Source organism: Vicia villosa, unplaced genomic scaffold (genome assembly GCF_029867415.1).
Source record: "Vicia villosa cultivar HV-30 ecotype Madison, WI unplaced genomic scaffold, Vvil1.0 ctg.001287F_1_1, whole genome shotgun sequence".
Taxonomy (NCBI): Eukaryota; Viridiplantae; Streptophyta; class Magnoliopsida; order Fabales; family Fabaceae; genus Vicia; species Vicia villosa.
In genome coordinates, this window is record NW_026705561.1 from 76,931 (window position 1) to 149,019 (window position 72,089).

The 72,089-nt window shown below is 34.7% G+C and overlaps 3 protein-coding genes and 1 non-coding gene across 7 annotated transcripts; 3 read left to right on the forward strand and 1 right to left on the reverse strand.

The window, feature by feature from the left end:
• The first annotated feature begins 4,811 nt into the window (after positions 1-4,811).
• On the forward strand, positions 4,812-6,062 carry LOC131634382 (uncharacterized). Its single transcript, XM_058905047.1, has one exon. It carries the CDS (start codon positions 4,812-4,814, stop codon positions 6,060-6,062), a length of 1,251 nt encoding a protein of 416 aa, XP_058761030.1.
• Positions 6,063-26,836: 20,774 nt separating this feature from the next.
• LOC131634383 (glycosyl hydrolase 5 family protein-like) lies at positions 26,837-29,018 on the forward strand. Its single transcript, XM_058905048.1, has 3 exons — positions 26,837-27,418; positions 27,619-28,228; positions 28,600-29,018. The coding sequence occupies exons 1-3, from the start codon at positions 26,837-26,839 to the stop codon at positions 29,016-29,018; spliced, it is 1,611 nt and encodes a 536-aa protein (XP_058761031.1).
• A 287-nt stretch (positions 29,019-29,305) lies between these two features.
• TRNAG-GCC (transfer RNA glycine (anticodon GCC)) lies at positions 29,306-29,376 on the forward strand. The gene has a single exon. It is a non-coding gene; the product is annotated as a tRNA-Gly (tRNA).
• A 461-nt stretch (positions 29,377-29,837) lies between these two features.
• LOC131634379 (uncharacterized) lies at positions 29,838-49,013 on the reverse strand. Of its 4 annotated transcripts, XM_058905042.1 has the most exons (23): positions 48,817-49,013; positions 47,129-47,329; positions 46,512-46,542; positions 46,236-46,420; positions 44,901-45,060; positions 43,069-43,165; positions 41,410-41,579; positions 40,894-41,060; positions 40,237-40,422; positions 40,047-40,136; positions 39,025-39,105; positions 36,983-37,123; positions 36,774-36,856; positions 36,409-36,547; positions 36,238-36,321; positions 35,652-35,810; positions 35,495-35,582; positions 34,705-34,782; positions 34,461-34,527; positions 34,273-34,369; positions 30,769-30,885; positions 30,633-30,689; positions 29,842-30,489 (listed from the first exon to the last, which is right to left on the reverse strand). In XM_058905042.1, the coding sequence occupies exons 1-23, from the start codon at positions 48,922-48,924 to the stop codon at positions 30,337-30,339; spliced, it is 2,739 nt and encodes a 912-aa protein (XP_058761025.1). In that variant the 5' UTR covers positions 48,925-49,013; the 3' UTR covers positions 29,842-30,336. The 4 variants fall into 4 exon arrangements, with proteins under 4 accessions (XP_058761027.1, XP_058761028.1, XP_058761026.1 ...); XM_058905044.1 differs by lacking the exons at positions 46,512-46,542; positions 48,817-49,013 and having other exon boundaries at positions 29,838-30,489; positions 47,129-47,325; XM_058905045.1 differs by lacking the exons at positions 46,512-46,542; positions 48,817-49,013 and having other exon boundaries at positions 29,839-30,489; positions 46,236-46,443; positions 47,129-47,268.
• Positions 49,014-72,089: the final 23,076 nt, after the last annotated feature.

Here is a 72,089-nt window from a genome sequence, read left to right on the forward strand (position 1 = left end):
TAAACGGTTGAATGAAAGCAGAATAAAGAAAAGCGGTTCGCGGTACAATTTCGGCAGCACTTCGTTGGCAGGAAATCGGACCCTTTGGAAGTGAGATAGCAGGTCCTATTTATAGGAGAGGTTTTGCTGTGACGTTGCGTGAAAAGAGGAACTTTTTGCAGACTGGGCGTGGAGACGTGCGTCTCCGTTTCTTCAGGAGGCAGCTTGACTGACTTAAGACGTGCGTCTCAAGTGGAGAAGAAGTAGGAACATGGAGACGTGCGTCTCCCTTTGCTGACGTGGCATAGAGGACGTGGAGACGTGCGTCTCCACTTGCTGGGCAGGTTTGGGCCACGCGCCTTTGGTTCCATGGTGGGCTGAATATCTCTTTTGGGCCTTTTGGGTCCTAATTGCACCCCTCTTTCGCTTCAGCACTCCTTTTTCGTCTTTTAGGCATAAATATCGATCATTTAAGCTCTATTTTCTTTCCTTTTCGCAAATAATCGTAATTGAAGTGTAAAACCTGAAACAAAGCAAATACTCGCGTAATATCATAATAAATTAACATAATAAACGGAAAATGCTATAAATATCTATGGATTTTAAGCTAAATATACGATATAAAATCGTGTTATCAATATTCTTAACAACTGAATAATTAAACATCCAGAGTTGGAGACTCATGATCCAACCATAAACCATAAACAAAACAAGGATTTATCAACCAATCCTACAATAACGTTCCCAGTGTTACACGACCAGAGCATGACACAGACCCAACTGACTCTAACGAATTACTTGACGAGCTAATCCTCACCAAGTACACAAGCTACTCCTCAATCTGAAAAAAAAATAACAACAGTAAGGGTGAGTTTCATTTGTAACACCCCATAAATTTCTTTATTTAATTTAATTAATTTTTTTTATTTAAATAATAGAATTAATTGAATTATTTGAGAAATATGGATTGATGAGGCTAATGGGCCAGTGTCGCAAGTAGCAATTGGGGGGTGTGTCAATTGCAAAGCCTTTTACTAAAACAAGGTTATATTTTTCATAAAATAGAAAAGAGGAGGATTTTGTGAAAAGAGAACCAATAAGGAGAAGGAAAAGAGCTGAACGTGAAATTGGGAGAAGAGCAAGTGTGAAGAGCAAGGGTATCCAAGAATTCGACATTGAGGTAAGGGGGGATTCTTCTCATTAACCTCTATTATGGGTTGTATGAATGATTCAATAGAGTTCATATGTTAGGATTCCGAATTGGATTGTATGTCGGGTTTGGGGTTTTGGGGTTTATAGAACTTTGATTCAATTTAGGTTGTGAATGATGATTGGTGATGAATAATGATGTTAAACATGATTAGAAGTATGTGTAAATGTGCAATTTATGTCGTATGTGTGGTTTATTTTTCTGAATTTCGTACTGGTATGATTTGAGAGCATTTGGGAGGTATAGAATGCTGTTTTCTGCAGGTTGGGGTTTCTGAAATCGCCGGTTCGCGCCACGTGCACAGAGTTGGCGCCGCGAACAGGTGGGCAGAAGGTCAGGATGTTTTGATACGCACAGGTCGCACCGCGTACCAGTTTTGGCGCCGCGAAGGCGTAACTTTTTCCTCGCTTCGCGCCGCGTGTAGATGTTTGCGCCGCGAACAGCTTGGCAGAGAGCCAAGGATTTTTGGAACGCTCAGTTCGCGCCGCGAACCAAGCTTGGCGCCGCGTGCTATTGCTGTTTGGAATTTTTTTTTAAGTTTAACGATGTATAACTTTTTAACTGTTAGTCCGTTCGATGTGCCGTTTCGAGCACAGTGAAGCTAATTAAGCGATTTATGCAATAAAATAGTGTTTTGAGTGGTGACTCGAATTTAATTTAAAACACTTGATTTAATTGGTTGTGGTGGCTTATATTGTTATTGCATCGGGTGATGATTATGATTATTCAGTTGTTTGGTGTTGATGATTAGCATGCGGTATGTGATGCATGCATTTCATAATCATATTGTGGGCTGTATCCCTTATGGTGGTGGGACAGCGGTAGCTAATTCCCATTGTGTGGAATTGGTGAGAGAAGTAGCCGAATCTTTATGGTGGTGGATCGGTGAGATGGGTTATCCCATGTTTGGTACCACATGCATTTAGTTGCATTGCATTAGGTTGTTGTGTATAATTGTAACATGAATGGAAGTTGTCCAATGTTATAATTTGTGTGTATTTTGGTATGAATGACTGTAATTGACGAATGTTGCTATATTATCTGAATATAATTGATTTGGGTGAATAATGTATGGATGAAGTTGTATTGTTTATATTCCTATAACATTTGTTAATGCGAATGAAACTCACCCTTACTGTTGTTATTTTTCGAGGAGTAGCTTGTGTACTTGGTGAGGATTAGCTCGTTAAGTAGTTCGTTAGAGTCAGTTGGGTCTGTGTCATGCTCTGGTCGTGTAACACCGGGAACGTTATTTTAGAATTGGCTGATCTACTTCTGTTTTGTTTATGGTTTATGGTTGAATTATGAGTCTCCGACTCCAGATGTTTGATTATTCAGTTGTAAAGAATATTCCGCTGTGTTAACATGCTACCTGAATAATTTTTGGTTTATTGTTCCTTTATGGCATGACATGAATATTTGTTTATTTTGTTGGCGTTGTAATACCCTTCTTCATGTTTTACTCTGATTTTAATGTTAATTTTCTGCGGGGTTTAGAAGGGTGTTACACAAGCTACTCCTCATCAAGTACACAAGCTACTCCTCAATCTGAAAAAATAAATAACAACAGTAAGGGTGAGTTTCATTCGCATTAACAAATGTTATAGGAATATAAACAATACAACTTCATTCATACATTATTCACCCAAATTCAATTATATTCAGATAGTATAGCAACATTCATCAGATACAATCATCCATACCAATTACACACAAATTATAACATTGGACTACTTCCATTCATGTTACAATTATGCACAACAACCTAATGCAATGCAACTAAATGCATGTGGTACCAAACATGGGATAACCCACCTCACCGATCCACCACCATAAAGATTCGACTACTTCTCTCACCAATTCCACACAATGGGAATTAGCTACCGCTGTCCCACCACCATAAGGGATACAGCCCACAACGTGATTATGAAATGCATGCATCACATACCGCATACTAATCATCAATACCAAACAACTGAACAATCATAATCATCAACCGATGCAATAACAATAGCCACACAATAGTTATGCTATTTTTTTCCAACCATCTCAAATATACATTTTACATCAGCAACACATGCATATTAATCATCAATCACAATCAAGACGAGTTAATAGTCAAAAGATTCACTAGTGCATTTGTACGCATAAACCACCACAACCAATTAAATCAAGTGTTTTAAAATAAAATCGAGTCACAACTCAAACACTATTTTATTGCATAAATCGCTTAATTAGCTTCACTGTGCTCGAAACGGCACATCAAACGGACTAACAGTTAAAAAGTTATGCATCGTTAAACTTTTAAAAAGTCCAGAACATCAACAGCACGCGGCGCCAACTTGGTTCGCGGCGCGAACTGAGCGTTCCAAAAATCCTTGGCTCTCTGCCAAGCTATTCGCGGCGCAAACACCTGTACACGACGCGAAACGAGAAAAAGTTACGCCTTCGCGGCGCCAACACTGTGCACGCGGCGCGACTTGTGCGTATCACAACATTCTGGCATTCTGCCCATCTGTTCGCGGCGCCAACCCTGTGCACGCGGCGCAAACCGGCGATTTCAGAAACCCCAACCTGCAGAAAACAGCATTCTATACATCCCAAATGCCCTCAAAATCATACCAGTACGAATTTCAGAAAATAAACCACACGTACAACATAATTTGCACATTTACACATACTTCTAATCAAGCTTAACATCATTATTCAACACCAATCATCATTCACAACATAAATTGAACCAAAGTTCTATAAACCCCAAAACCCCAAACCCGACATACAATCCAATTCAGAATCCTAACATACAAACTCTATTGAATCATTCATACAACCCATAATAGAGGTTAATGAGAAGAATCCCCCCTTACCTCGATGTCGAATTCTTGGATGCCCTTGCTCTTTACTCTTGCTCTTCCCCAATTTCACGTTCAGCTCTTTTCTTCTCCCTTTTGGTTCTCTTTTCACAAAATCCTCCTCTTTTCTATTTTATGAAAATATAACCTTATTTTAGTAAAAGGCTTTGCAACTGACACACCCCCCAATTGCTACTTGCGACACTGGCCCATTAGCTTCATCAATCCATATTTCTCAAATAATTCAATTAATTCTAATATTTAATTAAAAAAATTAATTAAATTAAATAAAGAAATTTATGGGGTGTTACATTAGACCTCCACTGGTTATTATGTACCTCTTTTGCATGAGAGAGGTTTACGCGTGTATCTTTGGGTGCGTCGGAGCTCAGGGGCCTTTAGTCACCTTTAACCCATCTTAACTTTTAGGAACGTAGTGGGAGGGTTATTCTTGGTGCATGCCAAGTTATGGTCGCGACCCGATACTACAGCTTAGATAGGTTTCTTCCTAAAGTATCATTGCGTGGTATGCATGTACCATGTTCGAGGGTGCTTTAGAGGGGGCTGACAATTCTGGGTCACTGGTAGAACCCGTTGCTGAAATTTCTCATATGGTCAAACTCCATGCAAGCCGAGCCTAAGGAAATTGTGTGATTTGTGTGGACTTATCTATGTCTGTGACTCATGCATCCATGCATCATTCATACATATCATGGCTAACCCATTCCAAGGAATTAAAGGACTGTTAAACATAATTTGTTTTGTATGTCATGGAAATGAAAGTTCGTAAGCCTTTCTGCCTCAGCTTCAAGGGAGTGCCTACATCTCTAAAGATTCTTTGTGATAATATTTCTGGTGCTTTTGTGCTTTCTGAGTCTCTTAACAGATTAATCAGCCTAGTACGAACCAAAGTGGATGAAGCGCTCCTCAACACCATGATCCAGTTTTATGATCCTCTCCTTCATTGCTTTACTTATAGACACTTTCAGCTGGTTCCCACATTAGAGGAATTTTCCTCTATAATAGGATTACCGGTACTTGATCAGATACCCTACACTGGTGAAGAAGAGATTCCTGAGTTGGAAGATGTTGCTGCTGCATTGCATTTGCCTCGATCAGAAATCAAAAAGGCTTGGGTGAATAAAGGAGAATATACTGGTTTGCCTATTGACTTCTTGTATAGTCAAGCTGAAATCTTGATTAATGCTGCGAGTATGGATGCTCTTGAAAAAGTCCTCGCTTTCCTGATCTATGGGCAAGTTTTGTTCCCTCGTTATGACAAAATTGTGGATGTGATTGCCATTAAGATCTTCATCAGCAATAATCCCGTTCCTACCTTATTGGGTGACTTATTGCATTCCATCCATCATCGATCATCTAGAGGAAAAGGTTGTATTCTTGGATGCGCACCTTTATTGCATAAGTGGTTTATTTCGCGCTTACCCCGTTCCATGATAAAGAACGAAGAAGGTTGGACTTGGGTTCAAAGAGTCATGAGGCTTTCTTACGATGATATCGTTTGGAACCAAAAAGAGTTTGAAGGAACCCATTTGTTTGATAGTTGCGGAGATTTCCCAAATGTACCTCTTCTTGGTACCCGAGGAGGAATAACTTATAACCCCATATTAGCTCGACATCAGTTTGGTTTCGCTTTGAAAGACAAACCCCGCTCCATATACCTTAGTGCGGAAAACTTTGATTATGATTCAGATACAACCGAGAAGAAGAAGTTGTTTAATAGAGCTTGGTCCAAGGTAAAGAAAGTAGGTACGAGAGAATTGGGACTAAGGAACTACATCCCTTCAGATCTTTATTTTAGGTGGATTTATGATCGAGTTGTTGAGTATGGTATGCCATATCCATCTGATACTCCTGTTGTGCCAAGGGTTACCCCTCCGGTCATTCCTGTGGTTTTGGAGCCTTATGTTCCCGCTCCAAATGAAGACCTGGCTGCTACTATTGCTTCTTTAAGAAGAGAAAAGGATGATCTCGAAAGGCGCCTACGAGATGTTGAGGCATAAAAAGCGGTGTTGGTAGCCAATGCCAAAGAGCGTGATAGTATGCTTGACTATTTCTCCCGTAAATGGAAGATTGAGGATTTCGTCTCTCCAGATCAGATACAATCATGGGAAAAAGAGATTGATAGACTCGTCCAAGAAAGAAACGAGATGATGAAAGCTCACAAAGAAGAGATCAGAAGTTTAAAGAGAAAGCACCGACGTGAACTGATTTCTATTATTTTTATGTTATATTTTATTTTATATTTTCAGCACCTTTTGATGTAACTATTATTTTCATAACATTATATTTTTATAAGAGAATTAATATTTTTGCTTTTATTTTAATATGTGTTAAAAATCCTTTAATTCTTTGGAAACATTGCATAAGCATAAACATATCATTCATAAACATTACATCACAGGATTTTGTAAACAGGTTTCTCATCTTTCCGCTGTTTATTTCAGTAAGGAAATGGATCTCGAACAATCTATCAAGAATCTCCAGGCCTAGAATGCCGAGTTCCAAGCTTTGATCCTGAATTTTTCTAAAGGACAAGACGAGCTGAAATCCCTTCTAACTAAGAAGAAAAAGAAGGCTAAGAAACCAGTGGGTGTTCTCAACCTGGGAAGAAGATTCAAAGGCCCTCTCAAAAGGGCTGAAGAAACTGAAATTCCCAAAGACGAGGAAGAAGATGATGATGCTAGTATCAAGACCAACGCCGGAAGCAATGTAGGCTCTGCTAATCAAGATGATAATGAGGAAGACTACTTCCATGAAGAAGACTATCCTGATGAGAGGTACAGGCTACTAGAGGAACGGTTGAGAAATATGGAAATTCAGAAGGTACCTGGGCTGGATTTTGAGGAGCTAGGGCTCATTCCTGGAGTCATCATTCCTCCAAAGTTCAAGACTCCAACCTTTGCTAAATATGATGGAGTATCTTGCCCCAAGATGCATCTGAGATCGTATGTGAGGAAGATCCAACCTCATACTGAAGACAAGAGACTGTGGATTCATTTCTTCCAAGAGAGTTTGTCTGGGACTCAACTGGAATGGTACTATCAACTGGAGAGTGCCAGCATTCGCACCTGGGAGGACATGGCTGCTGCTTTCTACAAGAAATATCAATACAATGCTGACCTCGCACCAACCCGCATGCAATTGCAAAGCATGTCTATGGGGTCTAAGGAAAGTTTCAAGGAGTATGCTCAAAAGTGGAGGGATCTAGCTGGAAGAGTTCAACCTTCTTTGACTGATAGAGAATTGGTATGTTCATGGGTACACTAACTGGGTCGTTCTATAGCCACCTGCTGGGTAGTTCTTCATCTGGTTTTACTGTCCTCATATTAACCGGAGAACGTGTTGAAAGTGGTATTCGAAGTGGGAAGATTCAAGTAGGCGCCACCTCTGGTACTGCAAAGAAGCCATACCATGGAAGAAATGAGTCTAATGTTGTTCATAGTCAGTGGGGCCGTAATAAGAATGATCAGAATCAGTCTGTTGGGGCCGTTCTAATCTCTGCACCAACACCTCAGCAAACCCCCAGACAAGGGTATCAGCGTAGGTCAGACGCACCTAGAAGGCAATTCACTAAGATCAACATGCCTTTATCTCAAGCCTTGCAACATCTGTTGAAGGCCAATTTGATCACTATAAGAGATCCTCCGAAGAATGTCACTCCTACATCTCCAAACTATGAACCTAATGCAAAATGTGTGTACCACTCCAATTGAGCTGGACACCATGCTGATAATTGCTGGGCATTGAAAAATAAGATTCAAGACATGATAGATGCCGGCGAAATCGAGTTCGAACCTCCAGAAACTTTGAATGTTATTACTGCCCCTATGCCAAAACATGACAAAACCGTTAATGCTATCATGGACACGGTCCATGTCTATGATGTGAGAGATCTGTCAACTCCACTTCTGGATATCAAGAAAAAGCTCCTGCAAGCCGGTTTATTTCCAGGGTGCGACCTAGGTTGTTATTATTGTGCATCCCAACCCAATGGTTGTGAGAATCTGAAAAGAGGAATTCAACACTGGATGGATCGACGCACTATCAGGTTTGAAAAGATTCCTTCTATAGAGAATTTGTGCGAAGGTTTCTCCCGTGGCTTGAAGATTGAAGACGTGTCGGTAATTTCCAAAGCTCCGTTGAAGATCCCTACTAAGGCTCCATTCAAAATTTCTGCTGAACCCCGTGTGCCTCCTGTGATCATCAATAAGCCTGGTCCAATTCCATATTTTTATGATAAGGCCATCCTATGGAACTATGGTGCTGAGGTCTATATTCAGGGGGTTAAACAAGAGCTTGTATCCGACAAGGTTGTTGAATACGTTAATCCTGATGTGGGTAATATTGCTGGAACTAGTAAAGTGACAAGAAGCGGAAGAGTGTTTTCTCTAGAAATCTCCCCAAACACTGCTGCACCTGCTGGTACCCCTACTCTTAGTCAGAATGCTGATATCCGAGGCAAAGGACCGTTGCATGGACCCATCCAGACACCAGTTGAGACTGTTACTGAAAATCCATCTCCTGAAGAAGCAAATGAGTTCTTGAAGATCATCCGCAAGAGTGATTATGACATTGTTGAACAGATAGGGCACACTCCCTCCAAGATCTCCATGTTGTCACTCCTAAGTTGCTCCAAGACTCACGCCAAAGCTATGATGAAGTTTCTAGAGGCTGCCCATGTGCCACAAGAGATTTTTGTCACCCAACTTGAGAATTGTATCACAAATCTAACGACAGACAATTACCTTGGGTTTTATGATGTTGACCTGAGCCCCAGTGAAAAGAATCATAACAAGGCGCTACACATTTCCATTGAATGTGGGGGCACCACTCTAGCCCACGTATTAGTTGACAATGGTTCATCTCTGAATGTACTACCCAAGTTGGCATTGGACAAACTCAACCCTGAAGGAATCGTGCTGAAATCCAGTGATGTGATAGTGAAAGCTTTCGATGGTTCAATAAGTACGGTATATGGTGAAGTGAAGCTCCCAATTAGAGTAGGTTCTCAGACTTTCAACACTGTGTTCTATGTGATGGACATTCATCCCGCTTATTCCTGTCTACTTGGGCGCCCTTGGATACATGGGGCAAATGATGTGACTTCTACTCTGCATCAAAAACTGAAAATATCCAGCGAAGGGCAAGATTGTCACTGTGTATGGTGAAGAAGAATACGTGGTAAGCTTTATAGATGAGACCAACTATGTTGAGCTTACTGGGGAAGCCTTTGAATCTCCCTGACAGGCGTTTGAATTGGTCCCTCAAGTGGCTCCTGAGGCTAAGCCTGCCTACACTGCTCCTAAAGTTACTAGAATTTCTCCTACAATGGTTTCTCTAAAATATGCTAGGGCGGTGGTAGAATAAGGTGGTTGTACTATCTGGGGGCAACTCCCTGATATTTTCTACAAATCCAACAAATGGGGTCTAGGCTGCACTGTTAAAAATCATAATGGAGAACAACACTCTCGCCCAGAAGGTTTGAAGTATCGTTTCATCAGCAAAGGGGTCAATGCCATAGGAGAAGATGAAGATGATTGCAACCTAGACAAGTGGATCTTTCCTACACCTGAAAAAGGGCTGGACAACTGGAAGACTGAAGACATTGTTTCTATCTCCTATAGTCGGGAGTAATTGCCATTTCTAGTTTTTTTTTGCTTTTATGTTTCCCAGTTTTATTTCTTGTACTTCAATAAACAATAAAATTTAAAGTCGTGTGTCTTGCCCGAGGCACAACGGTCCATTTGTTAGGGCTTGTCATTTGATAAGCATATTTTCATTCAATAAAAGCATTGGACGTTTCGTATTCAAATTGTGTGTTCGCTTTTATTTTCTTTACTTTTCTTTAGCTATGTGTTCTTACACACACCCACATAATGCACTGCAGATCCATATCCACTCTGGATCCTATTGATAACGACTCTGCTATTGCTAAATATGACTTTGAAAATTCGATCTACCAAGCTGAGGATGAAGGTGAGGAAGATTGCGAAGTGCCCAGAGAACTTTCAAGATTACTAGAGCAAGAAGAAAAGACTATACAGCCGCATGAAGAGCCAATTGAGGTTGTGAATATAGGCACCGACGAAGAAAAGAAAGAAATCAAGATAGGGGCTGAACTAGAGGATGTGGTCAAATAGAGATTAATTCAGATGTTACGAGACAATGTTGAGATCTTTGCTTGGTCCTGCGAAGATATGCCTGGACTCGATACTGATATTGCGGTTCACCGTCTACCTATCAAAGAAAACAGTCCTCTGGTTAAACAGAAGTTACGAAGAAGCAGACCTGACATAGCTCAGAAGATCAAAGAAGAGGTTGAGAAACATTTCAATGCCGGTTTCCTGAAAGTTGTGAGTTATCCACCATGGATCGCCAATATAGTACCGGTACCTAAGAAGGACGGAAAAGTCAGAATGTGTGTGGACTATAGAGATTTGAATCGAGCAAGTCCTAAAGATGATTTTCCCCTACCATATATTGATATCCTAGTTGACAGTACCTCACAATGCAAAGTGTTTTCCTTCATGGATGGTTTCTCAGGTTACAATCAGATTAAGATGGCGCTCAAAGACATGGAAAAGATGACTTTCACTACTCCTTGGGGCACCTTCTGTTACAAAGTCATGCCATTCGGGTTGAAGAACGCAGGGGCAACTTATCAACGTGAAATGATAGCTCTATTCCATGATATGATTCATAAAGAGGTAGAGGTTTATGTTGATGATATGATTGCAAAGTCCAACACTGAAGAAGAACGTCTGGTCCACCTGCAGAAGTTGTTTGATAGGTTGAAGAAATACAAGTTAAGACTGAACCCGAACAAGTGTACTTTTGGCGTGAGGTCTGGTAAGCTACTAGGGTTCGTTGTTAGCAGTAAAGGTATTGAAGTCGACCCTGCGAAAGTAAAAGCCATACAAGAAATGTCGGTTCCACGGAATGAGAAAGAAGTTAGAGGATTCTTGGGACGCTTGAACTACATTGCCAGGTTTATTTCCCATCTGACCGCCACTTGTGAGCCGATCTTCAAGTTACTGAGGAAAGATCAAGTAGTGAAATGGAATGACCAATGTCAAGAAGCCTTTGACAAGATCAAAAAGTACCTTCAAGAACCTCTGATTATGATACCACCGGTTGAAGTAAGGCCTCTAATTATGTACCTAACAGTATTGGAGAACTCAATGGGGTGTGTACTGGGGCAACATGACGAGTCTGGTCGAAAAGAGCATGCAATATACTACCTTAGCAAAAAGTTTACCGACTGTGAAACAAGATACTCACTGCTCGAGAAAACTTGCTGTGCTTTGGCATGGGCTGCTCGCCGACGGAGACAGTATATGTTAAACCATACCACTTTGTTGATCTCTAGAATGGATCCTATCAAGTATGTATTTGAGAAACACGCTCTCTCCGGACGAATAGCAAGATGGCAAATGATACTAACAGAATACGACATTCAGTACACAACGCAGAAAGCAATCAAGGGAAGTGTATTGGCAGACCACTTGGCCCAACAAGCTGTGGATGATTATCAATCAATGAGTTTTGAATTCCCAAATGAGGATGTTATGCTTGTTACTGATTATGAACAACCTAGTCCGGATGAAGGACCTGAACCAGGATCCCGATGGACCATGGTTTTTGACGGAGCTTCGAATGCACTTGGTAATGGTATTGGCGATGTAATTATCTCTCCAGCAGGTGGACACACTCCATTTACAGCAAGACTGTGTTTTGATTGTACCAACAATATGGTTGAGTATGAAGCGTGTATCTTGGGTCTCAGAGCTGCTATCGACTTAAGGATCAAGTTCTTGGAAGTATATGGGGATTCGACCCCAGTAATTAGTCAGATCAAAGGACAATGGGACACGAAGCATCCTAATCTCATGCCTTACAAGGATCTGGTATTATCTTTGATTCCTCACTTCAAAGAGATTACTTTTGAACATATTCCCCGAGAGGAAAATCAATTAGCGGACGCATTAGCTACTATGTCATCAATGTTCAAGGTCAGATGGGACAACGAAGCCCCTATAGTTATCATAGAAAGGCATGATGAACCGGCATATTGTTACGAGATAGCTACTGACGAGGTTGAAGAAAAGCCATGGTTTCATGAAGTAAAAAGATATCTCGAAGCTCAGGAATACCCTGAAGGGGCATCTATCAATGACAAGAAGTTCTTGAGAAGATTTGCTTCAAAATTCTTCCTGAGTAATGGTACCCTATACAAGCGCAATCACGATTCAACTCTGCTTCGTTGTGTGAACAAGAAGGAAGCAGAAGAGATTATGGAAGATATGCATGACGGTATCTTTGGAACTCACTCTAGTGGACATACTATGACTAAAAAGATCTTGAGAGCGAGTTACTACTGGTCTACTATGGAAACTGACTGCCATCAGCATTCTAGAACTTGTCACAAGTTCCAGATCTATGCTGACAAAGTACACGTACCTCCAGTTCCACTGAATGTTCTGAATGCTCCTTGGCCTTCTGCAATGTGGGGCATTGATATGATCGGGGAAATCAAACCTAATACTTCTAATGGAAATCGTTTCATCCTTGTAGCCATTGATTACTTCACCAAATGGGTAGAAGCTGCTTCATTTGCTTCCGTTACCAAGAATGTGGTAGACCGATTCATTAAGCATAACCTCATATGTCGGTATGGCTTCCCCGAAAGGATTATCACAGACAATGGTACCAACCTGAACAATAAGATGATTACCGAACTCTGCACGCAGTTCAAGATAAAGCATCACAATTCTTCTCTTTATAGACCAAAGATGAATGGCGCAGTGGAGGCCGCCAACAAGAACATAAAGAAGATTGTACTAAAAATGACTGTTACTTACAAAGATTGGCATGAGATGTTACCATTTGCTCTTCATGGTTACCGCACCTCAGCACGTACTTCAATTGGGGCAACCCCGTTCTCACTAGTCTATGGCATGGAAGCTGTATTACCGATTGAAATTCATATTCCGTCTCTGAGGATCATGAAGGACGCAGAGTTAGACGAAGATGAATGGATCCAGACTCGACTAGACCAGATAAACTTAATTGATGAGAAGAGGCTTGCGGCTATTTGTCATGGGCAGTTATATCAGAAGCGTATGATCAAGGCATTCAACAAAAGAGTCAAGCAACAAGCATACCAGACTGATGACTTAGTTATAAAGCGAATTATTCTACCACAAGGTGATCCTAGGGGCAAGTGGACTCCCACATATGAAGGACCATTCGTAATCAAGAAGATATTCTCCGGAGGAGCAATGATACTCACTACTATGGATGGTGATGACTTTCCACACCCTGTGAACGCAGACATAGTCAAAAAATACTACGCATAAATAGGACCCGCTAGGTCGGCGTACCTAGGCAAAAGTAAGGGCATCCCGATGAACCAAAATGATTCGGGCAAAAATTAGGGATATATATAAAAAATGTACACCCGGCAAGTTGAAAACCTGAAAGGGCGACTTGGGCAAAAAAGGGTATCCTAGTAGGCTGAAAACCTGAAAAGGCGGCCTAGGCAAAAGTTAAGGATTAAAGTGTATGACTATGTCTCGTTCAGATTATCCATCATTCAATTTCATCAACAATATCAAATTCAAAGGGTACGGACATATTCAATCACTTTTCTCCAACAAGCAAGGGATGAGATGCTCGAAGACATAATGGCAATAGCAGAGTTGAAACTCAATAGGATTGTTTCCACATAGCTATTTTTCTTTTGTTTTATTTTGTATCTTTTCAGAAAGCACACAAATGTTCTCCTGTTGTCTTGCCTATTCATGGCTCTTTCTTAATACAAGTCATTTATTTTCTACAGTCCTGAATTTTTCTTATTTTCGAATGCGCAAACGTCCAATGATAATCTTGAATGAACATGTGCATATGAACATGATTAACATTTATCCTTTCCTTTGCAAAATATATGTATGTTTGTATACAACAGAGAAGGCAATTAGACAATGTCTAAGTAATCCAGAGGTTCGTCCTCAGAGTCAATAGTCTGGAGGAATCCCCACAGAGTAATCATCAAAAGTCCTCTTCACAACAGAGATTCAGCCCCCCAACGGAGTTTACATCTTCGACAGTGCCGATTCTCCGATACTTCTCTGTCTTCCAAACAGGGTCATTCAACTCTCTTATCCCCAATCAGGGTACATCAAGATTAATCATTCAAAAGACTCTCATCCCCAAGCAGAAATCATAAATCCCCAGCTGAGCATCTTCAAAACAAGACCAGACATCAAAATCACAATGACATAGAGATCTATTTTCTCGATCAAGATACTCTAGATAGCATAAATCATGTTCATACATCATACACATATCCATACATTTCATATAAGTGTCTCATGATAAACTTATTCACAACATACAAATTTCTCATTTATTTTGAGAAACTCATCACATAATACATGCATCATGACATTGCATAAAGACTAACTTTACCTTCCTCAGGATACAGGTACAAACAAAATATCCAATCTTCAAAGATCTAATTCAGTAACTACGAACGGTACTAACACGGTCAACCTTCCAAGATCTAATTCCATCATCACAAACGGTGTGGATACGATCATCTCTCTAAGTCTAATTCAGTTACTACGAACGGTGCTAACACGACAAAAAGATCTAATTCAGTTACTATGAACGGTACTGACACGATCAACCTTCCAAGATCTAATTCCATCATCACGAACGGTGTGGACATGATCATCTCTCCAAGTCTAATTCAGTTACTACGAACGGTGCTGACACGACAAAAAGATCTAATTCAGTTACTACAAACGGTACTGACACGGTCAACTTTCCAAGATCTAATTCCATCATCACGAACGGTGTGGACATGATCAATTTTCCAGCGTCTAATTCAGTTACTATGAACGGTGCTGACACGACAAAAGATCTAATTCAGTTACTACGAACGGTGCTGACACGATCAACCTGCAAATATCTAATTCTATCATCACGAATGGTGTAGACACGATCAACTTTTCCAAAGTCTAATTCAGTCACTACGAACGGTGCTGGCACGACTAACATTCAACAACTACTTTCCCAACACTTCAAGTTCAGATATAGTCTAACGTACGATTTATTCTGACTTTCAAGACAAGTGGCATCTTAAAGCCCACTCCATATTCTCAATATTCGGATGGCATCTCTAAGCCCATCTCCGATGGTACAAATTTTTGGGTACTCTAGTGTTTAATCTTCTTCCACCTTCAGATATCGATTGGCATACAAACCACTCTACATCTTTAGGTTTAAGAAAATTGAACAGGGGCAGCTGTCATACCCCAAAATTTTCCCATCCCATTTCTCTTATTCAAACTCATATCGAAGTGCAATGCTCAATGATACACCCTCATAAACAATGGCTTAAGGAATTAGGGTTTTGATTTCTCTGAAGAAAACCAATGAATCAAAGGCTCCAATGCATTTCATATGGCTTATGATGTTTCAAACTATCTCCATGACAAAATTCAGGTTTCAATTCCAAGGATTGACCAGTCAATTGCTCAGAGAGTCAACAGTCGACTAATTTGACCTAAAAGTCATCTGTGGTCAAAGTACAGTCAAAACTCCTGATTTTTTGTCAACCACCTTATTTTGAAGTATAATTCATCATTTGATCAAGGATTGATCATGATTCATCAAGAAAAAAAATCAGAAATCAATAAATTCAAAAAGTTCTAAATTAGGGTTTCATAGGAGAAAGTCAACTCAACTTTGACCAGCCATAACTCCCACATGGAACATCAGAAATTTCCCATCCAAAGCTCATTTTGAAGGAAATTGAAGTATCTATAATTTTGTATCTCACAAGCCAAGTCCAAAAATGCTTCATTTGACAGATATGGATCAAAAGATTATAGGTCCTTTTTGAAAGTCAACTAAAAGCAGTTTTTTGTCAAAGCCAATATCATCAAGATAAAATATTCAAATGGAAAAAAGCTTCCAAATTGGTTTGTAAAGGACATCCTAAGGTTTCCAAAAAGTCATAGAACTCCTTCATATCTTAAAAATTGAGGTAGATATGCCCTGTCAAAGTTGGTCGATTTTAAGAGAAAAAATGTGAAGTAAAAGGGTTCAAAATGAATTTTCTTGCAAATAGGCCCAATATTTTATGATCCAAGCTTGTTCCCCAAGTCACTAATAGTGTCCAATCATAATCCCATGATATATGATTTTTATTCTATTTTTATTGAATTATTATTCATTTAAAATGGAATTTAAATCAAATAATTGAAAAAAAATATGGAGGATTGATTTGTTCTTTTATTTCCAATCAAAATCAATCATTAAATGACATATATGTGATGTAATTTTCGTGACAAATAATATTGGGATGATGGGGAGAAGATTTAAGCAAATTTGGAAACTTTGCATATCATGACCAAATCAAATATCAATCTTACAAATCACCAAGATTGGATGTAATTTTGCTGACCTAATACAAGCCCTATAAGTACATAAACGTATTCAGAGGCAGAGGAGGATTGTTGGTTGTCAAGAAGGACTCGGTGCAAAGCTCCCAAATCCAAGGAAAAACTTCAAATCGGATACGAATTGCAGGGCATTTTAAGAGATTTTGAAGGATCAAATAAGCTTCCTGAACGTTCTCTGAAGCTATCTCGATCATCTCCAAGGCCTCACGCATTCAGAATCGTCCCTCATACATCACGATTTACAGGTATTGGCTATGAAGGATTTCATAGCTAAATTGCAGCAGGTTCGTAGAGGCGAAAAAAACCAGATTCCAAAACGGGGAAGACGACCCCAGGCAGCGCACGCGTTTCACCTTTTAAAAAATATATATGTTTTCTTCATATCCTATTTTTGTTGGGTTATTAACAGCTAAAGTGGACTAGTACAGATGGCGAAGGGCGTTGGAGTTTGAGTGGAGTCACCTGGGTTCGATACCCACGAGTGACGTTGTTTTTTTCTAAATTCAATACATTTGTCTATGTTCAGATCCGGTGCGATTGACCCACGTGCAACCACGATGCACCATCATGCGCAGACCTTTGGATCTCTCTTGATCCTGATCTGAAGGACCATACAATGCCAGCCTACCATAGACCCTCAAGGATGCACCACACTGGATCCACAGCTAAGTTTCCCAAATTTTTTATTTTTAATTGTATAATTTAGTTTTGTTTATTTATTTTCTTTTGTTTTTTTTTACTTTACTAAACTTTCTTTTAATTAAAACTTCTTTTAAATTTCTTTATATATATATATATATATAATCATTTGTTTTTAATAACTTTTATTTCATAATTAATTAATTAATTTAATTTAAGTGTTAATAATAGTTTTTTTATTAAATGATTAATTTAATTTAGTTTTTTTAATTGTTAATTGATTAAATTACTTATTAGGTTAGATAATTTAATCGAAAATTTATTTTGCCAATTTAATTAATTAGTTTGAAAACCAATAATTATTTAATTTGGTTTTTATTTATTTTATTAACCATGGTTAACTTGTGCCCTAAATCAGGGTTTGCGAGGTTTGTCGTTAGATCACTCATGCACTAAAAAGTTCTTTTCTTTGTGCAAATTTTCAGGGTTACCCCAGGATCCTTCAGACACGCGTCATACCAATCGAAAAGCTAAGTTCTAATTCTTTTCTTATTTAAATATCATTTTACTGTTATTTTTGACTTATGTCTTAAATTAGGGTTTGCTTCAACCGTCAATGAATTACTCCTACACTCACCCCTCTTTTTGCCTTCATTGATTTTCAGGGTTAACCAACCGATCAAAGCTCAAACCTTCGGTAACCCTAAACTCGATTTTTCTTTAATTATTACTTGTGTTTAACCCATTGTTTTATGGGGTTATATTATTGCTTTTTCCCCCTTCCTCATGGCTATGTTTTGTAACTGCTCCTGGGTTGTATTGTGTGGTCTTGAAAGCACTTAAACTGTTATGCATTATAACTGCGTGGTTAGTAATTTAGGGCGTGAAAACTTCGAACTGAATTAGAATAACTAATTTACAAGATAATATATCTGAATCAACCACGTGATTGTGCACCCACACACCTTTTATGGTAACCTCTTTTGTTGCCTATTGCATGTTGCCTTGTTGCCTTTTCAGTGCAGAATAGTCAAGTCCCTCGGATACGAGGACGCCTCAGCAAATGTTGCCCTCAGTTCATTCTCATCACAAAAGATCATAAGTCCCAATGATGATGCCTTCGATTCGGTTATATGATCTCGTCCCTCGAGGTTGCCTACAAATGATGTGATAGTCCCTTTCGATTGCTGAGGTGTCCTCTTGGTTGCCTAATAATGACTATTCTTATCCTTCCCTTAGACTACCTGCCCTCTTCATGACAGGGACAGTCTTATGGCGAACGATAACTACGACGACCCTTCAACCTCCAAATAAAAGGACTTCCTACCCTCCTATGGTATGGATAGCCCTGAAAGGCTAAAAGAACTCTTTTACACTGTTAAGGTAATTAGCTCCTAATTGCTTGCTCTGGTTTACATTCTTTTTCTACTCTTTTCTCAAAAACCTTCAAAAAGCTACGCTTATTTACAAGCTAAAGTCTTATTTCATTTCTACACTTTTGAAAACTAAAGAGCAAAGCAATTAAGAGCCCATGGAAAACCATGAATGCAAAGGGTGCCTTATACATTCCCTTTGCATAAATTACCCCCCGAACTCAAAATTTCTTTAAAGGTTTTTTTCTGTTCTTTTGGCCTTTCTTTGATTTGGATAAAATAAAAGTCGGTGGTGACTTTTGCTTACCGCGACATTTCTTTAAAAGTCAGTTCACCGTATTACAGTTGGGAAATTTCTGATGAACCATGTGGAAGTTATGATCAGTCAAAGTTCTGTTGACTTTTAGTTTAAAAACCCTAATTTAGAAACTTGAACTTTTGATGATTTCTGAGCTTTCCTTGATGAATCATGATCAACCCTTGATCAAATGATGAATGTGACTTCATATTATTGATGTTGACCAAAAATCAGGAGTTTTGACTATGATTTGACCATAGTTGACTTTTAGGTCAAACTGGTCGATTGTTGACCATTAGAACTGTTGACTGAGCAATCTTATGAATCAGAGCTTGAAACTTGGCATGAGGATACTATGAGAAATATGAGAGGCCATGAAGTCCACTTGAAGTATCAGAAGTTGATTTTACTTGGAGAGAAGCAAAGCCCTAGTTATGGCTTGTTGCTTAGGAGACAGTAAGTGTGCACAAGTCTTGTATAGCCTTGAGCAGTTGAAAGTTATGTGAGCCAAAATATGATGGGAAAATTTTGGGGTATGACAACATGTCAAAAGTGAATGCCCTACACTTGAAAAGAAGAATAAATATTCAAGAGAAATAAGGATAAAAAGTCAAAGAAATCATATATAGCATGGGAAGATAATGAAGTAAGTTCATCTTCCGATTCCAAAAGCAAAGAATATGCAACTCTAGCATTCATGGCTTCACACCATTCAGATGATGAAGACGATGAGGTTAGTAATGAATTTTCCATTTATGATCATGATACATAAGGTGCCATAAACGAACTATTAAATAAATGCAAAATGCTATATAGAACCATATCAACACAAGAGAAACAAATCAAATCTCTTGAAGAGAAAATTGATACTATGCAAAAAGATTCTGAGATTGAAAAGAAACAATATGTTGATAAAGAAAAACAAAAAATCTACATGTAATATTTGCGAATCTCTTTCTTTTCAAATTGTCCAATTAAAGAGAGTCCTAGAAAGATATGAAAAAGGACAAATTGGTTTAGAGGGTGTCCTTAGTCAACAAAGATATTCTAATGATAAAAGTGAGTTTGGTTATTCAAAGTTCTCAAAACCAAGTTCTAACAAAACTGTTTATGTTAAGGCTAGTGACCAAACATCCCAAGAGAAAGTTAACAAGCCTAAAGTGTTTCATCACCATCCTAAGAAAAGATTTCCTAAAAAGAAATCTTATGTTCCTAGATATAGAAGTAGTTTTTCCTACATGTTTTTATTGTGGTATAAGTGGCCATACACCTAATGCTTGCTATGTTAGAAATTTTAGTGTGGTGGTCATTATGTGTGGGTTAAGAAAGGAACTAACTATGATGGACCCAAAGCACATTGGGTACCAAATCAAACTTAATTTGTTTTGTAGGTTTGCTTGAGGACCAATTAAAATCTATGGTGCTTTTTGGTAAGTGGTGGTTCTAAGCATTTGATGGGAGGCATAAACTAACTTTCAAATCTAGTTCTAAAAGTACAAGGGTTATTTCATACGGGGAATACCTTATAGGAAGAATTCTTGGCATTGGCAAAGTTGGAGTACTAACTTTCACATCCATTTGAAGATGTACTTGATGTTGAAAGACTAAAGAAAAATCTTCTAAGCAAAAGTCAACTTTGTGACAAAGGCTTCAAAATTATATTCACCAAAGATGAATGTTCTGATGAAGTCATTCATGAGGTAAAACTCATAGGTAAATTTTTTTTTATTTTCGTAAATTTCTCTACATTCTTAAAAAAGTCTTTTCCCATCCTTTTTGCTAATGCCAAAGGGGGAGAATATATATATGTGTATGTGTATGCTTGTCTCTAACTATAGCAGCCCAAAAGAAAGATACAAAATCTATATGAATCAAGGAAGAGCTTTGATCAAGGGGGAGTTATCAAAGATAGGGGGAGCATTCACATAAGAGATTCAAGTTTTTCAAGAGATCCAAGCACTTCAAATTTCAATGGTTTGTCATCATCAAAAAGGGGGAGAATGTGAAGTCAAGACACTCCATCTATTTTGTTTTGATGAAGACAAAGTAATAATCAAATGATCATGACAAAAGTATGGGAAAAGCCTAAAGTGCATTTAATCAAATCAAGTACTCAAAATTCATCATGTGTGAAAGCTAGCATCAAAGAAATTATATTTTGAAGAATAGCATTGATCTTGATTATTTGAGGTATAAGCATGCAATTATATTGATAATTTTAGTGCTCAATGGTTTGTCATCATCAAAAAGGGGGAGAATGTGAAGTCAAGACACTCCATCTATTTTGTTTTGATGAAGACAAAGTAATAATCAAATGATCATGACAAAAGTATGGAAAAAGCATGCAATTATATTGATGATTTTAGTGCTCAAATTATTCTCCAAAAAAATCACTTGCATGCATTGGTCATTTGTGTTCAAAATCACTTTCAAATATATATTTTTTAATCATATTTGAACCATGTTAAATCTCTTATAAATATAATTTTTTATTATGTTTTAACCATGTTAAATCACTTTCAAATATAATATATTGACTTGAATAAATCAATAGATGTTGCATTATGGTGGTTCAAATATTTAGACAATTATTTAAATATTTTAATTTTTTCAAACATGCAGTTTTTGGTAAATTATGGCATTTTTAACGGTCGTAATAGCACAAAAACCGCCACAATTTACAACATTCTGAACCAGTTTTTTATTTTTTAAATTTGAAAAATGCTGCGAACTTGTTAAGTCAAGTGGTCGTTTTGACTTAAGAAGTGTTGTACATGATTTAAAATTATGTTTTTTCATGAACCATTGTTATTTTAAACTATTGCAAACCTTCATGAAAATGTTTCAAAATTTACCATGTTTCTTAGAGGTGTTGTGCACTTATAAATACATGAAATTTCATATTAAAAATCACCTCTTCCATTGCAATTTAACATCATATTTTTTTCACTCAAATTTTCAAACAAGTGTTTTTCTTCTTAATATTTCATAAAGAATTTTCTACATGTATGTTCATAACATTCTAAAAAATTCATATCATAGAAAACACCCATATATATATATATATATATATATATATATATATATATATATATATATATATATATATATATATATATAGAGAGAGAGAGAGAGAGGAGGGTTATATTTACTCCAAGAGTAAGTTATTATAACTTACTCCACATCTTGACCATTAATTCTTTTCAATCTAATGGTTAAAAATAATAAGGAATAGTTTTCTCTCTCCACATTTAATTACTTATTTTTTTTAACCATTAGATTAAAAATAATAAATGGTCAAAATGTGGAGTAAGTTATAATAACTTACTGTTGGAGTAAATATAACTCTCCTCATATATATATATATATATATATATATATATATATATATATATATATATATATATATATATATATATATATATATATATATATATTAATTACTTATTATTTTTAACCATTAGATTAAAAATAATAAATGGTCAAAATGTGGAATAAGTTATAATAACTTACTCTTGGAGTAAATATAACCCTCCTCATATATATTTATAATATCATGTAATTCAATGAAAGCTCATTTTGACGTTAATCTTTGGATATCTTGATGATATAGTAAATCATTATAGATTAAGCTCAAACTTTATAGGTATGATCTATATGATATTATGTTTCAATCCAACGGTTGAATTCATAAAATATTAATTCGAGATGTAGTTATTGAACGAGTGTAACTCGTGGTGTAACTCTTCGGGTGTAATTTGATCCCTCCTCATATATATATATATATATATATATATATATATATATATATATATATATATATATATATATATATATATATATATATATATATATATATATATATATATATATATATATATATATATATATGAGGAGGGGTCAAATTACACTAACTATTACACTCTCTTTTAATAGTTAATTTGATTTTAATCTAACCGTTAGAAACTCACATGATTCTTACTAAAATTAACTTCCTCTAATTTTGGTAATAAAATAAAAACATGATATTTTTAGTATTTCTTAAGAAACATCAGAATTGTAAAATATTTTTCATTATTCTTAATAAAAAATAGCATGATTCTTAATAAAAAATAGCATGATGACTCTTGATAAATATAGTTTACTCTTATTTATAAATAAATTTTGATTTTTTTTCAATTTCCTTTAAAAATAAATAACACATGAATCTACTCTTACAAAATTAATTTTATTATTATTATTATTATTATTATTATTATTATTATTATTATTATTATTATTATTATTTATAATTAGTTTACCTAACACAACAACAAAAAATATTATTTTTCATCCATATAGACTTTTTTATTTTAATTTTTAGTTTTAAATTAGATTCTTTTTATTTTGAAACAAATTTCTCATTGTTTTCTTCAATTTTATATAAACTTAGTTTTATTCTATTCACTTAAATTAAGGAATAATATTAATATATTTTTAGTGTTATTTTGTAAGTATTTGTAAATATATTTTATTTGAATAAATATTATAGAGTGGTAATAGTACTAGACTAGCACGATATCTTAGTAAAATAGATTCTTCTTATTTTAAAACCAATTTCATTTCATTTTATTTTTTATTTACAATTAAATTATTTGTACTTAATTTTTATTATTAAAAGTTTTTTTTAAAAAATATTTATGTGCAATTTAAATAGAATTTTATACTTTTTTAAAAAAATATAATAATTTTATCATTTAATTTAATATTATAAAATATAATATAATTTAAATAAATTAAAGAAACCAATGAAAATTTTATTTAAAAAGTAAAAGAAACTATTTTTTCATATAATATCGATTTGATTGTGAATTTCTAGTAGCAAATATAAATAGTACTCCTATTTATTGATCAAATTTTTAGTAGTGTTAATTATAATTAAAAAATAATTTAATTCATTTTTCTCATAGAAGACTCGTGTGTTATTTATTTATTTAGCACTAAGAAAAAAAGGAAATATTTTACAAAAACTGTTTTTTAAATAGCCATTAGATTTCAAATAAATCAGTGGTTATAAATGAGTGTAATAATATATATATATATATATATATATATATATATATATATATATATATATATATATATATATATATATATATATATATATATATATATATATATATATATATATATATATATATATATGAGGAGGAATCAAATTACACCCGAAGAGTTACACCACGAGTTACACTCGTTCAATAACTACATCACGAATTAATATTTTTTAAATTCAACCGTTGGATTGAAACGTAATATCATATAGATCATACCTATAAAGTTTGAGCTTAATCTATAATGATTTACTATGTCATTGAATTACATCAAAATTAACGTTATATGAAAGCTCATTTTGACGTTAATCTTTGGATATCTTGATGTTATAGTAAATCATTATAGATTAAGCTCAAACTTTATAGGTATGATCTATATGATATTACGTTTCAATCCAACGGTTGAATTTAAAAAATATTAATTCGAGATGTAGTTATTGAACAAGTGTAACTCGTGGTGTAACTCTTCGGGTGTAATTTGATCCCTCCTCTATATATATATATATATATATATATATATATATATATATATATATATATATATATATATATATATATATATATATATATATATATATATATATATATATATATATATATATATATATATATATATATATATATATATATATTCGATCATATCCGATAAATATCTAATTTAACTTTTAAATAAAAAGCACAACTTGCTATCTCAAATTTATTTTAAATTAATGTTGGTGTACATTGATATTATTTACTAATCTAGTTTTAATTACTATTAAAAAATTAAGTGTAGCATAAAATACAATATTCAATCAACTAATTAAAAAACGTTCAATGCATATATCATTATAAATCTTAATAGGTAAATATATTTTATAATACCATACCACTCAAATATTCCTTAGTCATGGTCATTAAAAAGGAATGTTTTATGAAAAATACAAACAAAAACAATTGGTCAAAACTTCATAGGCAATATAAAAAACAATGATGTAAGATAGGCAATATAGAAAACAATGAAGTAAGAAAATTGGTTCATTTTGGGGTAAGAAAATAATGAGTATTGATTTTCTATCTCCATATTTAATTACTCAATAATTTTAATCATTAGATTGAAAAAAATTAATGGTTAAGATGTGGAGTAAGGGTTGATAATTTACTCTTGGAGTAAATATAACCCCCTCTACCCTCTATATATATATATATATATATATATATATATATATATATATATATATATATATATATATATATATATATATATATATATATATATATATATATATATATGAAAATGACTTTTTTATATAAGAATGTGAGAATGAATCTGAACCATTGGATTTTAAAATAAATGGTGAGATTATGTGTGAATATTTTTTTCTCTCTCCTCCATCATTAAAATAAAAGATTGAAGAGAGATAAAAAAAGATTCACACAATCTACACCATTTATTTTAAAATCCAATGGTTCAGATTCATTCTCATATTCTCATATAAAAAAAGTCATTCTCATATGATATGCCCTATATATATATATATATATATATATATATATATATATATATATATATATATATATATATATATATATATATATATATATATATATATGGCATATCATATGAGAATGTCATATTTATATGAGAATGAATCTGAACCGATTTTAAAATAAATGGTGGAGATTATGGGTGAATTTTTTTTTCTCTCTCCTACATCATTTATTTCAAAATGTAGGAGAAAAAAAAAATTCACCCATAATCTCCCCCATTTATTTTAAAATCCAATTATTTAGGTTCATTCTCACATTATATTAATTTTATGATTTGTTCATATCCGATAAATATCTAATTTAACTTTTTAAATAAAAAGCACAACTTGCTATCTAAAATTTATTTTAAATTAATGTTGGTGTACATTGATATTTTTTACTAATCTAGTTTTAATTACTATTAAAAAATTAAGTGTAGTATAAAATACAATATTCAATCAACTAATTAAAAAACGTTCAGTGCATATCATTATAAATCTTAATAGGTAAATATATTTTATAATACCATACCACTCAAATATTCTAGTCATGGTCATTAGAAAGGAATGTTTTATGAAAAATACAAAATAAAAAAATAATATTGGTCAAAATTTCATAGGCAATATAAAAAACAATGATGTAAGATAGGCAATATAGAAAACAATAAGGTGAATTCTTATCTACCCAACTCAAAAAGTTGGGTAAGGTTACCTCCTGTGTAAAATGCCTTGAAAACAACAATCAATTATAATATTTAAGGGGACAACTTCTCTACCCATCACAAAAAGATGGGTAGTGTACATTCCACCAATCATATGACACCATTTAATTTTTATGTATTTAATTATTTATTATATAGATTAATTATGTGATGTTTTCAATGCATTCTTATCTACCCAACTCAAAAAGTTGGGTAAGGTTATCTCCTGTGTAAAATGCCTTGAAAACAACAATCAATTATAGGTAATCTTACCCAACTTTTTGAGTTCGGTAAATAAGAATTCACCAATATTTAATAAATAATTAATTGTGTTAAAATTAAATGGCATCATATGATTGGTTGAATGTAGACTACCCAAGATGGGTAGAGAAGTTGTCTCCAACAATGAAAGTAAGAAAACTAGCACACAAATAAAAGGCAATATCAAAAACATATTGGTTCAAATATAGAAGACAATCTGATATATGATACCAATTTATTACTACCATCAAAGGGTAAAAAAAATGTAAAACAATTCCTAAATAAAAAAGATTTGGATAGAGATTGAACACATAACATATTACTGTTTAGATTTATTCTAAATATATTTACTTTTCTCTCTATAAACACTCTGCATATGATCATCAAATAAAAAAAACCAAACAATATTCTCTTCCACTCAAAAACTCAAGATGCTAACCAAAGCTTTTCAGCCATTGTTTCTTCTTCTCCTTGTTTTCATATCTTCATCATACCATGCAAATGCTTATCCTTTATCAACTCAATCAAGATGGATCATAGACGATTCAACAAACTCACGTGTGAAACTCGTTTGCGGAAACTGGGCTGGTCACCTTCAACCAATGATCCCGGAAGGTCTTGATCAAAGACCTATAAAAGAACTCGTTCGCGAGCTTGTGAAAAACAATTTCAATTGTGTGAGATTAACCTACGCGATTTACATGTGGACGAGACATGGAAATCGCGTTGTTAATGATACTTTGAATGATCTAGATCTACCTGAGGTGGTGGATGGTATTTCTAAGTATAATCCTTCTGTCTTGAAAATGACTCATATCGAAGCTTTTGATGCTGTTGTGAATGAGATTGGTTCGCAGAATGTTAAGGTTTTGCTCGATAATCACGTTAGTGAACCTAAATGGTGTTGTGATGATGATGATGAGAATGGTTTCTTTCATGATCGACATTTCGATCCTCAAGAGTGGATTCATGGACTTACCTTGGCAGCAAAACACTTTCATGAACATCATGCTGTATGTATATTCTACTTCCTTTAATCTTATTTTGAGTTTTAGAATTTTACATCTTTTACGTAGAGTCCAAAGACTCATGCATGTTGTGCAGCTCATGCATGATACGCATGGTACGCAGTGCAATCTGTTGTCTGTTTGTCTTTTATTTCTGTATAATTTGACTGTAACATAACTTTGATTGGTTTTTAATCAATAAACAGATTGTGGCGATGAGTTTGAGGAATGAATTACATGGTCCGCGCCAAAATCAAAGAGATTGGTACAAGTATATGAGTAAAGGAGCACTGGCAATCCATGAAGCAAACCCTAATGTGCTTGTTGTTATCTCAGGTTTAAACTATGACACTGAGTTACAGTTTTTAAAGAACAAACCGATGAACATAGACTTAGGTAAGAAAATGGTGTATGAGACACATTTGTATTCATGGTCTGGGATTGGAACACTGAAATTGAAAGAGATTTGGACAAAGCAACCGTTGAATAGAATATGTGGAGATAGTATTAGAGGGTTAGATGAAAGAGCTGGATTTCTTACCACTGGTGAGAATGCAGTTCCTTTGATGTTTACTGAGTTTGGATTTGATCAAAGTGGTTCTACGGTTGAAGATAATAGGTTTTTGACATGTCTTCAAACGTACCTTGTTGGAAGAGACTTGGATTGGGGTTTGTGGGCTTTTCATGGTGGATATTATCTTAGAGAAGATAAAGTTCATCTTGATGAGTCATTTGGTGTTGTTGATGCTACTTGGCATAACCTTAGATACCCTAACTTTACCGACAAGTTTCAACTTTTGCAAAGAAAGAATCAAGGTGAGAATCCGTACAATACTAATATAACATAGTTCAATTATCTATATTGTATGAGGGTTTTAAATTGCGGTTACAAGTCGCTTCACAATCTTTGATATTGCGGAGAATCACAACCGAATATGCTCAATAGTATTAATTTTGTAGGCAATATTTATGAAGCACAGACACCTCTAGAAATAGACGTGTCTGATTGTTTGACATTTTATGACATTCGTATGACACGGTTGAAAAGTCAAGACAAATGTTAGATTGTCAGTGTCCGTATCGTTTTCTGATGTCTGTGAGGGAGCCTGTGTTTCATAGGGCAATAGTATATATTTTTATGATTATGACAATATTGGTTTGAATTAAATTTGTGTTTCAAAATGCAGATCCTACATCCAAACACTCCAAAGAATACATGATGTACCATCCTTTAACAGGTGAATGTGCACAAGTTAATAAAAACAATGAAATTGAAATAGGCAGCTGCAAGAATCAAAAGAGATGGAGCTATGATGGTTCTCACATCTTTCTGAGTGGCTCTAAGAAGTGCTTATCTGCTTCTGGTGAAGGGCATCCAGTTTCTGTGTCTAATGATTGTGAAAGAAAGAACAGCTCATGGAAAACAGCATCACTTTCTGAACTTCATTTGGCCACTATTGATAAAAATGGGAAAGAACTTTGCTTGCATAAGGATTCAAACTCATCTGTTGTTGTGAGTTCGAAATGTATTTGCATACACGATGATTCTCTTTGTCTTGATGATCCTATGAGCCAATGGTTCCAACTTGTTGCTACTAATGTATAGAGATTTTGAACTATTGATTACTTTTCAGTTCTTTCTTAATGAATTGGTTTAGCATTATGACATTTTTTTTTTGTCTATTTTGTGTTGGTGATTATAATAGAACTATCAAACTTATTAGATTATGTTCAGTGTTTGTATTTTGTATTGGAATTCAAAGGAGTGTAAAAATTTGAAAACTGTAAACATGATCCAAAATTAGAACAAATGGGAATCCTCAAAGAAAACCTCAATTGACAAACAATTTATTGAATGAGCTTAGAAATTTTTGTAATTGATAAGAACATGAAGCACCAGTGGTCTAGTGGTAGAATAGTACCCTGCCACGGTACAGACCCGGGTTCGATTCCCGGCTGGTGCAAATATGAAGGGGCTGTGATGATAATAAATGTGGTGTTAGGTAACTTCACCTTTCCTACTTAGGATAAGTAAATTGGTCTGAGCTCCTTCTTTTTTATTTTTTATTTTTTTTTTGCAATTGAAAGTAATGCTTTACACATTTACATTGTTAAGTCTAAATGTATAATTTACAAATTTCTTGATCCTAAATTTCAATCTGATGTAAAACACAATTTTTCAATATTTGTGCATAGTATTATGCTAGCAGAATATTTGAAAACTATTTGTGCATAGTATTATACTAGCAGAATATTTGAAAACTTGAGTTTAGCTAACATGAGTGTAATCACGCTTTTAAAATGTAACTTCCAAAATCATATCTTTCGGATGGATCCTTCCATAACCATGCAAGTAATGTCACTCATTTTTGTTGTGATATAATTTATATCGAAAAACATTGATTTTATGCCTAAATGTAATTATTGAATAAAAAAGAATGGTTTTTACTATGATTTTAAAAATATGAGATAGTGTTGAATAAAATTTAAAAATATAATCATATATATAAATTTTTTGGAGAGCCCTTGAAAAAAGAGGTAGATTGAGAATAGCCACTTAAAAAGTGATGTCTGCCTAATTAAAGTGGTTACAGGAAAATAACATATGATGAATTATGATTTTGAGGATGAAATATAGCCAGATAAATGTGTTGCAAATATCACTCAGGTTTTTTGTACATAAAAAGCTTCACTATATTGCCACTTTGATGTAAGGTAACTTACATTAACGTCTAAACTAGAAGTTCATGAACAATACAAAATCAAAAACCAAAATACTAATGATTGTGATGGTGATGATATTTGGCAAATAGTAAATTTGAAATCAATAAACCCTCCAACAAATAAAGAGGGAAAGACAAGATCGACTCAAACTAACTAGTCCCACACAATGTCAATGACCAAACAAATCAGACAAACATAAATCACACAGAAGTAGACACCATGGCCCCTGCCAAAGTTGGTAATTGCTTGTTTACATGTCGAATAGTTGACTGGAGGCATCTGTCTTGGGCATTCAAACACGACTTTGCTGTTCCAATCAGTGTATGGCAAATAGAGGACAGTTCATTGCTTTGCTGCAACAGAAGAAACATAGCAGTCAAACCTTTTTTTGCTCATAATGAATTTGTGATAACAACAAAATATGACAACTTCTTAACTTGTTGGATTGATTACAAATAATGGAAAGCTGAATTCAAACAATTATATGACATCTTACCATGAAAGATGATGCAATGCAATTGCAAGCTTCGAGTGCCATACTTCCTCGAGCAGGCTTCATTTTAGCATAATAAATTAGTACGAATTAAAATTTGTTAAATAAATCAATGTTAATTAAACCATGCTGAAGATACCTGGGAAGGTTCTTGTTGAACGGCACAAAGTAGGTTCTCAAGAACAACCTTTGACAATGAATCAAGTTCTTGCTTGTAAGACGAATCCCCGTAGTATAACATGTCATTGCCAGGTATCTGGAAAGGCAAAAAACTTGAGATTTTAAGATGCATAAATAATAAAAACTAAAAACCATAACTAGTCATGAAAACTTGAGATTTACAAAACCATAAACCATTGTGCATATAATAGCCACTGCAAATGAGAAAAAACTGGCATCACATGAACAGAACCTTGGTTAGAAACTACTAATGGCGACAAACGGGGGATTATGGCTACTCTAGAATCTAAACCGTTAGTAAACTTCTCAAAGATGATAGAATATAAACAATCTGAAGAAAACAGTGTTACCTCTCTACCTCTCTGTCCCTGCAGGTTGTTGCCAAAGGAAAAGAAACAACTTATCGGGCAAGGAGTGATTGATTAAGTTTACTAGAGACGGTTGATAGATAATCAAGCATTAGCAATATTACCGATCTTTGTAAAGAAGATATGAGGAACGGAAGGATTGAGAGAAAATGCTATTCATTTTTCCTTCATACTGATGTTCCCTCCTTCATTATCTAAAACCATATAACTTCAAAACTCATAAATTATCCCCATTACTCTGGAGTTTGGATGCACAAGAAACCGACATGAGTTTTCTCAATTCTCGTTACAAAAATCAACATTTGTTTTGTTCATTTTGGAATGACAGAGGGGATGATTTATCATTTTTTTTCCATTATGTATCATATATGTTAAAAGTTGCTTTAATCACAGTTTACTAATACAAAATAAGGCAAGGTGAGTGATGGGTTCTTATTTGAATATAGGAATGAACAATGAAAATATGAATAGAAGAATTAAAAGAATGTCAATTATAGAAAACTAGCAGTGATGAACATAACAAACTGATAGAGAATATCTATCAGCCCCTAAGCACGCCGTGCTCCCCTCACCAAGACGGTGATTTTCAAAACCTAAGTAGAATAATAAATCCCTTATTTCTACCCTCTTTTATAGCCCTAAGCTTATTCCTATTTTATAGGAACAGACTCCTATAAATAATAACAACTCCTATAATAACAAAACTCCCATAATTATAGTAACAGAATCCTATAATTATTCTATTCTTTTATTCCTTTACCACTTCTTCTAGTATAAACCCTCCAGACTTTTGGCTTAGGTCCATAGTTAAAGCCCACCTCGTCATCCATATCTCTATCAACACCTCCCTCCTTAAAACTAGCCTTGTCCTCAAGGCTAAATTCAGGAAATTGTCCCCTCAGATAAGCATCATCTTCCCAAGTAACATCATCCAAAGACTTATTCTTCCACTTAATAAGACTCTGCGGAACAGTCACACCTGCCTGTACTATGATCCTTGTACCCAACACTTTGTCAGGATAGATGTCATCAGTATCAACAACCTCCAGTTCTTTAGGAAGTTCTCCTTGACCTTGTAATACAACAGATTTTCCTTCATGCTGAAATTGCATGGACAAGGCCTTCCAATCCATTATCACTTTGCCCAAAGTACATAACCAAGAGACGCCCAAAATCACATCCATTCCTCCTAAGTCTAACACTAAAGCATCCACCACCACCTCTATAAGACCCAGTTTCAATTTAACTCCTTCACACACTCCCTGTGAAACTACATTGTGACCATCTCCCAATTTAATTCGTTTAGCTGCCATGGGTGTAATAGGTAAGCCCAAAGCAGCAGTAATTCGGGAGGATATGAAATTGTGGCTAGCTTCGCTATCCACCAACACCACCACATCAATACTTTCTAACTTACCGCCAATCTTCATAGTGTGATACTCCCCCATGCTCCCTAAAACTCCCATCACTTTACATTCAGCTTCTGCCTCTTCCTCCTCAATTTCATTAACTTCCATGGATATAATCTCCGCATCTTCGTTCACACTTTCCCCTTCACCCAGAATCAACACTCTTAAACTCTTCTCAGGGCACTTGTGAAGGGTTGGGTGGAATTTACCTCCACACTTAAAACAAAGTCCCTTTGCTCTTCGTTCAGCCATCTCTTCATTGTGGAGACTCTTCACACCCTTCCATCGCTCCGAAGAACTCAGACGGTGGTCGGAATCGCCTTTTCGTCCTGTGGAAAGCATCGAGGAATTGTAACTTTGATTATACCCAGTGGAACCTGTATTTTGATTCGGGGTGGATCCACCCGATTGAGACACTCGGGTTAAATCCTTGTTAGACAGGTTATACCCACTTCTATTTTTGTTTGTAGTCCCAGCCCACTCACCACGACCCAAGCGGTCCACTTCTTGCTTCTTCCTGTAACTTCTTTCTCCGTCTTCGTCTTCCTCATTCAATTCATTCTCTACATCTTTAGCAATTCGCATTATCTGCATCCGTGTCACAGGATTCAGAGTGCGAACACGCCTTCTAATTGGAGGTTTCAACCCACTCATGAAATACCCCAAATATTGCTCCTCGGGCAATCTCCCCACTTGTGATGACAGTAACTCAAACGCCTCAACATATTCTTCCACGCTGCCAGTTTGACGCAAGGTGGATAGCTCCTCAAATGGATTTTCTAATCGGCGACCGCCGTAACGCGCGATCAACGATTTCTTCAATTTCTCCCAGGACAGATCGTCTTCTGTTTCCATGAGTAAGTTGAACCAATGGATTGTTGTACCTTCCATGCTCAGTCGAGCCAATTTCACTCGCATCGCATCCGATGTATTCTGAACATCGAAGTAAATTTCAGCTCGTGTGATCCACGCCACCGGATCACCCCCTTCGAACAAGGGAAGTTTCACCTTCTTCCCCGCAAGACGCGATTCGCTCTGTGATGAATCACCAACAACTGTCTCTGCTTCCAGTGTTGTCTTACCAGTCTGTTTGCTTAATTCAGTTAATAGCACACTCTGCTGTTGCATCTGCACAACCAGCCCCTGCAGAGTCGTTGTTACATTCTCCATCTGTTTCTCCAAAGCTTCAACCCGGTCTCCTATCTTAGGTTGCCTTGGCATCTACAATCTCTGTTGGTAGGGTTTTCGAATCCGGTAGGTCGGTTCTTATTTGAATATAGGAATGAACAATGAAAATATGAATAGAAGAATTAAAAGAATGTCAATTATAGAAAACTAGCAGTGATGAACATAACAAACTGATAGAGAATATCTATCAGCCCCTAAGCACGCCGTGCTCCCCTCACCAAGACGGTGATTTTCAAAACCTAAGTAGAATAATAAATCCCTTATTTCTACCCTCTTTTATAGCCCTAAGCTTATTCCTATTTTATAGGAACAGACTCCTATAAATAATAACAACTCCTATAATAACAAAACTCCCATAATTATAGTAACAGAATCCTATAATTATTCTATTCTTTTATTCCTTTACCACTTCTTCTAGTATAAACCCTCCAGACTTTTGGCTTAGGTCCATAGTTAAAGCCCACCTCGTCATCCATATCTCTATCAGTGAGGCTATACCTGTGTATTTGCATGATATGGCAGAGTCTTTTGCGATAAAGTTGTCAATAATAATAGGATAGCAGAAAAAATCTGTGTCTTCATTTTTGGGTCAAACCTGCAGGTGTTTCCAATTCATCCATCAAACAAGATTTGGAAAGGAAAAGAGAATATGTTTCAATTATAGATATATCCCAAAGAAAACTGACCATGATTGGGAGCTGATCAATGAAAATAAGTTATTTGGGAAATAGGTAATCGGTAGACTAATATTACCTTCAAAAAAGTTAAAGAAAATCATTGTAAGTACACAGATATGAGAATGAGTTATATAGATCTCAATACCTAGTACACAGATCTTTCTATTGCAGATTACAATAGTAGAGACCTCGATTAAAAAATATGTTTTTACATTTTAACGAAAATCAATGAAAAAGTTGAAATAATATTAACCTGGGACCATAATTAAGAAGCCACACAGCTTTCTAATAGATGAAACTAGTCCTTCAACATCAGCTGGAGTTCGAAAGCCTACAAAATCGAGCAAAACAACAGTCATCTATTTTTGGATGCAAAGAATGCAATCTAGATTACTACAATAAGCATTCTTTTAGAAAGAGGCCATGTTGGCACAATCAGTGCACTTTGATTACAGAACTGAAAAACAAAAATATGCCGATACAAGCAACCAAAAGATAAGATGGGAGAGAGCACACCTCTTGGAAAAGAATAGAAGGAATATATTAACAATAGACCCCCAATGATAAAGACATGTTCTATAAATACAAGTGAGCCCAGGGCAGCAGTTGTAAAGTTATATAAGGGAGGTTAGGAGAAGGGTTAGGGATCGGTTATATTGTTACTAGTTGGTTGGGAGAGATTAGGCTCTCCAACTCCTTGCATTAATTCTATGCTGCCTTTCGAATCATTAGATAATAGATCTAGAGAACACAAGAAAGTCATGATACCCAAGTTACCGAGTTTTCTGCTCCACCTTGAGGTAATAAAAAATCAAAAAATATACACCAATTCATAGTTTAGGCAACATAAATAAGTTTTAACTGTGATAACTTAAAACCTTTTGAGCACCACTAGTGGATAATAGAATATAAGAATTTTTCATCAAATAAATTCCCAGACATACTACTAGTAACAAATGAATAGGATTCATAATCAAATATTGGTTCTTAGTACTTCCACAACAGTTCGGTGACTACTTTACATGTTTTACATATAAACTTACCATCAACTCTGTCCAAGATATGCAAACAGCTGATTCCAGAATCAATTAATCCATCTACATGAGAAACCAAGCCCCCTAAGAATGCTACCTGAAAATTTCAAACTATGAATCCGTGAATAAATGTAAAAGTACATAGAACTAAAGCATTTATACCCACCTCTGCAGTCTCTAGAAAAAGATCAAATTGTCTCTGACCAGAGATAGAAGGTATTGTAACTTCACTAAATGTAACACATGACTTGAAAAAACTCAGATCTTTCTTAGCACATTGCAAAGACAGAATTGCTAAAGAATTGCTGGAGTGAACGAGAGTTTCCTGCAAGAAAGCATGATTATATATCACAATATATTTTACCAGTGCTATTTGCAAACAAAGTGTCTCCAAACATTACTTGTTTCTTCCAAAACTCTACAAACAATTTTTGACCTTTAGACTTAATACTTAAAGAGCATGTCTGGTACACCAAATTGTTTTAAGGGAATTGAAATGAAATTGGAGTGGATAGGAATGGGGAGGGCCATTTGTATTGTGGTTTTTTGTTGTGTCAAAAATGGAATGACACAGTGGGTTGGAATGAAATGACTCCCTAAGTAAAAACTACTATTACCCATGACTTACTTACCCATACAATGAATTGGAACATGCGCTAGTTGTAGAACATTATGATATTCAGATGTCATTTGTAGTTGTTTTTAAGAAATATACTTTATCATAAATCAATTAAAACAAAAGAATGACAAACCTTAAGCTCATTGAATCTGCCAAAAGATGCCCGGCAATCAACCAGAAATGCTAAATGGTGTTCCATCTCTGCTCCATAATCTACCTAGCAATTAGAGGCAGTTCTCAACAAACTATAATTGTGGCAAAAACATTATCACAGCCAAAGAATGTGAGCAGGGTCAAAAGTTACCATTTGCACAAAGCGAGATACTGATCGTGCCACTTGGCTATCATCATTCTTTGCATTTATAAATTCCATATTATCATGTAGAGTCCGAGAAATTTCAAAAAGCAACTGTATGCTTGTTGGGTCCCTAATACGGCCACTCCTGCCCAACAAATTATAATCCATAGTTCCTTAAAATATGTGTATCATAATATCATATATGTACTAGAGAGTCACCAAATGAAAAAAGCTGAAATTTATTTTTCCTCATACGCTCGAAGAATGTGTCTATCATGTACATACTAGTAGAAAATCAAGGGGAGACACATGAGTGCCAATAATGAGTGGAAGGAAGGACAGTAAAGCAAAATGTTTGTCATAAGTAGTACCTCGTTGCCATATTAAGGATGTGCAAAAAGACAGCATCCTGTGATTTCCCATGCAATATGTCCAAGATTTCAGGAAAATGATTCTACAAAATGATAACGATAAAAGTAAATCACTAATAGCATTCATTTACAGCTCGTATTTTGAAGTTTATGAATAACAGAAATGATATAAAGACGATAGTATGCAAAAGTATATTATAGGAATCTACCAGACAAAACACATCTTCCAAACACTCAAAATGAGACAGAAGTTTCACCAAGAGAGATTGCAAGCTTGACATTTCATCTATTGTAACTCCATTCGAAGCACGCTCTGAAATGCCTCTCAAAATGATGTCCAAATGATTATCCTGGCATAGATGAGAGTACTTAGAGGAAAGATTACAAGAATATTTTAAACGTTATTCCCATGTTATTTGAGAGTGGCAGGTAGATTGATAGTGATAGGACCTAAGGTTCAGCACGTGTGATGACCCAATCGTTGGGTCCATTTTACACAAGCACAGCTCCAAGAAAGTTGTTGAAGCTGTGGGAATCAAAGTTAGTTGGGATATTCCCTGTGTTACACTTTTCTGTTGGAAAAGAGAGGGAAGGGTAATGAGTAATTCATTCAGAAAAGTTGATAGAGTCAGTTAGGAGGAAAATTCTCTGGTTTAGGAGCAAATATGCTCTAGTTTGGGAGATTTTGGAACACTGGTGTAGTTTTCTGTTTTCCCCACCACTGTAACAAATAATCAATCTACCAGCAGTGAATCTGAATATTATATGGATTTTCCTAAGTTGGTCATATGTGTTAGTGCTTGTGTTTTTTTATCATTTTGACTATTTATTCCAGGTAAGTATTACTATTATATAATAGAACTTTGAAACTCCAAACTCTCCGCTTCATCATCATTTCAATGTCTAAACTCCTTAAGTGCAACGCCGGCAAACTGACTACTTCCATGTGGAAAGCATTTGGCTATTAATATATTTATCAAAGGAAAGCAAGCTTCATAATTGAAGTGCAGGTTCTGTTCCTTGAGAATGGGAATCAAGTTAGTTGTTGATTGAAAAGTCAAACCATGAGATTGAGCAAAGCTGGAGTTACCTGGAAGCAATAAAGATAGCAACCTCACTCACCCGCCTACAAAATTATAATAGGTTGATACTCAATATACAGTGTCTGTGAATATCAGGCTGATTAATGGCACAAACATCAAGTACTGGCTTCCGAAAAAATATACTAGAGATATAATGGCATAATGCTACTACCTACATCCCTATGTAGCAGCAATAAGAGCCTTTTGAAAATTTTATTTGGTTTTGAGACCCCTTTCTCGTTCTCTCATGCATTAACTATTGTTTTTACCAAAATACCCTTAATTACTTCGTCAGCACTCTCGTGAGGATCAGAGAAAAGATAGGGGCGATGAGTCCCAATAAAAACCAACTAGTGGACAACTTATTAGGAAGAGGAGTGAGATGATGAGTCTCAATAATTATAAGTGTAATATTCGAAAAATAACAAAAGTTATTAACAAATTTAATGCAACAAACTAAATTAATCAACTTTCTTAATTTGACTGAGGTAGTAATTACTGATATTCCCTTTTGTATCTCTTTAATTTTGATAAAAAGAAGTCATTATGAGTGGGAAGGAATATAAGGCAAGATAATTTGGTTTTCTCTTCTACTACTATTCTTTTCTATTTCTTTCTATTTTCTTCCTGCATCATATTTAGATTATAAAATATCAGCAGTTACTATTAACAACGAATAACAACTGTATTTTACAGCTCAGCTAAAGTCTTGGTAGAAATCTGTGTTTTTTATGTAAATTTTTTTTAACTGTTTTTAAAACCTATTTAAGTTCGGCATTTGAAAATAAAATGAACAAACTTGTCAATATTAATCAAAAGTACACCATAAAATCAATGTCTCAAGCAGTTACAAACTCCAATTCATTTTGACATTTACTGCCTGCTTGTCACTGCTTTTCAAGAATAACCAATGGCATCTTTACATAATGTTAATATAATTTCAAAACAAAACATCTGCACCTCCAACAAATACTGTTTTTACAGCAATGAAAATAAAAAAGGTGATTACTACAAATGCATATCAGTCTCAATAATCTTAACCCTGTAAAAACTAAAAAGGAGAAGAGAGTAGTGCACTAAACATAAACAATAAATATGGTATAAACACCCTTTTTATTCACTGTTTATAGGAGCAACAGATCTGATTGTACCCACTCACTCAAACATACCATTTGATTCTGAAGTATAAGATCGGCATAAGCATCTATGACTTTCAGGTACTCATCAAGATTCTTGTATGCGGCAATAACCTGAAATTGCAGCCAAATTAGAGAGTATATCAAATACCAGGAAGAAAAATTACATTGACAAAAACATGCTTAGGAAAGAAGCCCAGAATAAAATCACTTGAAAGCAAAAACAATTGCGAAAATCAAATTCACCAAATACCAAAAGTCGGGAAAGGGATGTTAATTACTAGCATGCAAGATAGCCTTTACCTTAAGTCTATATGTAGTAATGAGGTGCACAAACAGAGATTAAAGAGAAGAAACTTAAAAACAACTTAAAATTTCTCAACCTACAGTCTATACAATTACAAAGCTTAACACAATTTAGTATACCTCAACCAAAATCCATACATACCTTTTACTTTTTATTTCACTAGTTATTTTTCAGGAAAAGGTGACTGGTTTATTCGAACTGGTATCTTCATTGGACATGCAAAAGGACTAAAGAATGAATTCTTCATTCTTAATTTTCATTAATCAATTTTTTGAGATAATTCTACATGAGTTACTTATCTCGCTTTATGATTTTATTATCATTTTTTTTTTGCCATTATAAGGGAATTTCCTATCACTGATATATACTTCCTCTTTCTATTTTTCTATTTTCCTAAAACGAAACAAAAGTTGATTGAAAGAGAATAATTAATGAAAGAAGTGCAAGACTGGACAAATATATATCCTCGTAGAATAACCAAAAAAAAATTACATCAACTAAGATCACCCAGTCTTTTGCCTTCCTCTATTAATAAAACCTCTTCCCTACATTCCAATTTCAAACAGAAAATAAACAGAATACGTGCCCCTGGCACCACGCTTGCCCACCACTAGACGAAACAACAAGAAAATACATCATTTCCCCAAAGATGTAGATAAATAAAGAGATAGGTAGATCTACAAAGACTGTATCAAATTGTAACGAAAGTAATGATGTAAAACGAGATGGACTAGAGATATATAAGTACCTGCATAACTTTATCTAACACGGCATTGACAATGTCAACTGGGCATTTCCCTTCGTACAGCCTGAACCCAAGCAATCTGTAATTCAGGTGCTGTATTACCAAAAAGAACATTAAAAGTGCATATTGGAAAAACAGACACATAATGTGTGCTAGAAGTATTTAAGGCATGATAGAAATCGCAAATGCAAACCTGTGGAAAGGAATTATCATTGTTAAATTCAATTAGATGAAGGATATGCACAACATTTGAACTGACAACTTCAATAGGGAGTTCCTTCAGTAAATGATGAAGAACAAGCGAAACACATGAAACAGTCCCAAAATTCTGTTGATTTTTCATTAATCCAAGCTCTGATAGAACGTCATTGACTCGTCTCTTGACATAGTAAATATACTTAGATCAGCATAATGCGAAGGATAAAGAGGGGAGAAAAGCACGGTAAAATTTAGCAATCTGATTTTTCCTTTTCAAACTTTTTGTCCAGTTACTGTAAAGATAACCAAGAATTCTTATTGAAGGTTAAGACATGGACTTAATTTTCCATTATAATAGTAAGTACCCTAAGCATGTAGCTATGTGCTTATTTCACGAAGTTTCAACCAGCATTTTCATTTGAATTGCTCAAGCAAAATTCAAAATGGGAGATCAACGATACCAACCAATGAAACTTCAGTTATATGCTTCATAAAACAAAGATGTATCGCGTCTTCCACAACAACAAAAAAATGTATGGGATCTTCAAATAAAATGGATGTATGGGGTCTTAAAAAAACAGATGTGTGGGACTAGGAACACATATTATTGTCCAAAACAAGTAAACACGTTAAAATGAACGTCATCACATACCTGAGATAACCCAATAAATATACACTTCATAATGTACTCAATGGTTGGTTCCATAAGACTGATTTGCAATTTTTTGTTATTTTGGAAACTTCCAAGATTACTTTCATTGGTAGCTAAGGTTTGTGTCAAAATAACTTTGAGATCATTAACACAAGTAACAAGATAGCCTGTTACAATTCCACAATTCATGAAATCAGTTTTATGAAAATGAACTCGAGGAAATATACAGCAAACAGATACATTAAAGTGCAGAAAAACAGAATGAGTCAAGTCAATGACCTTTGCATTCCATTGAGAAAAAGGGATAAAAGAGAAAATTAGGGCTTGTTTCGTTTCTGTTTCCTTTCCATTTCTATATGCATTTAGAGTTTACACTTCTCATTACAAAAAATGCCACCTGTTTCACTTCTAATTACTCTGGATACACACAGATCTTATTTTAACAGTTAAAAGGGTCCATCTGGTTCACATGTTTTATATATCCTAAGAATTGACATATAGTATATACTAAAATACCTATGTCATGTGATGGCAGCTTCTGAGCACAATGAGCCATATATAGACGGCAATATGCAGATGCCACTGGATCTCCTAATCCTCTTGTCATCATCACTAAGCGTTGGAGACTGTCAGTAGGCTGGTCGAGAAGAAAACGCCGGCAAGGCAATATTGCCAGCTCCAAGTAACTATGATACAATTTCATATAAACAGACAGCACATGCCATTCAGTAAGAAGCAATCTTCAGTGCAGCAATTTTCCAAATGTTTTTAACAAACTCTTCAAATAGTTTTTTGAAAGTAGATATATATTATAGCCAAGTTTTAAGCAATATTGACAGAAAATGTTGTTTGTCGCATTGCTTACAGTCTTCTGTTTTAACACTCTATCAGAGGTTCAAAATCATTTTTGAAGTTAATTATAAGAAGACGATACTCCATAACAAAGTACATATCTGCAAGTAACAGCCCTATACCACTGCCCATAAAAAATCCTACAGAATATAGCCGGCCTAACTGTTTTTGTATCGAAGTTCGTGTATTTTAGAACTATTCACCACGTAGGTCCAATTTCTAACTAAATCCAATATAACACAAAGGCTTAAGCTTCTTGATGCAGATGCAATTATTGATTTGGTAGGAAAAAACAACCTATTGTAAGGTACTAAGAAGATTTAAGGAAGTAAGCCTGATGAAACAGAGTGATGGACGATTGCATCAATGGCGCAACGCAATGTAAGACGGATTGGATGCAAAAATCCTGACAGATTGAATAACAAAAGGGAAATGAATATACCTAGAGATTGAAACCCCAATTCTCAGCTCTACCATTCCAACACTTCTTTAATTGTTTTCCTACGTCATTCTGTTATTTTTCACTCCATAAATTCCTTTTTCTTCTCTCTCCCCATCTTCAATCATGATCCCTGCACAAGACAACACTTCTTTAAATTCTTTCATACGTCATTCTACTATTCCTCACTCAATATATTCCTTTTCTTCCCTCTCCCCGTCTCCAATCATGATTCCTGCACAATCCCAGCTGTCAATTTAGTCACATTTCTCTATTGCCTCAGGCTTCCTTCCACTTCAGGCTCTAGTTCCTGCAAGCCCACCTTGTTAGATGGGGTCATATACCTACTTAGAATTTAGATTGGATATAACTCCTCCTTGTAAAGTTGAGAGATGTCTCCTACTAACTTTTTTTTGATAAGCAGATGTCTCCTACTAATAAACACTTTTCTAGAGTGTATCTCATCTAATGCGGGACTCTTTAACACATGTAAACAATAGAGCAATAGTTAAAGAATTATGTCAAGGAGGCTTTCCTAGCCTATCAAGAACCAGATTATCCCAAAAGCATAAGCAGTTAGCACTGCCCCACATATTGTTTTTATATATAACAAAGCCGTGCTTCACCAACAAAGAAGAATGGCTATTTATTGTGTTTGGGTTTAGCTTTAAGATTACAGAAATTTAAATGGATGTGATTTTCGTAAGGGGGTAGCTATGGACAGTCTTTTAAAACTGAATTGATAGAAATTGTTAATGCATGAAGAAAATAGAAGTGAACATGAGATCATAAAGTCTCAAACCAACATAAACAGAAGAAACTTAACTTCGTCAGAAAAAGCTTACAACAAATAAGTTAAATAGAGGGAGGGATAAGGAATTCACATGCGTGGAAGAAGATCTTGCACAGCACCAATTTTGCTGAACCAGTTATAACAAGTTTCTTTGGCATCAGCGCAGATATCGCTGGCTTCAAAGTTTTCTACACAGTTCAAATAAAATACTTAAGAAAAAAGAATGTCACAGATCATCAGCTTGTATGGCGTATAAAGTAATCTCAATAAATGTGATATAGATGGAAACATTCAAACATATTTGGCGACTTCTTATGTTTGAGATAGTGAGGGTTTCATTGAAGTTACGGCATATTTTCAACTGGTTAATTCATCCCAAATAAGAAATATCCCAAACTGTATTTCGACAAATCATATATCATATATGCCTTCCTCTATAATGCATGTATATCCAAAAATGGTGGCTTATCCTGCTAACATTTGTATCTAACACCAATGCGTTCGTATTTTTGGTATATCGTTTTGTTTATCATCCCTACCGTCAAAGTACTCGCCAACCATAATAATTACATAGGGACGTGAGAGAGGGGGAACAATCAGTCACGGATCAAGTTTATTTTAATTTTTACCATATACAAATAAGATTTACTTTGTATATACTGATAATGTAACTTTCTCACACATATGTTCGATCAAATCATCTAAATTCTAATAGTTCATAAAATGTCCCTACATTAGTGTGATTTGATTTGATGCGTGTGTAAAAAAGCTTTACAGCATCACAGCATAGAATTAATCTCATACAAATACACATACTCTATTTCATATGCATTTTCTTTCTACTTCATATACATTTTCATATTTGTGTATTAATAATAAAGAAACTACTGTATTTGTTTATCATAATGATGCCCCTTTCCTTACCCATGCAACTTCGAGAATTCTATTTTTTGCTAGTGGCATTTTAAAAACAACAAACAAATAACTACATGCATTTTATCAAAAGAAACTCCAGAAATCATAATAATATTTTGAAAATAATAATGTTAGACATGATCCCAACTGGTATTACTAATATCATTCTGGTTAGTTTGGCTAAGCACCATGCTGGCATCGGTCTTGTTGAACCAGCTGGAAGAAAAAAAAAAAGTTCAGAAGAACTATTTATAGATAACTTTTCCAGATAATGATAAATAGCACCCAAAAAATCAAACAAAACCTCGCATATTAATTTTTACCATTCAAATAATTTATTTCAAATTTTCAACCACTGAACCAATGATTTGTTTTTATACCATTGTGATTTTGAAAAAATGTAAAACAATTGTGTAGGATGATTCTAACAAGTTCATGCTGTTTGGTTCATAACAAGTAGAACTTCTCGTATTTCCTTTCTAGCTCTTCTAAAGCAAATACAAGTACAAATCACAAACCACAAGTTATATTCCAAATTTAACCAATTTCTCATTTAAATCTAAACTATCATAATTACAATGACATAATGCCCTTGCAGCCTTGGGTCGGTAATCTCTCAAACTAAAACTATTATAAACCCATTTGCCCATAATTGTTTGATTTTCTTCTGATTTCTGCATGACCTGCTCAATTGAGAGATTTAATAGGTGGCCAGTGGTGAACTTCTAGATTTTGATCAATGACTAGATAATAATAAAAATGCACTCTGGATATACATTACTAAATAAAAGTTAGGAACCAAACGACCCAGTTCTAAACAGAGTATAGTTTGAAGGAATTAACATGCTTTTAATATGTTAAAATACAAATACCAAGTCTTCAAAACATTAGCATTAAAAAACGTTAAGTTGAAAATTATTAGCATGCTGCAGACAAGTTATATGCTTGTTCTGACTGAATTATATTACTACAAACTACGTACGTAAACAATTCAATTTGAAAAATTACCTGCCAAGTTGCAGAGTAAAGCTCCATCTTCAGTAAATTCTGCTTTCTGCTTTATGCGCTTCCAAACTAAGTCCCCAAGCATGTCCATGATATCTGTGACAAGGACAAATAGAGTGGAATAAAACTCAGATACTGATGTATCCACCATAAGCTTAGCAACCTGCAAATAAATAGTCATTTTCAGATGTGCATAGTCAACCATTAGCAACACAGTTAAGATCAGAAACAAAAAGAAATCATTATCTCAATCACGCACTTTATCAATATATTTTTAAAACAAAAATATTAATGAGTGAATAAAGCATAGAGGAAAAGAAAATATAAAAAAGTCATTATAGTTTACAAGGGCTCTTCCATCCCTATATTATCTGAGAAATGGGAAACCAAGCACAGAAACATATAAACAAGCAACAAGAACTATGCTAAGCTGAAAGGTAATGCAAGGAAGAATCTCTAACCTAGGATTTCTAGATAAGGTCGAATGACTAGATTCATCTATATGAAATAAAGAAAAACAAGATTGTGTTGCATAGACAATGATATAGAGATAGTCCGTCTCCTATATTATACAACCAAAAGCAGGGTACTACAAACTTTGTAAACTTTAGGATACAGGTACCCTGAGGTATGTTAAACAAAATGAAAAAAAAAAAAATACTGATAAAAAATAGCATTGTACAGTGTCTATGGACCAGAATATTATACATTCAATATAATAATAGTGAGAATTATTTGATTTCATGAATTTATTCATAATATGGATTTATGAGTCAACCCGTCTGATTTCAATCGACTGGGAAGCTGACCAAAGGGTGACAGTACTAAAGCCATATCTCTAGACGGTGTGAGACTTTTCCAACACACCTCCTTGGGCCTAGAGCAAGGACAAACACGGGTGCCAACAACGAACTTATTTTAGAATAGGCTCTAACACAGTCTGAGAAGTTGGGCTTTAGAGCTTAACTCAACCTCACAAATCAGCTTATAAGGTGAGAACCTAAGTCATATTTATAAGGTCATATCTCTAGACGATATGAGACTTGTCCAATGCTTATTAACAGTAAAAGAAGTATCTCTGGTTTTCCTAACTTCTATCAGAGCATCTAAAAAAAGTAAAATACCATATTAGAGGACCAAATAGCAGACAACCTACTAGATAAAACCTTCAGCTTAATCAGCTAAATGAGCATCATGCATATAATATATTCTAGCTAAATGGAACAACTAAAAAACAAATATGTTTATCTTTCTTCTTGATTTCAAAAAACAAAAAAGGTGATTTGATTTATACAACAATAATATTGCAAAATAAATTATTAAATACATTGAAGTCACCTTTATAGATAACCTTAAGGATGTTACTCGGTTATCAGCAAGCCAAGAGCGGGTAATTTCATCTTTGAGCTCGTGTAGTCGAGAAACATACTCCTGCCAAGTAATCACCTTGACACCCTCGTCTGCAAATTTTTTAGGATCATCTAGTTCCTCCAAGTGCATACTTGTTGAAGATTTGTCATGTGCTGAGAATTGGGACACCATATAACTAAATGACATTAAATAAAGGATAAAACATTAAAAATCAATGTAAAAGATATTGGCAATTTGTCATACATTTTCCACTTCTCATTAAAACATCGGGCATCTGTAATTTGGAAAATAAATAATTAGATAATTAAAATAGAAATTCAAAAATACCTCTAAGGTGCTAAATAAAGTGTACTTAATAAGAAATGAAGTGATTTTAGTGTTGTTTTCTTTTTGCATAACCAGCAATCATCGCATCTGCAAGTCTACTAATGATAGGTAAACCTCTTCCTTAAAAATATTTGATAGTTAATATCTATTAAAGTGGCCAATGAAACAGTGTTTTCCCACATGGAAACCAATGAACAATAGAAAGCTCTATCTTTGTGAAATGGAAAAATATCCACCCTTAACAAAGACATGGAAAGGGAGAATAACTTGCAGAAGGGTATTGCCCAATTCCACAGCGGTTAACCCTAACTTAGTGGCAGTATCAAAATTCATACGTCAATCACCACTATAAGCAATTAAGAATGTTCAAATTTAATATGAAGTGTTTGTAGTGTCATTACAAAACATGCTTCCCCTGCATGACAAATACTACATTTACCCTCAGCCATCCTCAGATACCACCATATATTTATATATAGCACCTTCTTTATAACTTTATAGGAACCAGAAAAATGAAATACAGTAAAACTTACTGAGGAAAGGGAGACCATTTTTGAAACAGGAAACCTCTGCATAAGTAGTCTCCTGAAAGAGGTCCATTCCTTTATTGGCTGATCACCAGAAGTTTCACTCAAATTGTCGGGATCAAGAGGAGTAGATTTTGCATCATTATCAATTCCTCCCCTCAGTGGATCATAGAAATCAGCATTCCCACCAACCACAGCATCGTTAACCTAATCAGAGAATATCAACAGATAATTGAAGATTGTCAGTTTGCCACACCTTACAACTGTAATGTTTGTAAGGATATTGTGAAATTTGGTATATATTAAAGATTTTTAAAAAGTTGAAATAATAACATGATAGATTTAATTATTTTTCAAAGAAAATAAGCAACAACATGAGGATGATGATGTAACATTTCATGTCACTAGTTTTATTTTTAGAAATATTGTATAGCTTCCTTAATTTAGAACAGAAAAATAAGTCCTCCTTTTCAAAACCCTCCATTCAAACATGCACTAAAATTGAATAAACCATCATTTTAGTCATTAAACTATCACTCTCTCCAATTTAGTCCCTGAACTATAAAAATCAGTGATGTCCATGACAGATGGTGGTACATTGCGGAGAGCCAAAATCCCGCCATACCAATTTAGGGCCTGTTTGTTTCAGTTTTAAAAAAATGGATTTTTTCTTTATATTTTTGGAAATAGATTTTACAAAATCGTTTTTCAAAATATTACAAGCTTTTTTATATTTGTTTCATCTAAAATGAAACACTAATTTTGACATCCTATAACATAAACATACATTATTGAAGACCAAAACTTAGTCAAAATCGCAATTTTTTTAAAAAGTTGTATTTCAAAAATGATTTTTATGAAAATCTATTTCAAATAACTTCAAAATGAAGTGATTTTTTGAAATTTTGATATCACAATTTTTTTCCATAAATAGATGAATTACCTAAAATCAAATTTTAAGAATAACTATTCAAACCAAATTTTCATTTGAAGCTTTTATAAAAAATTTCTTTGTAAAATTTTTTTACACAAAATTATGTAATACTATAAAAATCATTTTTACAAAAAGCCAAAACAAACAGGCCCTAAGTCCTTGAACTATAAAAATCAGTGAGGTCCATGGAAGAGAGCCAAAATCAGTGCTTTGTGGCGTTGATATAGCGGGATATGGTGGAAAAACCCGCAATATCGGCCTATATTTACCATTGCGGTGAGCCCAAAGTCCCAAACACCTAATGCCGCAATTAGATATTTGATAACATTGATAAGAATATAATTAGTAATTCCTAAACTAATTATATTTAATCCCCAATTCTTAACCGCTCGGAGTAAATTGATACTTCAAAAGATTACTTAATATACTTATAGATAGCTTAGTGACTAAATTGAAGATACAGTGATAGTTTAGTGACTAAATTGTTATTCCCCTAAAATTCTACTTAATCACAATAATTCAACTAGAAAATCACAACACCAAGCAGTATCACAAAAAGCTACTGGTTTGCAATTCATAATTACGATTCTATGAAAATTCATTCCTAGTGAATAAAAGTTTCTTGTTCATTTGATTGCTTTAGGTTGATAAAAACTAAAACGTTAACTCAGCGAAATCAGAAAACGCAACACGGACGATACATGATAGCATATAGCAGATATTTTACGATTCAAGATAGTGTAATCGTTGAGAGAAGGACCTGTGTAAGGGGTGGAAGTGGACAAGAGAGAGGGTGAGCGTCGGCGCGTGCGCGAGGAAGCGCGTGAGATTCATTCTCAGTTTTGTAATCACGAGGTCTGAACTCCATGAAATGAAAGTATTCAAGAATGAGAGCTGGGGAATTCGGGGTTTAGCTGCTGGCACTCTGGTTTTAAAGAGAATACTAGTCAGAGACCCGTGCGGTTTCCTGGTGTACTATTTTTGTAATGATATGAATAATATAAATAAAAGGAATTATAAACAATATGCATAATTAAAAGGAATTGTTTTATTTGAATAGAGTTAGAGTTTTGTTGATTGCTCTGTTATACTCTCAATTCTTTGAAAACCTAATATCCATAGGAATCGTTTTGAAATTTGAAAATAAATACTTTAGTAAATACTTTAGTTTTCAAATAAAAGTCATTATTGTTTAAAATAAAATAGGCATTGTATTGAAATTGGCCCTTAAGATTAAACATTATTATCTTATTCATGTGCTAATTTTGTGTGTAATAAAGAACCATATAAAAAAGAACATGTGAGTTGGAGAAAAAATAAAATTTTAACAAATGCAAATGTAAAATTTTAAATATAAATGAAAAATATGAAATAATTTACTTAATTGTAAATTTAACAATAATTATATAGAAAACAATGATCCACAAAAAAATGTTTAAGATAGGTTAAGAACACAATAGCAAAATTGGGTCAGGTAATTTAATAATTGACGGTCCAACAACAATTAAAAGAAAATGATATACTCCACTATGGTTTAATTATAAATGAAAAATGATCATATAAATTCAACTATATTAAATAATCATATAAAAAAATACTATAAGATGGAGATAATAAAAATGAAATATTAACATTTAAAAATAAAAATTATCTCTCAATTAATAGTAATTGTTGATTAAAATAAAATAGCTACTATGTTGATAATGACCCGTGAAATAAAAAAATAATTTGATGCGATATAAAATATATTTAAAAACAAATGTAAAATAAACAATAATCATGGAAATTTAATTGTATTAAATAATGATAAAAAATCGTGAGATGGAGAAAAAAATAAAAATAAAGATATTATCTCTCAAATAAAGACAATGATTGATTAAAATAAAATAGACATTATGTTGATAGTGACCCGTGAGATAATAAATAAATAAATAAATAAATAGAGAAAAAAATTAAAATGAAAGTAAGAAAGTGTGAAAAAATGTGAGAGAAATTTGAAATTTTAATTAAGATAGAGAAAATGTGTAATGATCGATTAAAAAAAATTAAATATTGAGTTGATAATGGCCTGTGAAATAATTAAATATTTTTGGGAATAATAATTAAATGATCGATTATTAATATTTTTTGCGATAATAGATAAATGTTGAAAAATTAAAATGAAAGTATGGAAAAATGAAATGCGAAAGAAATTTGAAATTTTTAGTAAGATTAAAATTTAAAAATAGATTATTAATATTTTTTGTGATAATAAATAAATTAAGAAAAATTAAAATGAAAGTAAGAAAGTGTGGGAAAATGAAATGTAAAAGAAATTTAAATATGACTTCCATCATCCATGACTTACATGTGATGTCACCATTCATGCAAAAAAGTTGTAGGGAAAATGTTATTTAATTCGGACCAATGAAAAGCTAACACTTGGGGCATCCATTCAATAAAGTTGAAAGAGTGAATACTTAATTTGTTAGTTACAAAAATGACCTTTTATTAGTGCAAATAAATTTTGGTGAAAGGATAATTTAGGCAATTTGGTCAATCTATTATTAATGAATAGATAGTAGATTTCAATTCATCTTTAATCCTCCCAGGTATTTAGCTAAATTTCATTTATATCTTTTGATTTCGGAGATACACAATAGAAAATAATTTTTTTGTCAAAATTTAATATTGTTCGGAGTTATATCTACGAAAGTATTTTTAATTGGTAAATGTTAGGAAATAAATCATAATAATTTAGTTCAATGAATCTTGTGTAGCTACATCTACATAACATCTTAGCGCCATAATATTATGTAGATGTAGTTCAGGAATTATCTGGTATACTTTGAATCAGCATGATCACTCATCTATTGTAGGTTTTCTTCTTCAACACTCACCTCCACCAACCTAAAAACCCTACATAATCAATATCATTTTTCACTCCAAAACTCCAACTTTTTGGTACAACAAATCAAAGGGAGCAAGAGAAGACTGAATTTCAGATAAAGATTCAACTTTGTCCATTACATTGCTCACATTAAGCATCAAATTTTGGTAAAAAAAATATAACGTTGCTTCCGTATCACTACGCCAAAAATGAGTTTTAGCAGCACCCCTACGAAAGCGCTTTTAGGGAAAGCGCTGCTATAGGCTTCGCTAAAAACAAAATAAAAAAATACTGAAAAAAAGCGCTGGTAAAGGGGGGGTTACGAAAGCGCTTTCACAAAAGCGCTGGTAAAGGGGGGTACGAGAGCGCTTTTAGAAAGCGTTGCTATAGGAGGGGGTGTGAAAGCGCTTAGTCAAAAGCGCTGGTAAAGGGGGGGTGATGAAAGCGCTTTCTGAAAAGCGCTGGTAAAGGGGTGGGGGTACGAGAGCGCTTTCACCAAAAGCGCTGTCTAAGCCCATTTAATTAAAACAAAAAAAAAAGAATTCCCAACTGACAGATTCATTATAGAGTTTTCCTCCCAAATCCCTAATATGAACCTGTCTTCTCCGGTGCCACTCTCCGCCGTTTCGTTTCTCACCAGCCACTCTCCGCCGTCCCCAGACTCGTTCCTGCCTCTCTCCGGTCGTCCCTCTCTCTTCTCCGGTCCTCCCTCGAACACCACTCAGAGTAGAAGATCCAGAAAATCAAGCGGAAGAACCGGAAAGTATACTCAGGTTCGTCGTTCTTTCAGTTTCTTCGATTTGTGAGTTTGATTTAGGTTCTGAAGTTTGAATCGATAGAGATATAGAAACTCCCTTAGAATCAGAATAGGGTTGAAGATTTTGTTTGATGTGTTTGGTTCGATGCTCATAGCAGTAAGAGGAAGCTTGGTTGTTGTATGAGCAAACTGAGATAATTACAGAGTTGAGGTTGAAAGAGTGATATGAGGAAGAATGTATTTGAGGAAAAACAGGGGAGATCGATTGGGACAAAATTGAGCGGCTAGATTTTGATTCTGGTTTTTAGTTCAAAATTTTTGAATGATTCTGGATTTTGATACATTTACATTAACTGAATTTCATTAAACTTATGTGAATGATGTGGAAGAATTGTAAGTTATTGAATTAACTCATTAACACTGAAATTTTGTTAGAAACAAAAGGGTAATAAGAAGTTAAAATAAAGAGAATGTTGATGAAAATTGAATTTAGAGAACTTTAAATTGTGTGTTTTCACACTAAGGATTCACCACTTTATGAATACTAAATACAAATGAAATAAACAAGGATTTCTTTTCATAATACTTAGAAGACTTTGATGTGATTTGCACTGAGCTTATTTCTTTTATGATGTTTATAGAAAAAAATTCTACACTTCACGTCGAAATTTATGGTAGTTTAATTTAGACTAAATATGATTTGTATTCTCGTCGAAATTATAATCGAATTGCAAGGAGAATTGTATGTTGTTGGATTGTCCTGATTATGGATAGTTGTTAAGTTGTATTTTACCTCGGATTGTATGGGAATTGTGTTTTCCCTTGTATTGTGTTTTATGGGAAAACTCAAATTCTGAAACTGTGTTTTATGGAATCTGCACTATTCACCCATTCTTATTATAATCATACATTGAATTGAATTTCTTGTATAGGTCTGACTGGATTGATAACTTTGGATCTCTTTGGAGCTCGTATCATTGACTCTGGTACTACATATTTACGAGTATGTACACACTTCAAACTATTGTTGATTTCCTTTGTTCAATCGATTTTGTCTTGGTGGTTACTAACTTTGTGAATTTGCTATAGGGGTAACTTGTGTAGAGTGAAAGTTTGATCGTTTCCCGACCTAGTTCGACGTTTGGCGTTTTCTTGAGTTCGGGAACATCCGAGGTAAATTTGTTTCTCAAATTACTGGTATTATGATGAATCTGTCTGAAATTGTGTGATTATATATGTTGCGTTTTATTGCTTCGGATTCATTCCGTTTATACTTTGCGTTTTGACATAAACGCATTATACTGACATTATGATGTGTTATAATATGATCACATGCACCTACTTTTTGTAACCACTTGATTTTAATATTTTATTTAATGGTAAACTACAAACATAAGAGTACCCTCCTTGATAGCTCATTAGTTTTATGTGTTTAGAGAGTTAATATAGGATACAAAATTCCAAGATGATAAGTTGTTCTTCTATTTTTCATGCACTATCAATTTCTTGGCTTATGATTTCTAACAAAAACTATAGTCATGTTATCTACTTTCAAAGAAGAAATGAAAGAGGCTCAAGAGCTTTGCTCATTATTCCGACATGTGGAATATTCTTGATGTCAATTTCGTTAATCGTTAAGTGATGAACTTACTAACTTTGTGAATTGAATTCGCTATAGGGGTTACTTGTGAAGAGTGAAAATTTGATCGTTTTTGTTTAGCTTAATTAAGACATGGATAAGACATGGATGAATTCAAACCAATTGTCGAAAGAGTACGAGAAAGGGGTATGCGAATTCGTTAAGTTTGCGGTTGCGCACGCCAAAGACCCGATTCGAATGGCGTGTCCTTGCATGGGTTGCTGTTATGGGGATAAGGTTGACGGGAATCAGTTGGCATCACATTTACTACGGTTTGGAATTGATAGAAGTTATACAGTTTAGAGTTTTCATGGTGAGAAAAGTAACGAGAATGTTGAGTCGAGGTGTAATACGAAGTATGCTTCAAACGACGATTGCACAGACACATACGATTATGATCGAGTCGAAGAGATTGCAGAAGCGCTTGAAGAAGATCTTGAGGATTGTCCCAAAATGTTCGAGAGGTTGGTAAGCGATGCAGAGAAACCGTTGTATGATGGTTGTTCAAAATTCACAAGATTGTCTGCGGTGTTAAAGTTGTACAACTTAAAGGCGGACAATGGATGGTCGGATAAAAGTTTCACAGAGTTATTAGCCCTTATGAAAGATATGCTACCAGAGGATAATGTTCTTCCCAATCGAACGTATGAAGCCAAAAAGATGTTGTCCTCTATTGGCATAAGCTATGATAAGATACATGCATATCCAAACGATTGCGTTTTGTTTCGAAACGAGTATGCAGCGTTGAATGAGTGTCCTAAATGCGGTGCCCCTCGATATAAGAAAAAGTTGTCTCCGGCCAAAGTCTTATGGTATTTTCCTATAATTCCGAGATTTAGACGCATGTATCATAGTGAAACCGATTCAAGACACTTGACTTGGCATGCAAATGAAAGAATTATTGATGGAAAGTTGCGACATCCGGCAGACTCACCACAGTGGATGAAAGTTGATAGTGATTATCCTGAATTTGGAAAAGAAGCAAGAAACCTTCGCTTGTCATTGTCTACTGATGGAATGAACCCGCATGGTATTCAAAGTATCTCGCATAGCTCCTGGCTTATGATTCTTATGATTTATAACCTACCTCCGTGGCTATGTATGAAGCGTAAGTACATGATGTTATCTATGCTAATTTCTGGGCCTAAACAACCAGGGAATGACATAGACGTATACTTGGCACCCTTAATCAAAGATTTAAAGTTTTTGTGGGAGAACGGTGCGGAGGTTTACGATGGGTATAGGAAAGAAAGTTTCAACTTGAGGGCGATGTTGTTTGGAACAATTAATGATTTTCCAGCATACGGAAATCTATCCGGGTACAACAATAAAGGTCAAAAAGCGTGTCTTGTTTGTGAAGATGAAATCGATACGACACGATTGGATCTTTGTCAGAAGAATGTCTTTCTGGGCCATCGTAGATTCTTAAATTCTAATCATCACTACCGTGGGTGGAGAAAAGCATTCAATGGAAAGGCCGAACAACGTACAGCCCCGCCTTTTTTGACAGGTGATCAAATTTTTGAAAAGGTGAAAGATGTGAGCACTCAGTTTGGCAAGCCTTTTGCACATTTACTTGTCAAGGGTGGGTGGAAGAAGAAGTCAATTTTTTTTAACCTCCATATTGGAGGTCGTTGTACGTAAGACATTTCCTCAATGTTATGCATATTGAAAAAAAATGTATTAGACGGCGTCATAGGTACGTTACTCAATATACAAGGAAAGTCTAAGGATGACCTTAACGTAAGGAAGGACATGGTAAACATGGGAATGAGAACTGAATTGGGACCCGTGACGAAAGGAAGACGAACATATCTGCCACCTACTGTTTACACTCTATCTAGAAAGGAGAAGAAAACATTGTGTAAGTTCCTCAGTGAAGTTAAAGTTCCAGAAGGCTACTCATCAGATATTAGAAGACTTGTGTCCATGAAAGACCTTAAGTTAAAGAGTTTGAAGACGCGTGATTGCCGTGTTATAATGGAACATTTTTTACCAATAGGTATACGTTCTATTCTGCCAGAAAAATTAAGAAGCGCAATAACTAAGTTGTGTTTTTTCTTCAGGAAAATTTGCAGTAAGGTGATCGATCCCGCGATCTTACCAACATTGCAAAAAGAGATAGTTGTTACTTTATGTGATCTTGAAATGTATTTTCCTCCCTCTTTTTTTGACATAATGGTTCATCTAGTCGTTCATCTTGTGAAAGAGACACAATTGTGTGGACCAGCTTATATGAGATGGATGTACCCTGCTGAACGTTATATGAAAATATTAAAAGAGTACGTGAAAAACAGAAGTCGACTAGAGGGTTGTATTGCCGAACGATACATTGTTGAAGAAGCGGTTGAGTTTTGTACTGATTTTCTGTCAAATGTTCAATCAATTGGACTCCCCAAATCTCATATTGTTGAAAAAAAAGAAGGAAAAAGGCTAATTGGAAATAAAGTTGTGACAGTATCAATGGTCGAGCGGGATCAAGCGCACTTGTATGTTATGCACAATGAGATTGAGGTTGAGCCGTATGTTGAAATGCACAAGGTTGTTCTCCGAGATTTAAATCCGAATAGAAATGAGAATTGGATAGTACGAGAGCACAATCGAAGTTTCATACCGTGGTTTAGGGAACATATTTATTCAAAGTATCGTTCAGATCCTGCTTCAGTAACAGAAATGTTGAGATGTTTAACATATGGTCCAAGTATAATTGTGTTTTGTTATAGCGCATACTGTTGAGTGCCAGAAATTCATTATTTTTACTATTGTTTTGTGGCACTTATCGATTCTTTTGTATTATATTCTTTGAATAATTCCCCGCTTTTTGTATAAATATGTATAAATAGGATTTAATTGAGTTTTTATTCATTTATATACCATTTGATAGTTTTCTATTCATTTTGTAGATATCGAGTCGCTTTTGGAGCACGAGCAATAAAGTGCCAAAGACACGGCTTCAAAACGCGCAATTTTGAGCGACGGAAGCAACGAATCATCGAATAAATCTCAAAATCAAATAAAAATAAATCATCAATTTAGTTGATATTCATTCATTATTGGATAGAGCATGGAATAAGCTTTCCAACGCTTCGAACCAGGCGCAAATCGGAGTTACGGTTCTCAAGTTATGGCCGAAACAGTGCAGAATTTTTCTGCTACTGGTGTCACTCGCCGGGCGAAGGATTAGGCTCGCTGGGCGAGCCCGACTGGCCCAAAAATGTGATTTGCTACTGCCTGGAGTCGCCGGGCGAACCATTTTAGTCGCCGGGCGAAGCAGTGTCGGCAGAAAACGCAATAAAGCTGTTGGAAATCATTTTTTCAAGGATGGTTGGATATTTTAGAGCTCCAATCCATCCAATAGCATTTTTTGAGTGGAATGATGCTAGAAAACACATTGGAGCTGTCAAATGGATGATCCGGGGTTGAATCCTTCATCAGTCGGAGCCGACAAACCGGGAGATTTTTGGGTTTTTCTCCATTTCTTCTCTTTGTAGTTTCTTTTGTGAGTTTTGTTATGTATATACTTTGATCTCATGTATATTTGTTGACTATTATGTTGTATAAAGCTTGCTTTCATATTTTTATGGATTATTGTCTTAGATTGTTGCTTTGTTGCTATGTGTTTGAGTTGCTATAGAGATGTAGGGCTCTAATGCTTATCTAGGATGATTTTCTATTAACTTAATTGCAGAGATGGATTAGGTTGATAATCACTTAGTGTCAGTGCTTAATGCGTCTGAGTGGTCGTGTTTGTCTGAGAGATCGACATTTACGGGAAGCTTGGATTTCTCATGTGTTGTTTAGGTGTCTGAGAGATCGTCACTTAGATAATGTTGTGGGTTGTGTTGTTGACATGTGGTAATATTGATAGGTTACAAGTTGAGTATATTCGGTCAATAAGTTTAAGCTTGTGAAGAGTAGATTATATGCAATACTTGATAGTTTCTTCTCTCTAAAGAATGAATTCTTTTTGTGTTAATATTTACTTTTCCATTTTTTATCTTTAACAAATTCAATCCAAACTCATAACTATGGAAACTGTTGAACGGCAGTTCAATGCACTAGTCCCTGTGGAGACGATAAATTCCCGGATAAAAACTTCCAAAACTTTTGTTGCTTGCCGCTCTACCGCTTCAACTAGGGGTGTGCAAAAAAACCAATACCCATAAACCAATTTACTATCCAAATAAAACCAAAATTTAAAGCCCAATCCAATTCTATATTTTAAAACTGGTGGTCCATTTAATAAAATTTAAAAAAAACCGGTACCCATATTTTTGAAGTGGATCAGTTTATGGGTACCACATTTTATTTCAATTCCAATTCTCTCTCAGCCGCACAAGAACAGTTCTGCTCCTTCAAAACCCTAATTCCAAAATCCACAAAATTGATCTTCAAATTTAACAAAATCGTCCAAATCACAGTTATGGGTTTCTAAAATAGGGATAGAATCAACGAAATTCTTCTTCAAATCTAACAAATCCTTCTTCAAATCTAGGTAATGTTATGCATATTTGTATTGTAAAGAATAGATGATTGCTTTGTATGCTGTTAGTTTTCAATATTAAAATCGTCTATTGTACTATAAACTTGTATCTAGCATTTCTGTTTCACTACTGTTACTTTGTTTTTTTGTTATAGTAGTAGTAGTACGTAGAAAACGTGTTAACACTCTTTCTTTCGAGCTTGGTAATTTGAATTTAGTGCTCAAGTAAAATAAAGAACAAACTGTGTTGTTTTCTGATCCTAAGCATGCAGGAGACATTTTGGTTCTTCATATTCAACTTTTTTTTGGGGTGAGTTATATCCTATTTTAGAATGTGCAATATTTAGGTTGACAAGTTTAATAACCATATCATATTTTGGTGACAATTTCGTGTGCATATCATGTTGAATTGTTTCATCTAAGTACAGATATGTGAACAAAATCAACTAAAAAGATAAATAGGAAACCAAAATTAAAAGATATGCACTCAGTTTTAAAGTGTTTAAGTCATTCCTTTATATGGTTCATGAACAAGTGGTATATTAAATATTAATTAAGTTCATGAATAATGTTGTTTACTAAGTTGGTGTCCTTTATTATTTGCAGTATCCTTGCTTCAGTTTTGAGAGATCAGTGATTAATTGCACTTGATTGTTTCAAAATTTATATATTTTAATGTAGTGAGAATCATTAAAAACCCGAGATAAGTTACAGTGTTGGTTTGTATTTTTATGTTTAATTTGTTTATTCTTTGACATGATACTAACCTGTTTTATAAACATTCTGTACTGCTTGATATATTAATTTAATATGAATGAGTTAAATATAAAGGAACCTTTTCATTTTGTAGTTCTAGTTTTCCAGTTTTAGATATCAAATCATGGCGAGTTACTTGATTTGATAAGTGTAATTGCATTATAAGTAGTTTTTAATTTTTATGTCTGTTGTCTTAGTTTCTTTGTTTGTTGGATTCATTATGCTGGCTGTATAAAATTGGTTTTTAAATTGGTTATTTTTAAAAACTGGTTTTTAAATTGGTTATTTTTAAAAACTGGTTTCTAAACTGGTTTTTTAAAAGAAAATAAAACTGGTTTTGAGAGAACCGGTTTAAAACCGGTTTTTTTGTTAAAACTGGTTTTTGTGAAAAACCGGTTTAGAACCAAACCGAACCATATGTAAACCGGTTTTAAAAAAATAAACCGGTTTTAATAAAATAGTTTTAAGATCCAAACCAAACCATATATATGGTTCAATTTGGTTTGGTTATTGGTCCATGCACACCCCTAGCTTCAACAAAATGGCGCCGTTGCCGGGGATTGGTGTTTTATTGAATTTGCATTGTAATAGTTTCTATAGTGTTGAGTTTTGTATATATCGCACATATTGTATATTCTCACTTGTTTATATTGATACTTGTATATGTTTACTATACTTGTACATGTTTTCTATACTTGTAAATTTGTTATAGTATTGTTTGTTTCCTTTCACGTTTGCTTGTGTGTGGTTAGGAATAGCCGGGCGGAAGTAACTTGAAGGAACGTTCTTAAATAACAGGCGTCGAGCTTACGACGTAAAACAAGCATGTTTGTTCTTTTTAGTTTTTGTTCAGTTTAGGTAGTGTGATGCAATTGTCTAAACAAATTTATATCGGACCGGTTCTTAAATTTCAAATCTTCACTTTTAAATTTGTTTAGACAATTTCATCCGGTCTTTTAGTTTGTGTATATTAATAGTTGTGTGTTTGTCTTTGAGCTTGTTTTGAGTAGCTTGAGGAATTTGAGGTGATTTTCCAAGTTTGATCGTTTCGACTTGCGAGTGTATGGTAATGATTTTGTTAAAGTTTTGTACACATTCAAGGTATGTTTTTATCGCTTTCTAGACTTTAGCATATTCATGTTACTTAGGCTTTTTACAATTTCTATGTCATTCATTCTTTTGTATACTTGTTCGTTTGTGGATCACTTTAGTTCCTATCCTTTTTGTGAGGTAGCTTTCCATTGTTCACATATGCTGGAGACCACATTCTTGTTCTAACTGGATTTTATTATGCTTAATCTTTTGTCTGTGTTGATTATATGAAAGCATGAAAAGGATCAAGGCATTTTTGTTTCATTTTGAGCACAACTACCTTGGCCAAATAGTCAATTCACCTTGTGAGTGTGTGATCATTAGTACCTCCTTTGAGCCTTTTTGTCAATGTCCATGTTGTTTTTGCTAAATGCTTGTCTATGAGTGTTTGGTTCTCATTTTTGTATGGATGTTGATTCTTTGTTTTCTTGAACCCTTAACCATAATTTTTGGTTTGAATTTTTACCTTGCCTTAGAAAGTAGGGAGTATTCACATTTTGATAATATGGTTGAATTCAAGTTGGGGAGAGAATGATTGTGTACTTATTGGTTGATTGTTATGAGGTTGAAAAAGAAAAGAAAAAAAATGTGAAAAAGAAGTGAAAAGAAAAAGAAAGAAAAAAAGAGAAAAGTTTGAAAGAAAAAAACAAAAAGAGTATGGAATAATTTTGTGTTAATAAGTAGGTGATTGGTTTGAGAAATTTCGGATTATGAAGAAGTTTGATTGAAATTTTGTGTTTGAACTTTTGTGAGTTGATCCCTTGTTTGTTCACCCGACCACATTAAAACCTTGAAAAGTCCTTGTGATTCTTGCATTTGTGTTTTCAACATAATTTTTGGATGACTGCATAATTTAGTCTTTTGTTTGCAAGATTGTGGATGAGTGAAATTACCTTATTTTGTGTGTTTGTCATCTACCGATGATTTCATTTTGCTAGGTGTGATTCATTTTTGAACTAGTATTGTTTTAGAATGTTTGGTATATTATTTGTACTTTGCGTTTGTTTCATGTTTATGTTATCGTCGTAGTTTAGTGGTAAGTGTTTACTTTGTGTGTACCATTTTTTATTTGAGCCATACATTTGTTTCCGTTTTTCAAAACTTGTCGATTCGTGATTCTTTGGTTGATCGCTTTCGTTTCTTTGAGTTGTTTGTTTCTTGTTTGAGGACAAACAAGTATAAAGTTGGGGAGAGTGTTGTGTGCCAGAAATTCATTATTTTTACTATTGTTTTGTGGCACTTATCGATTCTTTTGTATTATATTCTTTGAATAATTCCCCGCTTTTTGTATAAATATGTATAAATAGGATTTAATTGAGTTTTTATTCATTTATATACCATTTGATAGTTTTCTATTCATTTTGTAGATATCGAGTCGCTTTTGGAGCACGAGCAATAAAGTGCCAAAGACACGGCTTCAAAACGCGCAATTTTGAGCGACGGAACCAACGAATCGTCGAATAAATCTCAAAATCAAATAAAAATAAATCATCAATTTAGTTGATATTCATTCATTATTGGATAGAGCATGGAATAAGCTTTCCAACGCTTCGAACCGGACGCAAATCGGAGTTACGGTTCTCAAGTTATGGCCGAAATAGTGCAGAATTTTTCTGCTACTGGTGTCACTCGCCGGGCGAAGGATTAGGCTCGCCGGGCGAGCCCGACTGGCCCAAAAATGTGATTTGCTACTGCCTGGAGTCGCCGGGCGAACCATTTTAGTCGCCGGGCGAAGCAGTGTCGGCAGAAAACGCAATAAAGCTGTTGGAAATCATTTTTTCAAGGATGGTTGGATATTTTAGAGCTCCAATCCATCCAATAGCATTTTTTGAGTGGAATGATGCTAGAAAACACATTGGAGCTGTCAAATGGATGATCCGGGGTTGAATCCTTCATCAGTCGGAGCCGACAAACCGGGAGATTTTTGGGTTTTTCTCCATTTCTTCTCTTTGTAGTTTCTTTTGTGAGTTTTGTTATGTATATACTTTGATCTCATGTATATTTGTTGACTATTATGTTGTATAAAGCTTGCTTTCATATTTTTATGGATTATTGTCTTAGATTGTTGCTTTGTTGCTATGTGTTTGAGTTGCTATAGAGATGTAGAGCTCTAATGCTTATCTAGGATGATTTTCTATTAACTTAATTGCAGAGATGGATTAGGTTGATAATCACTTAGTGTCAGTGCTTAATGCGTCTGAGTGGTCGTGTTTGTCTGAGAGATCGACATTTACGGGAAGCTTGGATTTCTCATGTGTTGTTTAGGTGTCTGAGAGATCGTCACTTAGATAATGTTGTGGGTTGTGTTGTTGACATGTGGTAATATTGATAGGTTACAAGTTGAGTATATTCGGTCAATAAGTTTAAGCTTGTGAAGAGTAGATTATATGCAATACTTGATAGTTTCTTCTCTCTAAAGAATGAATTCTTTTTGTGTTAATATTTACTTTTCCATTTTTTATCTTTAACAAATTCAATCCAAACTCATAACTATGGAAACTGTTGAACGGCAGTTCAATGCACTAGTCCCTGTGGAGACGATAAATTCCCGGATAAAAACTTCCAAAACTTTTGTTGCTTGCCGCTCTACCGCTTCAACACATACGCAATTAATGGATACACATTTTATACCAAAGAACGGGATGATAAAAGTACTATGCAAAATAGTGGTGTTACCTTGGTAGCTGAAGCAATGCACATATCAAGTGCGAATGACTTAAATCCGAAATTTGCAAATTTGTCATATTTTGGGGTTATCGAGCGCATTTTGGTGTTTGATTACGCGAAGTTTCAGATTCCTGTATTTGGTTGCAAGTGGGTTGAAAATAATAATGGCATACGAATGGATAAGTCAGGATATTTGCAAGTGGATCTCAATAGGGTGGGGTACAAAGATGAGCCTTTCATTTTAGCCTCTCAAGCTAAACAAGTGTTCTATGTCAATGATCCGACAAGTACGAAATGGTCTATAGTGCTTTTATCTAACAAAATAGTTGATGAAAACATTGGAGATCAAGGTGATATTGGTGTTGGCATTGAATCTTGTACAAGAAATGATCAAAATGAGAATGAATCTTGTACTAGAAATGATCATAATGAGGGTATTTGGATCAATCCAACCGTCCGCGTTGTTAAGAGACGCGTAGCACACAATCCTACCAAGAAAAGAAAGAGACGTTAGTGAAAAAGGTAATAGTATACATATTCCGACTAATGTGCTTTATTCAATTTGTATCGATTGTTATATATTCAATTTGTATAGTTTTTTTCAATTTGTATTCCGATTGTTACAATACTTATTCAATTTTGGTTCATATTTTCGTTTCGTACATAACTTTTGAACCATGTATCCGTTTGTCGACTTCTTTACATGTAACTATACTATTTTGACGATTTCGGAGCTGCTCATGCACTTATCTTTACATTTCGGGACTATTTTTATCGGTTTTGCTTCTGCCCGTAATCAAAAGTCGGGCTTAGGGTCTGAATTTCAGAAAACCGACTTCATTTTTGAGTCCGTGAGGACGTTTTACCATAGCCATGTAAATTTCGTTCAATTCCGACAACTTTCTTTTTTTGACGCTTATTTTGATTTCATCGATTTCGATTTCGATTTACTTGTACATGCATGGTTTGACTTCCATTTGACTTGTATAGATTGTTAACTTATTAATATTGTACTAATGTGCTTTAGTTTGTTTGATACAGGTTCAATGGCTAGTAATCAAGAAAACTCACAAGAAAACTCACAAGATAGAGATGCTCCGGATACAAATCCTCCACCTGATACATCACCAAAAGAACTTGCACGAGGCATCACCATTATGAAGGGAATCATTCGAGATAGAGACAAAGGATTAATATATAATTTGGAATGGATTTCTGATAACCAAGCAATTGGTCCTAATTCTGCAAAGTTGACAAGCTATATTGGTACACTTGTTCGTATGCATATTCCAGTCTCCGTAGCTAAACGGAATCTGAAAAGCAAAGAGTTGGACGAGTAAAAAGACGAGATTTGGGACGAGCTTAAGGTATCATATATGGTTGTTGTTATTATCTTGACGATAATTTGATTAAATTACTTATACTAACACACTCTATGCGTATGTTTTTTTGCAGAGGTCTTTTAACATACCAGATGAGCGTAAGCGCTACATACTTGGTTTGGCCGAAAAAAGATACAGAGGGTGGAAAGCTTTTTTAACAAACACCTATCTTAAGGATAAAGATGGAAACTTTCTTGAAGAGGCACCGGGACGGCCAAAAAAATATGAGCTATTCATTGATGAAGAAGATTGGGCTATGTTTTTAGAGCAAAGAGATGAAGATTTTCGGAAAAGAAGTGTCGCAAAAGTGCGAGAGCATCAAAACCTGCATATCCATACAAAAAAGGGCGTTTGGGATATGCACGCTTAGAGGAAAAAATTGTAAGTAAATAGAAATGTGTTTTAATTAATTGTCTAAATGTGTTTTATTTGACGATTTTATCATTTGTGTCAATGCATAGTTATAGGAGACGAAAAGTGAGGAAACCTCACTTCTAGTACATGTGTTATGGAAGGAAGCTCGTGTGGGCAAGAATCGAGCTGTCGATCCCGATGTACAAAGAGTTTATGCTGAATGTGTAAGTATAACACTGTGTCTTTAATTAAATCAAATGTTTTTTAATATATAATTGCTTTTTTATCTCCACTAATAATTATTGAAATGTAAATGAGTTACAGGAGACCATGTCGCAATCGGTATCCACCGGTGAGGACCAGGATGGCAGGAGCGTACTTAGTAGAGCGTTAGATGTTCCTGAGTATCCCGGTCAGGTGAGGGGTATAGGTCATGGTGTGACTCCAACCTCGTTTTATAAGCATTCTAGGAGAAGAAATCCTACCAATGAAGAAGTGTTGCAAAAATTGCAGGAATTACAAGCACAAGTCTCTGAATTGCAAAGAGATAAAGAGATGTATATGAGAGAAAAGTGCAATACTTCATCGGTGAAAGAAACTAGTGATAAAGCTAGTATCAGCTGTCAAAGAAAATTTCCCGAGGTAATTATAAATTTTTTCCTTACAATTGTTCTATTTTATTAATGATAATGACTCTATATTTACTATTGGTTTAGGGCATTTCATCTTGCCAACTATACTTATCGTCACCGAATTATCGCCTAGTTGGCAAGGGAAAAGTGCACAACACTTCGGGAGATTTACTTCACCATAGACCGCTCCCTGATGGACACCTGAAAGTATCAGTTGATGTTGTATTAGATCATGATGCCTACCGGTACCTGACATGGTCTCAGAGATAAGATTGCTGCGAGATGCAATAGGGTCATTTGTTGCATGGCCCTCGGAGCTCATTATCATTGGTGATGAGGTACATATTGAAAACCATTATGAATCATTTAGTTTTCGAATGTCAATTCTGAACCGTTACGTTAATTATTTTTTACATTTTAATTTTAGACTGCTCCTACAAAACCCGCAATTAAGGGTAAAGGGATTTTACATGAGGAGGAGTCTGTTGCATCACTAAAAGAGGTACATTTAAAGTGTTAATATATAATCTAAATCTAAAACTGCATGATTTTATATTTTACCTAAGTTATATGATTTTTAGGCATCTGCTCGGGGATCACAACAAGTGACGTAGCAAGTTCGTAGCGTACCACCCAAGGGTCCTCCGAAGCCAGCGGCAAAAAAAGGTGGTGCTTTTGTGCCTCGATACCGGACGACGCTCGGAACACTTGTTGATATGTCCGATTTGAAGGATGGTGCTTTCCGTGAAATCAACATGGATGAAGGTATCTTTGGTATTGAATTCATGTCAAATATTGCACTAGATGACTTGCAAGAGATTTTTACGCATGAACAACTAGGCGTCGGTAATATTCACTCATACATCCGGTAATATTCACTCATCCGATATATTATTTAATTAGTCGAACAATTTATTTACACATTTCAATGAATAATCTAATGTTTATTATGTTTTTATTTAAGGTTGTTGTATGACAAAGTGTTGCGCGGGACTGCATTGTCAAACAGATTTCGTTTCGTGTCTTCCGCCCATTGCAGCGGAATGACAATTGCTACGGAACCGGAATCAGTTAGACAGCGCTTAATCGATAGATTCCTGTCCACCGGCAATACAGAAAGTTTGTTTCTTTGGGCGTATAATACCCGACCAGTAGGGTTAGTTTCTCATTCTTGGTTCATCTAATCTTTGTTTCTTTTGCGTAGCAAAATTTTTATATAAACTATTGTTTTAATTTATAGAGCACACTGGTTGTTGCTTGTTATCAACACTATAAGAGAAGTGGTATATTTTCTGAATTCGGTAGATGGTGAGTGGACCAATTATCCGGCTATGAAGTCAATGATTGATACGTAAGTGGGATCGTTCTAAATATTCGTGTATATTTATATATTTAATTATTTGTGAGATTGATCTAAATATATGCTTTTATATTTTTGTTAGATCAATACAAGTGTTCCGAAGTCAAAGAGACGCACATGTATCCCGGACTAAATCAAACAACATTACTTGGATCAAAGTGGAGGTACATTAATTTTCACAATTTTGCTTATAATATTTATGCTACTTGATAAAATAAGACAACTATAAAATCTTATTTGTTTTTCTATGTAGTGTCCGATACAGGGAAACAGTTCAGATTGCGGATACTATGTTTTGAGGTTTATGAAATAAATCATTCAAACGAATCAATTAGAGATTCCAATCACGGTATGGATTTATAACTTAAGATAATTTCTTATAATTTATTACATTTAACTAAATCATTCATATTATGTTTTTGTTATGTAGTACTTTGATGACTTCTATGCTGCTTCTTACACGAGACTTAAGTTGGAAGAAATCAAAGGGGAATTGTGTCAATTTTATATTCAACAACTATTCATATAGGTATGAATACATTATTGTGTGAACAGTTTTATGAATACATTATTTTGATAATGACTTTGTGTTTGAGTTTCTTTGGTGGATGTTGGTTCATTTTGCTTAATATTAGTTGACGATGATGACGTTGTTATATGAATCATGTTTGTTTTTGTTGTTGTTAAGTGGTGCTGATAGTTTGATTTGAAACTGGATTGATGACACATTACATTGGTGGATTGAGTTGCAAATCACATGAAATTGTTGCTAATAATACTGTTGATGTTACTGAATGACAATTTGTTTTCTTGGAAAATTTGAAGTATAGATGTTGGAGCCTTTAATTGACCCAGTTGTTCTGTTCATACTTTGCAGGACCAGGCTGGGAAACGATCAAACTTTTGGAGTATAATATATATTGTCCTACATATGGTTGAAAATATATCACATGTTGAAAATATATTACAGGTCGAAAATATTACAGGTTGAAAATATATTACAGGTCGAAAATATATTACAGGTTGAAAATAAATATAAATTACAGGTCGAACTGGGAGGCTTAAATTACAGGTTGCACTTTAAAATACTGTATTTAGCTACGACAGCGCTTTTAAAAAACGCTCTTAAAGGGGCACCTACTAAAGCGCTTTATAACTAAAAACGTTGCCTAAGATTAAAAAAAATCATAAAAAATTAAAAAAAAAACGCAACCTACGAAAGCGCTTCTGGAAAAAGCGCTCTTATAGGGGAGGCTACGAGAGCGCTTTTCTGGAAAAAGCGCTGCTATAGGGGGGATACAAGAGCGCTTTTCTGGAAAAAGCGTTGCTATAGGGGGGCTACGAGAGCGCTTTTGGAGTTTCAAAAGCGCTCTCGTAGCCTACGGCAGCGCTGGCTTTGGCAGCGCTTTTAAGCGCTCTTAAAGCCCAAAAAAAGCACTTTTAAAGCCCTTAAACGTGGTAAAGTATGTACAGCTCTAGAACGTGTTGATGATGAGCACGTTCCATAGGTACATCTCTGGAACATGTATGTGTTGTTTTATCAGCAGTCTTGTGATTTTGTGTTATTTTTGTTATTGTTTGCGAACAGGTATGGTGCACCCCGATAATATCTCATACAAATTAGTTTCTACAAACGATGTTTCTCCGAATGTTGAAGGGGTTGTCGTAAAGGCGGTAGATGTCGGTGATGACTTTAATAACAAGTAAGAGTTTGATGATCGTGATAGCATGCTCACATGGATTTATAGGAACGCAACTAGCCTTGGTTTTGGTGTGGTAATAGGAAGATCGAATAATGGTTCGAAAAGAAGAAACACTTTCGTAACAATGTTATGCGAAAGAAGCAAGAAATACCATACTCTTCTACGAAACTTTAAAAGAGACAACACGGGTAGTAGAAAATGTGAGTGTCCATTTAAAATTCATGGTTATATGTTAGCTAGCAAGAAGTGGAAATTTAGTGTTATTTGTGGTTTGCATAACCATGAACGGTGCTCAAATTTACAACGTCATCCTAGTGTATGTCGGCTCAAACTAGAAGAGAAGACATGTCCTTGAATCTTATCCAACAAACACTTCTCAATACTTCGAGCTCGGATATAGTCTAATGCACAACTCACTCTGACTTTCATATTATCAAAACCATATGGCATCTTTAAGCCCATCTCACACATCCTTCTGCCAACATCTGGATGGCATCTTTAAGCCCATCTCTGACAAAAAGTCCCTGCATCATCAAGGGCAAATTTCTGGGTATTCTAGTGTCCAATCCTCTTCCACCTTCAGATACCGATTGGCATACAAACCACTCTACATCCTCAGGTTTAAGAAGATTGAACAGGGGCAGCTGTCATAACCCAAAATTTGCCCACCATGATTCCATACAAAACTCACCCAAGTATAAAAAGCTCAAGATTTAATTGGATGCACACTCTCCTAAGCAACAAGCCATAACTAGGGTTTTGTTTCTCTCTAAGTAAAATCAACTTCAAGTGGACTTCATGACCTCTCATATGCATCATAGTATCCTCATGCCAAGTTTCAAGCTCTGATTCATAAGATTGCTCAGTCAACAGTTCAAATGGTCAACAGTCGACCAGTTTGACCTAAAGGTCAACTATGGTCAAAATCACAGTCAAAACTACTGATTTTTGGTCAACATCAATACTTTGAAGTAACATTCATCATTTGATCAAGGGAAGATCATGATTCATCAAGAAAAAGTGCAGAAACCAACAAAACCCAAAGTTTCTAAAATAGGGTTTTTTTACCTAAAAGTCAACTGAACTTTGACCAGCCATAACTTTCACATGGAACATCATAAATTTCCCAACCAAAGCCTATTTTGAAGTAAATTGAATTCTATACAACTTTGTCTCTCTAATGGCAAGGCCAAAAATGCTTTATTTGAGATATATGAGCCAAAACATTACAGATCCTTCTAGAATCTCGCAAAAAGCTACTTTTTGTCAGGAGCCATATCTCCAAGAAAAAATCCTCAAATGCAAAATATGTTCCAAAGTGGCTTATAGAAGACATCTTGGGCTTTCCAAAAAGTCCTAGAATACCTTCATATGATAAAAATTGAGAGAGTTATGCATTGATAAAGTTGACCAATTTTGGAGAAAAGGCATGAAATCAATATTGAGCAAAATTGAATTTTTTCCAAATGGGCCTATCTTTTTGTGTTTGAAACTTGTTTCTAACATGGTCCACGACCCCTAAGTCCATTCAAGCTTATTTCTTGTATTTATTTTATTTATTTTTAATTTTTAAGTCATTAAAAGTCAAATTTAATTAAATAAATAGTAAGAAATATAAAAGATATGCATGACTTTTATTTTCCAATCAAATCTAATCATCCAATCATCTTATTTCTGATCCAAATTCGTGGCAAGAGATATTGGGGAGAGATGAACAAGATTGAAACCAATTTTTGAAAGATTTGTATACAAATTTTCAATCAAATACTTCACCATGATCACAAGAGATTTGTTTGTGGATTATTGACCTAATTACTTCTGTTATATATACTGATCAGGCATAGAAGAATAGGGGACGAAAAATTGGGCAAAGGAGTAGGGTTTCTAAAGGATAAAATTATTCAAGAAGGGTGCAAATTCATATCACGGGGCACAGCTACTTTCAAGACCTTACACTCGTCCTATTAGACTTCTATGGTAATATAGAGTAAGTATGTATGGTTCCTAAGTTTTCATAACGCCCATAATATGCACATCAATTTCCACATATTCACGTCTCTTTTGAATTTCCATATCTCATGTTATAATTTGTTTTGATGAAAACTAATCACTTGTTTAAGCTCCTGATGTTGTATAAGGAAGGTTTGGATCATTGGTGATGAACTTTGAGGTCTGCAATTCGCGAAGCCATGGCTAGGGCATGAATGCAGATGACGTTCGTTTTCACATGTGCAGGCATTTTTAGACCGAACCAATACCACCATTAAACTCGCAGCACCCCATTTAGAGGATTTGGGTAGATTTCGTTTTTGTTTATGGTGTCTTTTGCAGGTTTCAAGGTGCAGCCATGGCAGAGGAAGAACTCGCGGAATAATCCGCAGGAAAGATCGCAACAAAATTCATTACAAAATCCGTAGGAATCTATGAGGAAGAAGAGGAATAGTAGATGCTGGCCCCACGCGTGACCACACGATTGGCTTGTTAAAAGATTCCACCCTCTTTCCACGCGCGTGCGTTCGCTATTGGTTGGTCAACTTGAACTGACCCTCTCTCCATTCCTCATTGGCTGACACAAAGTCTTGGGGCCCACGCGCATGTTGTTTTAAAATTCAAAGGGGGACGTTGTCATAATATTTGATCCAACGGGCGCAATCCATTGACAACAAAACTACACAGCACAATTGGTTGGAGGCGCGTTGGTAATCAAAAGGGCTTGAGTTTGATCCTCATCCCTTGCACCTATTTTCCTCTATTTTCTTTAACAATTCTCACTTGCAGATTCAGTACAGCGCCTCTCCTAAAGACCACGAAGTACTCTCAACATTGATCTTTGGATCTCCTAGCCACACCGTTAGATCTCCATGCACCCAGATCTGATGATCCTAAAGGCGCAACTCCACGGTGTACCCCCAGCGAAGAGCCACACAGACTCCAGCGCCCAGGTGTTCTAAATTTATTTATATTTATTTATATAATTAGTTTTTATTCTTTTTTCCTTTAAAAATTACAAATTCTTTTTTTTAATTAAAACCAAACCTTTTTCTTTTAACAATAAAAATCAATTTAATTTTTTAGGTTTATATTAGTAGACTAATTTATTCTTTAATCAATAATAACTTTTAGGCCTAGGTTAATTTAGTCAAATTAAGGTTTTTAGGCTAATTAGTTTAATTTTTAGGTTAACCATTAAAGATTAAAGATTTACCACCATAGAAACCTCTAACCCAGTTTTATAATTCGCGATTCTCTCCTCATCTCCTACTCCAGTGTATGTCGCAAGCCTTTAATTTATTATTCATTTAAAATTCTAGAAAATGTGTATAGGTTTGTAAAGTTTTTTTGTAATAGCTTAGGGTTTTAAATTTTCCGCCTTTAATTTCTGCCTTTTATTTTCCGCTCATCCCCGGGTTTTTGGCTATGTAATCCCCCATCCCGAAGCCTTATAATAGCGTAGGACTTTACTTTCCGCATTTTAATTTTCGCACAATATAACTGTTATTTAATTGCGTGGTTAGTAATATAGGGAGTGATAAGCTTGCAAATTGAATTTAGATCACTAACTTTATAAGATAAAATATCTGAATATAATCACGTGATTGTTGCACCCACGTACCTTTAAGGTAATCCCTCTTATTGCTGCCTTTCGATTAAAAATAGTCAAGTCCCTCGAATACGAGGATACCTTAGCAATGTTGCTCTCAGTTCATTATCATCATCAAAGATCATAAGTCCCTTCGAGTTGCCTACGATTAAAAATGATCTTGTCCCTCGATGTTGCCTCGATAAATGATGATCGTCCCTTCGAATGCTAAGGTATCCCCACTGGTTGCCTAAATGACTATTTCATCCTTCCCTGAGACTTCCTACCCTCTTTATGGTATGGATAGCCTTATGGAGAACGATAATTTTCTATGACCCTTCAATGACCCGCACATCTAGTGAAAGGACTACCTACCCTCTTTATGGTATGGATAGCCCTTTGAAACGAAAGTCTTAAAGAACAAGAAAGATCCACCTTAGGGTAGGTGCTCTTAAATGCTTGCTCTATTCAAATTCAAATCAAAAATACTTTTCCCACTCCTTTTCAAATTACTTTTAAAAAGGCTACGCTTATTTTACAAGCTAAAGTCCTTATTTAAATCCTTTTTCTAAACATACACTACACTTCTTTTCAAACAATTCAAACAAACAAGTTGGTTGAGAAATTAAGAGCCCATGGATAACCATGGATACAAAGGGTGCTTACACCTTCCCTTTGTATAACTTGCCCCCCGAACTCAATCTCTTTTTAAAGGTCTTTTTCTGTTCTTTTAACCTTTCTAAATTGGATAAAATAAAA

Bases quoted from the DNA above. Each gene is read 5' to 3' on its own strand.
- LOC131634382 (XM_058905047.1), top strand. From the start codon at position 4,812: ATGGAAATGAAAGTTCGTAAGCCTTTCTGCCTCAGCTTCAAGGGAGTG.
- LOC131634379 (XM_058905042.1), bottom strand. From the start codon at position 48,924: ATGGAGTTCAGACCTCGTGATTACAAAACTGAGAATGAATCTCACGCG. The intron at 45,061-46,235 runs GTGACTTCAATG...ATTTATTTGCAG, and splicing joins CCTTAAGGTTATCTATAAAG to GTTGCTAAGCTTATGGTGGA. The intron at 34,528-34,704 runs GTTAATATTATT...ACTTTTTTGAAG, and splicing joins CTTCTTAATTATGGTCCCAG to GTAATATTAGTCTACCGATT.
- LOC131634383 (XM_058905048.1), top strand. From the start codon at position 26,837: ATGCTAACCAAAGCTTTTCAGCCATTGTTTCTTCTTCTCCTTGTTTTC. The intron at 27,419-27,618 runs GTATGTATATTC...ATCAATAAACAG, and splicing joins ACTTTCATGAACATCATGCT to ATTGTGGCGATGAGTTTGAG. The intron at 28,229-28,599 runs GTGAGAATCCGT...TTCAAAATGCAG, and splicing joins TTTGCAAAGAAAGAATCAAG to ATCCTACATCCAAACACTCC.